This window comes from Alosa pseudoharengus, unplaced genomic scaffold (assembly GCF_046254945.1).
Source record: "Alosa pseudoharengus isolate Yale_2024_CS ecotype anadromous, Long Island Sound unplaced genomic scaffold, YU_APseudo_1.1 YU_APseudo_1.1_scf_2, whole genome shotgun sequence".
In the NCBI taxonomy this organism is placed as follows: Eukaryota; Metazoa; Chordata; class Actinopteri; order Clupeiformes; family Clupeidae; genus Alosa; species Alosa pseudoharengus.
In genome coordinates this window covers 43442058-43514146 of record NW_027468663.1, presented here as the reverse complement: position 1 = coordinate 43514146, position 72089 = coordinate 43442058, and the positions used below count along the sequence as shown (strand labels likewise).

At 43.1% G+C, this 72089-nt stretch overlaps 1 long non-coding RNA gene and 1 other non-coding gene across 2 annotated transcripts; one reads left to right on the top strand and one right to left on the bottom strand.

The window, feature by feature from the left end:
• The first annotated feature begins 16780 nt into the window (after positions 1–16780).
• LOC143134583 (uncharacterized) lies at positions 16781–47068 on the top strand. Its single transcript, XR_012988687.1, has 4 exons — positions 16781–17438; positions 22702–22878; positions 34394–34530; positions 44941–47068. It is a non-coding gene; the product is annotated as an uncharacterized LOC143134583 (long non-coding RNA).
• LOC143135770 (U8 small nucleolar RNA) lies at positions 17328–17461 on the bottom strand. Its single transcript, XR_012989201.1, has one exon. It is a non-coding gene; the product is annotated as a U8 small nucleolar RNA (small nucleolar RNA).
• Positions 47069–72089: the final 25021 nt, after the last annotated feature.

The following is a 72089-nucleotide window of genomic DNA, read 5'->3' as shown; positions in this document are numbered from 1 at the left end:
AGGCACTTAACCCCAAGTTGCTCCGGGGACAATGATCCCTTATAATATAGCTGACATATGTAAGTCACTTTGGTCAAGAAGTGTCTGCTAAATGTAATGTAATGTAATTGTCGCATATGTGGGAGGGGGGGGTTGGGGGCCCTCCCCCAGAAATGTTTTAATTTGTTTGATGTGATTTCCTGTATTCTGGTGCATTTTGGGGATGGCCAATACTAAATTCAATCAGATTCATAGCCTACATCCTGATTTGTTGATATTGAGGCAATGATTCCATGCAAAAGCTTGGGCTTCAGGGCCCCCTGACCCCATGGGCCCCTGGGCGCGTGTGTGTGCGTGTTTATGTGATCGATGTATAGATGTATGTATGGAGTACTCGTTGTAAATTGGTTCATACATTGGTTCGACCCTATAATAGCTCACTACTAACTGATCTAAACTTGTAAATCTCTAGGCAACGTGAAAAATGATGTATGCTAGGCTAAATCCTAGAACTAATGTAGCTTCATAGGACTTGTACAGATGTGTCTTGAAGTGACAAATACAGAATGCATTATGGTCTTGGTCTAGAAACTTCTGTGCTCTGAGTTCCACAGCTGTAATATTAGCATTTATAAGTCTGATGCACGAGACTCAATACAGCATAACGTTCAGCAGTCAGCTGTTCACAAGATTCATCATGAACTGGAACAATTAGAGAAATACAATGAGAGAATTGATATCTATGCCCTTTGGTGCCAATATTCAACACCATTTAGCACTAAGACCAGGGCTTAATTTGAGCCGGAACACGCCGGAACATGTTCCAGCACCTCCGACATTGGATCCGGAACCTTTTTTATAAGTCAATATAAAAAATAAATCGCCTAAACGAAAAATAAATAATTTACTGTTTTTGTAGTGTTCAATGTTGATATCTATCTTATTAGTCTTTAGAAATAGGGGAAAGACCAAACAGGATACAACAAGCTAATCGAGAATTTGAAAGTGCTTTATCCACAATATTGGTCACAGGAGGGTGACGCGCTGTTCGGGGAGAGAGAAGTTGAGACGCTCTGCCAGCAGTTTTGCATCGATAGCCCGCGGAATGTCATCAGGGCTCACCATCTCCTCCCCATTTGCCTTGTCGGCCCGCCGCTTGCCTGGTTCAACCCCTTTCCTTACGTGAGGTCATGGATTTCTAAAGGACATAGGTGTAGAAAAAGAAGCAGGGTAATGGAGGCCGGGGGTTTGGATGCTGTATAGGCCATTTTGGACAAGTAGGCCTAGGCTACGGTAAGAAATCGCGCTTCCACGCTGTATCTAGTTGATCATTGATTACTGGGTGTGGGTGGTCATCATTGCAATATATAGCATACGTTAGTGCCGAGGCTATTAGCCCCGTTGGACTGTTTTGTTGGTTCCCCTGTATCTCCTGTTTTCCCGGTCTGTGTGCGCGCTTGTGCATGTGTGTGTGTGCGCGCGCGTGAGTGTTTGTGTCTCCCGCTCCCTCTCTGTGTCATATTATGTGTCAGTTCCGATGTGTTTTGATTGGGGGGAGGTGTCCGGGGGGATAGGGGTTCAGATAGGTATTCAGATGTGTCAATCAGAAATTACTAATTATTCCACGCTGTATAGTTGATTATTGATTACTGGGTGGTCATCATTGCAATATATAGCATACTATAGCCTATATGTTTTTTTTTTTTTTTTACATTTTACACCCATGCAGTGCAGTGTGTTGCAAGTTCTGAAGTTAATAAACATTGCCCTGGTGTACACACCGCGTTGTTTAGTTTTTTTTAGTCAGAGCTATGTACGCAGGTATGTTTGTTGTTGGTCCATAACCTCAAATCCCCGTTTTGAGTCGCCGCCCCTTTGCGCTCTGGCACCTCCCACTTTACAAATTAAGCACTGACTAAGACGGTACCCAGTTTGTCAAAAACCGACAAAAGGGGTCATGATCCTACCCAATCATCAACGTTACAAAGTGCAATATCAAGCGTTCATGCTTTGGCAGTCAGAGACTTCATTCTCATCATAAGTGAGTGTGGCACAAGAATGAGTTTGAGGCTGTTATTTTAAAGTAAACAAACTACATTGTGTTGCTTTAATTGACTCCCATCATCTTATGTACCTTGCTATACTACTGCTTCATGTCTTTGTTTCCATTCTTTTTTCACACCAGGTATCTATGCGCTGTACACGTTTAAGTGGTCTCCATGGTACTTCCATGAAATTCATACTTTGGATATACTCGTATGAACAGCTACAAAAGCAACATCTGGTTTGTTGGTTGACATGTTGGGGTCACATTCTAGTACACTATATAATATAGAACTTGATTTTGCATTATATGTTGTACAGAGCTCTAATTTAATTTTCCTTTCTTTTTCAGAAAAAAGTTTGTAAATTGGCTTTAATATTATCTAATGTAATTCAAATGAAGCTATGTACTGAGCTAACGTTACATAGAGCCTGTTTTGCTGTATAAAGTTTCCTTATTTTCTAAAATTACTCATTATACTTTTTTGTATTATCTTAATTTGATTTGATTATGGTTACTGTCCCAAAAAACAATACATCCACTCATAGTGCTTCAGGTTAGGTACTGTATGACAACAGTTAAAAATCCATTTCCAGACCACACTTCAAAGAGTATGGATACTGTACCTGATACTGTACCTGTGGGTGTGTGTGTGTGTGTGTGTGTGTGTGTGTGTGTGTGTGTGTGTGTGTGTGTGTGTGTGTGTGTGTGTGTGCGCGTGTGTGTTTCCATGTGCACGTGCCTATACATCTCCCCCGCTCTGACACAGGCGGAAGAGCATGGGATTGGTTGGGGAGCCATTGCCATGGCAATCACTAGGAAGACACACCATCGGTAATCATGTCCCCTATAAAATCTGCAGGTATTTTCTGCAGTGTGCCTGAAGGGTTCTGTGAAATCAATTGTGCTCTCCACATCCGCTGGCTCACATTGTGTGGCGTAAAAGACAGATTTTAGAACTCAGACCCCCATGGGCTCAGATGATTGTCTCGGAAAAGTGTCAATGTTGCATAACAATGGAGGCAATCTCGCTCAAGTAATTTCATTGCCCAGATTGTAGAGGCAAAGATTATTGTAGACATTGATGATATTTTTGGTTGACGCGATATGTACTATGCCAGGAGGGGTCTCCTCACTTCCAAACCACACACACACACACACACAACACATACATACACACTCTCTCTCTCTCTCTCTCTCTCTCTCTCTCTCTCTCTCTCACACACACACACACACACTCTTTTACAGACTCACAAACATACACATACACACACACACACACACACACACTCTCTCTCTCACACACACACACACACTCTTTTACACACTCACAAACACACAGACCTCCCTTCCTCCTCCACCGCCCCTCTGTGATCATCCCTTTTTAAAATGAGGGGAGAAGATGAGAAAGTGAACCCACAGTGTGGCAATTACTCTTCAGCTCGCTGCTCAGCACTGCTGCCTCTGCGTTCTGCTCACCTTGCTATCCGAGCGAAATATCAACCCCTCCACTATCATGCCAGGAAGGCAATTTTTCTTTTTCATTTTTTGGATTCTCTGTGATTCATTTTTAAATTCAGTCCCATTGCAAGATTGTCTAGACCTCTAGAGTAATTTTCAGACAAATTTCTAAATATGGCTCTTCGTTGTGGATTATCGGGAATGTGTCTCCAAACTCTGTCCCCATAAACTACCTGAACATAGACGTTTGCTCGGACCCTGACGGTAAGAAGCCCAAACGGTCTCTGCTTGTATCAAAGATAAGGCTGACCTCTGCCATTCCCAGGCACTTTGTTGATGCTGATGGGAGGAGGATGTTGTTGTTTCCTGGAAAAACGTGTAATTTTCTTTGAGGGAACACTGGGCCTAAAGGGTTCTGTCCACCAAACTGGGGACAGTTGCTGCTTTCAGACATGTCCTCTGCACTATATGCGAATCTTTGTCAAACGGATGTCCGATCCTTTGGGTGATTTAGACACGATGCTTACATGCGGACATCATGTGCGTAGGTGTCGTTTGAACATAAACAGAATCTCCGTGTGGTTGAGTGAGGGAAGGGGGCTTGCAGAGGGTGGGATATGACATAGGGCCTAAGTTTGCAAGAGGCGGGATATGATGCAGAATATGTGCGGCCGCTGTCACAGCAGCTACTGTTTGTTTTACCACAGGCAGCAGCATGAAGGGTGTCGGCACCCAATCTGTGCCGCCTGCCCGATCCGTTCCACGCATGCACAGATGATAATCCTTTTCTAAAACGATTTATGACACTGCCCGATCTGTTAGGCAGGAATTTCATTCATTCACCGAGTCATCTCTGGTTGTCTTCCTTCCAAATAAACAAGATGTTTAAGACAATGATGTTGTCGTGTATGGTTATTTTAACAGAAAAAGGAAGTGATTGAATGGTATGAGTGATCATAGATAGGCTTTTCAGTCTTTTATTACAGTGCAGTTTTGGCGAGAAAAACAGCCGTGAGAATAGGCTACTTATTGGCTCTTGTTCAGTTTACTCTTGTAGCCTACAAATAACAACACACAAATGTTACAAATGTTGTGGGTTGGATCGTTAGTCAGCACATTGACGAAGTTGATGTGAACAGCATAACTCGACGCAAAGACATTCCCGTTCAACTTCTTCCTAACAACATTGTTGTTGCTCCACGATTCATACCTATGGTTCCGTTAAGTGATTTAACACATGTGTGGTACAGTTGATACAGGCATAGAGATCGATGCTTTCTTTCAGAGCACTTCCTCAAATGCGCAGAACGGATCGGGCAGGCAGCAGAGATTGGATACCCACGGTGAACTCAGCGTACTTATCTTGAATGTTGTAACAATGCAGCATGTATTCCGTTGCATCCACAACATCCGCAGCATAGATAAAAGATTGGAGCGTGACAGAAGCAATTTGAAGACATTGCAAAAATGAATGTCGTCGTGAACGAATTCGTTACCGGAGAAAGTGTCCTATGTGTCCAAAAGTGTCCCAACATGACACAGGCCATGAATAAAACTATGAAGGCTCACAGTTTTGCACACGATCGACCCTGTCCGTTGTCGTGGTGGTAACGGGTCTCTGGTCTCCACGCTGTATCATGAGAAGGGTACTGGCCATGGGCCTGCGGAACTGGCAACCTCTGGATCACCTGCATGAGCAAGTTGAGGTCGAGGAGCCGTTCGTTGAGCTGAGCGCTCTCCCTTGCCCAGTCCTCTTGGGCTTCTCTCCGTGCACGTTCTTCACGCTCCTGGTTCTCCAAGGCCCTCCGCCGATCCCGGTCATCCATCTCGCGATCAAGGTCCGTCAGCAGGTCCTTCAACTCCGCCACTGCCCCGGTGCGTGCCTTCCTCGCCTTCTTTCTCGCGGTGAGTGACAGGTTGACACTTGAGAAAGAACACGAATGTCATTAGATTCAACAGAATTAAAAGCCAGCTGATAGTTATATTTTGTGCGAAGTTCAGAATGCCAACACGAACAATAGATTACCAGTACCCAAGACCGACTGACTCATTGCCGCATACTGCCTTCAGCATCGCTGTCCAGCATAGGATAACTCGCGGAGGTAGACACTGTCTCGGATGTGGACGGAGATGGTTCCTCGGACTCCAGGCACTCAGTATGGGATGTGCCTGGCACCTTATGTCTGAAAGTAGTTTTTGTCACCGCCAATGCACCTGGTCCCGGTAGGTCTCGTCCATTCTCTTGTTAACCTCTAAGGTGGCCGTTGGTCATCACAGAACATAATTATACCATTTCTCTTCTTCTGGTGCTGTGGAGACCTGGGGGGGACTACTGTAGGAACCACAAAGAGAAAATAACAGAAGGAAAAAAATTATCTGACTCAACCACCAAGTGACTAACATCACTATGGCAACCCTGGAGACTTGGTGACGGAGGGCTGAGCAAGTGGTCACTCAGGCATGGAGGGGGCATTCTATTCTGTTGCCCGGGAGACCTGTCATGCTGTGGACAGTCGAAATTTTTCAATAGTCTTTGGAGAACTTTTTTTTATGTCAGAGGATTATGTCCGAAGAAATTAGCAAATGTTCCAAGAAACTTGGGCAGCATGGCAGTTGGTTAGAGTTATTAGAAAAAAAATCAAAAGTTTGTGCACAGATTTACAGTATAAAAAGTGAAGAAATTTGTTAACTCCACTTTGAGTGCAAATCCAAAGATCTGACCAAACATCTGACAGAAAAGCTTACCGCCAGCTGGGCTTACATCCAAAGCTGCTTTGTGCCAGGAATGGAGCTGTTCTCTGACTGATGTATTAACTTCATTTTCACAACTAAAGCTCTTTCCATCACACACTGTTGCGTTCCGGCAAAATCATAACCACAGAAAGTGAGACTGGCAATGAAACAGTAACAGGAGAAACTGTCACACTTGGAGGGGTTAATTTCTATATGCAGAGGTGGTGAATTTCCCCATAAGAAGAGTCGCCCCCATGTCATTTTAGAATATAATATTGTGCCAATATAGAATTTAGCCTATATAACAGATATGCCATGGCATAGTGCATAGTCCCTGGGGAGTATGATCACAAATAGTGATTAGAATGTTAGCTGATATTATGATAAAACGTGCGGAAAGCTTTTCATTACTCATGGCTAAAAATAAAACGAGAATGTATGATGTTCTAGAAGGAAAACAGTGAACAGTTCTAAAATTGGTAAGACTAATGTAAGACTACAAAGAAAAAAAAAGAAAACAGCAATAATAACAATAATGTAAATGCAATATCAATCATCAATAGCCTGATGAAAATAAACAAATACCATAATATACAAACTCCTAAGAACCACTTCATTAATTAAGTGTATGCTGAACAGATATGTCTTTAGACCCCTCTTGAAATACCCAAAACTATCACAGGAACAAAGAGCATTGGGCAACTCATTCCACTAACGAGGAACCACTGAGGAAAAGAGGTTCTTAGACAACATAAAGGGCCCTATTTTGGCGATCAGAAACACTTGGTCACTGGCGGGAAGCTTAAAGATGTTTTTGCCCGTTTTTGGGCCAGCCCACATTCATTTTGATTTTGTTGGGCGCATTGTTAAAAATGGGGTTGTACTAATTCTCTTAATTAACCAGAGGTGTGTTTTGGGCGTGACATGCAATAAACCAATCAAACCCTCATCTCCCATACCCTTTAAAAGCAGGCGCTTGAACAATGGCGAATTGCTATTAAAATGGCGCAGTTACCTGGACGACAAGAGCAGTAAAAGAAACCGACATGCTTGTGCGTGAGGTGAAGGCCCGCGAGCACGTACAGGGAAGCAAGAACAAACCAAAACCCATGACGTGAAGCGTGGCGTAGGAGGAGGTCGCGGGAGCATGTCTTCATCTTCTGGCATCACCAGAACAGCTGCATATTGCCGTAAATGGTACAATGATAGCAGGAGACAGGGAAAGCAAAAGCTTGCCCTGAACCGAAAACAGCTTTTGGAGACGGGAGGGGGACTGGGCAATAGTGAGGATCTGACGCCAGCGGAGGACCTTGCTGCCTCTACCCTCAGTGCAGAAAGCATTGAGGGATTTGGAGGGTTAGAAGTCTGTGTCCAACATCAATGTCAGTCAATGCTTATAATACATACAGGCTTACTATACATACAGACTTCTTGTGAAAATGGTTTTGTTTAATCATCTTATTGTATCTCTATACGTTAATACCTGAAACAAAGCCATACAATAAATAAACCAAAATGTCCTGCAGCTATGCTGGCTGAAGATTCTCCTGAGCCCGGAACCAGTGGAGTGGAGCAGGGTGCAGTTGTGGAGGGAGAAGTGCAACTGACAACATCGAGGTCCAGGGGAGCAATGCGCCAACCCAGATCATTCCGTGGCAGCATCGACCAGGAAGATCAATCTTTTTTGGATCTCCAGCAGGCAGGTCATCAGCAGATATGCCGGAGAGGGAGCTGGTCGGAATCCTACACAGTGTTCGGAACCTCAACACCCGCCTCAGCCAGATGGAGATGCTGCTGCAGCCTCTCGGGCGCATAGCCGACAATCTGGGGAGTCTTGAGGAGGCAGTTGAGCGCGTTGCTCCTGCTCCCTCCACCTGATCTCCTCCATTCACCAGGAGAACGCTGCTCCTTGCTCCTCCTGGACCCTCCCATACCCCCGCTCCAACAAAATGCTCCCCGCCTGCGAACCCGCGGAGGTCTAAGAGGGAGGACATGAACTCATTTTTTTTTCCCGCCATAGTTTTTCTATGGTCGTTGCACTATATTTTCAAATTATTATAATAATAATAAAAAAAAAAACAATACTTTGAGCTCCATGATTTCTTTAAACCATCATAATATTGTGAATCTAGGATCATATATGCACTATTACTATATGTACTATTTTTTTTTAAATGTCTTAATAATCAATGAAATGTTTGCTCACCAGGCTACAGACGTGTTAGCTCTTCTGCCAACTGATTCCTCCTCTCTTGTGCTGCTGCTGGTGCATTTGAGTGTATTGGCATCGGCACATGCAATTCAGCATCATGTCTTCTAAAGTCCTGTAATGTTTCCTCATCTATGTCTACGAGACATCCATGGCGCATGGCAATGTTATGCAATACACAACATGCCAAAAAGAATGCTGCAACTTTCTGAGGACTGTGCCACCTGACTTATCCAAACATCTAAAGCGCATTTTCTGAGGTTTGTACTGTAATGTGCCACCTGACTTATCCAAACATCTGAAGCGCATTTTCAGCAACCAAAATGTTCTTTCAATGACGGCACATGCTTTTGCGTGTTTTCGATTAAACAACAATTCACGCACTGTTGTTGGCATGAGGTAAGGTGTAATCAGCCATGTCGATTTAAATACCTACACGTCTTGCTAATATTGGTGAAGTGCCTACTCAATTTTATCTGTCATTACCAATTTGCAAATGATGGTGAATAACTACTCATTGTGAGATGTATTTTTTAATATATTTTTTATAATTATGTTTCCCATTGTAATCATGTAATTTGTAATGTTTTGCATGGATGTGCACTGGTGCACGTTCCTGTATATGAGAGAAGCAGGGTGTATACGCGTTGTGCACTTGCCCATATCACTGTTGATAATGCACTCTTAAAAGAACATAATAAACATAATAAACAACTCACCATGGATTTTTGACCAGGTTTCTCTTGGTCAGTGGCGTAATGATTTTTTAGAAGGTGTTAGATAGTGATTTTTGGATCATGCGCCAGACCACACCTTCTGCCACACTCCTGGGCTCAAGATTTAATAAAAGTGGAGTGCATGGCGCATTTGGTGCTTGGCATAAGATAAGAATAAGCTTTGCGCCGCGTTTTGCCCCACCTTGCGCCGGGTGCACAATAGAGCCCAAAGGCATGTATGAGCCTGTGAGCAGTGGAAATAAGAAGCTTTAGTCTGACATTGCATCTTTGTCCCATAGAATTACATTGTACGGCCATCTGACTTTAGGTTACAAAATGGCACCTATTGTTATGTTTGCCAAACTTGTCTATACTGCTCTGGGTCAGACTGACTGCTGTTGGTCAGACCGAGTTACATCATCAAATGGAACTTTCAGTTGGTAATATTCTATTTGTAATAATACTCCTCAAAGGGTTCAACAGCCCAATCCCGCCCTGTTCTGGCTCTGACTCAGAGCTGCTATTTAAAGGTGAAAGGCAGCCAGCAGCTTTTGGGCTTATGGTTGCCCAGGCAAAGCGTGTTGTCAAATGTTTCTAGGAGCCAGAGAACAAAGCATTTCCTGGTTGTTCCTCAGCGTGAGACACAAGCACAAGTGCCCTGACCCCGTCACACAGAGATGCTTCCCTTGTGTGTTTGCTAAATATAAACTCCACCACCTGTGCCCAGAACCGAGGCAGACAAATGATCATTCTCCTGTCTCTCCAAACCAACAAGGCCATGCCCCCCCCCCCCAACCCCATCTCTCTTTTTCTTTATTTATTCCAAATTACATCAGCTGTGCAGGAAGAGACTACTGTATTATGGAGGCTTGCCATGATTGGGGTGCTACTACTTCGCTTCCCTTCTGTGGCGCACGGCTCTGCTCGTCTCCCTTTTCTCCCAGCTTGGCCTTTGAGAACGCAGATGAAAGAGCCGGACTGGGAGTTTGTGTGATTGCGTGCGTCGCGTCCAATAAAAGGCCAGAGCGCTTGGGTACACAAATCGAGTAATCAACATCAACAGTATTTTTACCAGCTCAATGAGGAGGGAAGGGAACTGCTGTTTTGCAGAGAATGATAATAAGCTGGCTGTAGGACGGAGACATGAAAGGGTCGGGGGTTTTGTAGAGCCCCATAACATTTGCATATGGTTTTCTTTTTTATGATGGGGGGAGGGGGTGAGAGTGAGGGGTAGTGGGTAGGAAGGGAGCTCTGATTTCATTGATTCTGTTTTTGTCCACTCCATTGAAGGCCACCTTGCATCAGGATATCTAATCAGCCCGGTCTCCAGTCACGTGTATGACGCACCGTCGACAGGGAACAAGTCATACATTTCAAAGGTGTTATTAGGAGCCACAGAAAGAAATATATGTTGTTGTACCCGGGTCTCCTCACACAATTCAGTCAACAATATCTAATATCGGCAGTTGTTTCTCATGTGTTACTGCTACCATGGTAACATGCAAAACCAGCCACACGCTCAGACTATTACATTTCAGTTTGGGTGTGTTGTACCACAAAACTGGAATGCTTTGGAAACATATCTGTATAGTGCACTCATTTATCATCCTTATTCTGCCAAAGGCCCTTAGAGGCAGCCATTAAGACCTTTTAGAAATGCAAAGATATCTATCAAGGTAAATAGCAAAACTAAGTAGAAAGGCTTCATTGAAGGATCTGTGTAGCTTCTTAGAGAAGTTATCTGAGTCAGTGCTGTGGTTCTAGGTTTTTTATGGGCTTATGAAACCCTTAAAGCTTTCATAATATAAAATGTTCATTGTTCTACATTAAGATCAAGTCACAGAACTCACTGCGGAGAGCACCATATCATAAAATATCTTATTTTATACAAATGATCTTCAGTCCAAGACATTCCTGACGTGGTGTTTCTGACCAGCATTTCATACTGATGCAGAAACAATCTAATTGCTCTTTCCAAACAATTGACAATTCCTTCCCTGTCGTGTGTGTATATTGATGGGGGCAGATTGCCTCTCTGCTCAATGAGATGTCTGATTTGCTGGACTCGGTGATGTTTCCGCTGTGGAGAGCTTGACCCTTTAAAATGTCACAACTGACAGCTGGACTCCTCGCCTTTGGCCCCCATCTCCCCCAACAGGGCTAATGTTAAGACAGGGAGGAGCAGTGTGGATACAAAGAGTATTCAAGATGCATGCTACTATCAATCTCCCCATGGAATAGCTTGCAAGCTGTGATCAGCCTATAGGAAATTGTATCTGATGCCTACACACACACACACACACACACACACGCACGCATGCACGCATGCGCGCACGCACACACACACACACACAGAAAAGTGCTGGGCTTTCTAAATATATACAGCTGTTTTAATCCTGCAGTCTCAGACTGTAACTGTATATCTGAATTGAGAAAGAGATCGATTGGCATTATCAGAAACCTTGACAAAGGTGCTGTGTGTTTAAATAATAAATATCGAGGACCTACACCTACACCTACACCTGACTTCTCACATTCAATTCCCCAACACTGCATTTCACATTCTAGTAAATTAATTCAGTGTTAGTATGCTCTTTGACACCCTTTGAATTCTTTTGGGGAATAGTTGGGCTAGCTGGCCATGCATTATAGATGCAGTTACGGATGCAGCTATTTTTGCAAAAGTCTATCTCCTCATTCCTCTAATCAACAGCATGAAGCAATGGTCATTCTGGCTGGGTCAGCTGAATGGAAAGCAGTGTAAGTCTGCAATCAGGCTTGTGATCTATTAGTTCATCAAGTAAAATTAAAACAAATAATTACCTTACCTAATAACATTTTATATTAGACTGTTCAGGAACATGATATTGAGGCTATTATTTGATAAGAAATGACTCACTAATCACCTGCTATATGAAAGGTCTGTTTAGTTGTTTAGCAATTGTAGTTAGGAAAATTCATTACACAAGCACACTAACTTGTTTGTATTGAGTGATGACTACTTAATACTATTTAAGGAGGCTTTACGCCTAGTGTCCTTAACATAAAATTTTCCTTCACCTGAAGTTGGTTCCAATTTTAGCCCCATAATATTCTATGATAAAAACAAAATTTAAATATTTTTCTTCAGAATGTGTGCTTGTTGCACACTTTGTATACAAGATTAAAACTAATCTCATTAAGCCTATTAAAATAAATACAAAAAAACACCCTTCATTTAAACCTGTGCTGCATGAACGCATTATGCTTTGTACACTGTCAAATACCCAGGACCATGCCTTAGATGACCAGCGGCAAATACCCAGGACCATGCCTTAGATGACCAGCGTCAAATACCCAGGACCATGCCTTAGATGACCAGTGGCAAATGCTGCTATCATGTTTCACAAGCCTTTCAAGCCTTTTTTCCTTCCAGTGATTCTATTTCCTTTAGATAATGATTATCCAGTCATCAAATCATTAATCCTACAGGAGAGGATAGTGCCACCACAAATTGACAAATAATGCCACTATTCACACAGCTACAGTCTCATTCCGATGCTCTTGTAGACTTTAAGAAATACCGGTATATGCAGCCTATGTGTACAATAAATGTAATACATAACATGAGTCAGTCGCAATGGATTTAGACTGATTTTAGACTTAAATCAATATAAAATGACATTTCCCTTCATGATTTCATGATTTGGGTTAATCCCCAACCGTAAAAACCAATTTCTAAATGTCCTTTTCACTAAAGTGTCTGAGCAACTGTGCACATTTAAAAGGTAAGAGGAAGTGAAATTAATGACCATGGTATTACTGCCGCCAAAGATTTAATGAAATCAGGGCTACTGTAATTACCTGAAGGATTAAAAAGAGCCCCGAACATTTCTGGCCACCATTTTTCCCCCTTCCCTTCTCCTCAAATCCTCACAGAAAAGTGTTTAAAATGGAGACCCATTTTCTGATTTAACCCAGAGTGGTGAGTAATCCAGTTCCTTGGCAGAGGACGATGGTCGACTCAGCGATGACAGCCACCCTGAAATAATATGGTATTGTGGGGATTAAGTGAGAGGTGCTGAACATCACCCCATCTGGGAAATCTGTTTGGAGAGCCGTTCACAACCCTCCCCAAGTGGAGCGCTCTCAAGAAATGGATTTTGGCAGTCAAGGGACTCCACAGGTGCCTGGCACAAAAGCTAAAAATGCACTTACTGTAGCTAACCACCTGCAGGCTAAAATTTGAACCAATGAGATTTGAGTGTGTGTGTGTCTGTGTGTGCTGTTATGATGTTATGTTATGTCTTCCCCGTCGAGAAAATATTTTACAACTTCACTGTGGCATCAGGCAACCTATTGTTCTAATATAAGTTATCTTTGACATATGGTTCAACAGACTGGCTTAACAGCTGATCTGTAAAGGTCAAGCACCTGACAAGGCATCTCTTTCATTCAACCTTGTTGAAAACATGATGCAAGAAAAAAAGACAGAAAGAGAGGCAAAAAGGGCACAGAAAAAATCAAATCAGGCACCAACGCCTCTCTCCATCACAGGTTTGTCTTTATTGAATTCCTCCCAGAGAGTGCAGAAGTGAGATGGGATTCCTTTGCGTGACCATGGCAACCCGCTGAGCCAAACACCTGTGAATGCGCATTAAGAAGAGCTTGCGACAGGAAGCGCACTAATTAGCCGCACCACCAAAGAGAGCGTGCGGGACACAACGCCACTACTCCAACCTTTCATTAGCGCGCTAAATCATGACGAGGAGGTCTTTCCTGCAATGCGAGAGCACAACGCAGGCTAATTGCCTTCTTTTTTGTCGTGCAAACATTATTGTGCCTCTTATAGCCTATGCACAACTTTTAAAACAGTCTTGTGGGCACCTAAAATGCTGCACTTCTCCAAAATATACCAGCATCTTTTATGTTTAATGATACAAAGGCCAATAGATTGATTGTCTTTTATGCCTTTCCCCCTTTTTCCATGGCTCTAATAATGTGTGGCCATTAAACAGTTTTATATTTGCATGACGTTTGGTGAGCAGCCCAATTTTCTCATGTCCGACATTAAAGCCCACGGCATCAACAGCAGATAGCTAGGCTGGGCCTACTGAAGAAACATGCAGGTTACAAACCTTCATCAGTAACAGTCTGCTGTAAAAGAATAAACCTTTCTGTTTTCCTATTCCTATTCATGTTCATTGTTTAATTATTTTAGTGGTTTGTCTTTCTTCTGTCAATAAAGCGTGCACATAGTAGCCTAAGCGTGCACGTAATAACCTAACCAAAAAGTATCCTCATAATGTGACACACCAGACCCATTCTCAATCAACTGAGATTTGAGAATCAGCCAATCTAAGCCGGGGCCTTCTTGACAGTTTGGTTCCATCACGAGATCAACGCGCTGTAGGCCTACAAGAGTAGGCTATTTCTCAAATGTTTTCAAATCCACATGCTGCGCATGTGCCACATGAGTTCAGCCTACAGCACTGCAGGAAATGTGTCGCCTAGCAGTGTTGCCAGATGCCAGCAAGGTTTTCCAGCCCAAAGCCTCGCCAAAAACCGCGAGAATGCACAAAAAACCGCCCAAATTTGCTTTTGCTTGTTTCTCATTTAAACACATTGAAATCATTAACAAGCTTTAAAATTACCCATTTTTGGACTTAGCCTATCCAATTTCAGAAACAATATTCAATCAAATGAACGCAAAAGTAGGCTACGGACCTCAGTCAGACTATTCTTCTATAAGCTTATGTTACGGAAAATAATGCAATAAACGTAGACTATCAATGAGTCTGTTTGTGTCAATAGACGCTTGGAACAAAAGCATTCAGTAGGCTAGCCTAACATACAAACATTGAGTGGATATGAACATACAAAATAGCCTAACGCACAACATTTCAATTATTTATAATAGCAACATGACATGCATATTCATGTATTAGATGAAATCGCATTGATTATAGAACAGGGGTGTCGACTCTTTGAAGAGGCAGTGCGTTCATAACTGGTGGGCCAGCTCTAGGCTACAAAAAATATTTTCATAGGCCTACGCCAAATGTAGGCTAAAGGCTTGAGTTAAACTTGAGTCTGACACCTGTGATTTAGAACAATTAATTAATACATAGGCGCTATCTATTCCTTGAGACAGGCAGTTAGGCCTAGAGTTTTCATGAAAATCGCGCTGAACATAGGCTATTTAGGACAGTGTCAGTGCGCTCTTTGCAGAAGCAGTGCGTTCATGCATGGCAACTCTATACACGCAAAAAATATTTTCATACGCCAGATATAGGTTAAAGGCAAACTTGAGTTTGACACCTGTAATTTAGAACAATTAGTAGGCCTACCTGACAGGCAGTTAAACCTAGAGTTTTCATGAAAGTCGAGTTGAACGAACAGGGGTGTCAGTGCGCTGCAGAAGCAGAACGTTCATGCATGGCGGGCCATCTCTACACAAAAAGCATAGGCCTATGGCCTAGGCCCTTCGTGAAAATTGCTTTGAGCAATTGTTATTAGGCCTAAAAATAATTAAAAAGTTCTAGTAGGCTTTGTCAAACTTCCTCAACAACTGTCGGGCTGGACGGAACGTGGGCCGTAGTCCTATGTCAAGCCATTCGCGCAAGACCATGTGCGCACATCCATCAACCCTGAAAGAAGGGGAAAGTCCATCCTGTCTCGTAGGTAATCTTTCAGCAGTGTGCACCCTGATAAAGAGATTGACTGTAATGAGAAAATGATCTTTGCCCACTTTGGCATATTGATATTGTCAGTCAGCTAGCTAAATTTGAAAACCCCGCGAGCTGTCACCCCGTTTGACAAACCTCCGCATGTACTCCGGAGGTTATATCTGAAAGCGCTTTGTGTGTTTGAAGGGCGGTTTGCGCCGCAGTAGGGGAGAACCAGACTGAAACACTTTTTAATTAAACGTAATTTACAAAGACATCGTAAAACACTGAAAGCCAATATTTTGTCACAAGCAACCTACATCTGTCCTCTGTCAAATACAGTTGCATTTTCAGGTCTGAACAAAACCATTCAGTAGTTATTTAAGGAGAAATCGAACGTGCGTTTTGTTTCATTCGTCCCTCCTGGCCGGGATAAATGAAACGACATGGGGGACGAAAGAAACATACAGCTTAAACTTCCCACAACTTCAATATTTGACAACATCATGAATATGTGTTATTTTAGATAAATTACTGCTGGGCTTTACTGTCTGCTATGAATATCTAACAACTTATTGCCGTCATTGTGAAGCGCATATCTCGCGGTTATGGAAATACCATGCACTATGCCATTTATAGCTAGAATGCATGTTTCGATACATAAGGTGACGTGAGCTGAGAGTGTCTGTTGTGAGTTTAGGGGGCACGTCAGCCAGAGGGTGTGTGAGTGAGTGAGTGAGTGAGAGACTGCTGCCTGCTGAGGGTCGCTGGAAGAAGGGTCTGAAGTGCCTATGTGTTTCGGCTACAAAAACCCGCCGAACTGATCCGAAACCAGCCCAATTTTTATACACCCGCCCAAACCCATTTTTGCCCGCAAAATAGATTGCAAAACCGCCCAATTGGGCGGGAAACCGCCCAATCTGGCAACCCTGCGCCTAGCAAGCAACACTCCCCCCCTCCCCTCCCCTCCCCTCCCTCTCTCGAAGACCAGTAGTAGGCTAGTCACTAGGTCTACTTTTAGCTAACACTTTAAATTGTCTGAAGGCGGCTGGTTTGCTTCTATTACCTGACAAAGTAACAACATTAGAGTGAGAAAACGGTTGAAAACGATGTTTTGCATTCATGTTATCTCCAGAACGTCGAGCCCATAGAAATGCTTGTTTTCACTGACATCCTCGTATTTTTGCCGTTTTCATTCATTTCAGCAAACAGGGCCGTCGCAAAGAGGTCAGTGTTTTATGTCCTGGGATTAGACATATGAGAGAGAAATTTGGGGATCACCGATCGTGCTTTAGGAAGCACCAGTGAAGGAAGTGGGAAATCATTTAACAATTTGTAGGCTACCGCATGAGGCGCTTTTTTCGTTTCAACGATTGTATTGGTGGGGACATTTCAGTCGCAATATGACATTGGTGTGGACACGTCCTTAAGTCCTCAAGCAAATCCACACCCATGACTTTGCATACTGTACTCGAATGCAGTCATCGTCTCCAATTAGTTTCGTTACAAGAACGTGTTTTTGCACAACATCTACAGAAGTCAGAATGGCTTCTCGAAGGAGTTGCAGCCCTCGAGAAGGGGATAATCTAATCAAAAAGTCATCCCTTCCCATTCATCATGTTCTGCAGCTCTCTTGTAGAGAGCAACAGGTAAGGATGTACCTCACTGATGTAATTCGATGAAGGGCCGCTGCGGATGCTATATACTTCCCATACACACTTCTCACTCACGGTGGTATCATGGGCATATTTCAACACTTACAAAAGCGACTCATTCCGTTTCAGAATTAAATTTAATTTCGACAAACGTAAATCTCGAATGTTTCAATGACAGAACCACAAAGACAGTTATTATTTTCCGTATTTAGATATTCGGTTCAACTACGAGCTATTTGTAGATCCCTCCCCCGTCGATATCCAATTGGTCGAATTGAAGTTATACAGACATTCATGGATTAAATACCTTATACGAATCCAATTGATCACATTATTGATGTTTGAAGTCACATTAGCCTATTTCCACACTGTTTTTAAATGTCCTGCATGTACTTTTTTGTTTTATATCGCGTTCAGGAAATGTCCTTATCAAATCTGTGTTCTTCCGGTTAAAGTTCCTCGTGTGTCAAAATAAGAGTTGGGTGTTCACTCAAATACGCCGTCACGGCAGGAGAGGATATATTGCGCGTAAGAGTAGCCTACGTGCGTAAGGCAGAGTGAAAATGATGGACTTTCTCCGAAACAGTTTTCGAGTTCTGACAGAATGAATATCAGTAAAGAAGGTAATTTTAAGCGTACGAGCGAAAGATGTCAGCGGTAGAGTAGCCTACAGTCCGTTCGGTCCTATAGAGAGAGAAGACAGCTGTGGAACTAGGCTACTTGTGGCTAGACTTGAGACTTGCGCTGACAATCGAACATGCCCACCTAGACTGTAAAATAATTCTGCTTTAAGATTAGTGCCACTGGCAATCTGCTCTCAAACATTCTATTTTCATCCGATATAGTCCTACTCACTCATGTCTACACATTTTAGCCTATTACCTCTAACTAGAATAGTTGTGTTTTAATGTTAAGGGAATCTAAATGTCAACACATTTCTATCAAAATTCAAAAAGACACAGTTTGTTTTTTAGTTAACAATATTTCTTGCTAATTACTGACATAGCTTAGGCCAGCAATAACCAAAAGTAGACTACCATAATCATATTGAAACAAGGTTAAATATTTGTATTTACTAGACCTACATGTGTTGACACTAAAGGCTAGAGCTACACCTTTGTCTCCTCTCACTTCCCCATCCTATCCCCTCCTCTGGTCCTATATGCTGATCTCTTCTCTGTCTAGATCTCCTTTTCTCCTCCGTATCTTCCTCCATCTCCTCAGGTCCTTTATATTCTCCTCTCTTCTCCAGGTGTCTCTTCTCTTCTGCTCTCCAATTACCTCTTCTTCCTATCCTTTCCTTTGTAACACCTTTATTTATTTTTGTCATCAATATGTTTTTCTCAATCACCTCCAGGTTACCCCTGCCAGGTCAGCATCATCATGGCCTTCAGGTACAATCAGAGTAATGAATGATGTATGAATGACAATGATTATTAGATAAAGAAACATTTAGAATGTGCTCTTATAGTAGTAGCCAAAAGCCATTGAAATGTGTGTGTGTGTGTGTGTGTGTGGGGGGGGGGGGGTGCTTTAATAAAGTTATTTATACTGAAACATTATTTTCCATACCGCATACCTCTCACTGTACAACTCCCTCACCCAACAATAGCCCTACTAGATACATATGTGTGCAAATGTGTACAAGTAGCCCTTGCACATACACACACTCACTCACTCACTCTCTCTCTCTCTCTGCCCTTCTGCCCTATCCCACAGCACATGTACTACAGTGCACACACACACACACTCTCCCAACTTCTTCAGCGATCACATTGATTTCTTGTTGAACCTTTGCAACAGCCTTTGAAATGGCTAGACTTAATTTCAATTGAATTTAGGTGTCAGGCCTACCCATCATGATTTTGTGATCTCGCATAGAGAAATTCAATAAAAAGTAACAGCAGAGAGAGAGAGAGAGAGAGAAAGAGAGCAAGAGCATAATCAATTGATACTGGGGCCTATATGTACAATAAAAAGAAAGAAAAAAACCGTGAAAGGGGCTTTGTTTTCTATAGGTCCCAGATAGCCTGTGAATACCCATGAACCTTTAACACATTTGGGATTTGCTCTGCTGGTCCGTCTGGCCAAGAGGCCATTGAAGCTCATTTCCAATGTCCCTAAAATACTGGCACACAAGTACAGTACAATTGCTAATCCGGCATGGACATGTATTTCTTTGGAATTGAGTGAACAACTGCATTTAAAACCTTCGTTCATGAGTTTGCTACACTTCTTCTCTAGAGTTTAATGCACAAATTTAAGTTTCATTTCACTGCTAGTTCGCCCCTGCTGGAAGTCGTAAGTCAATGAGCCTTTTCCAGACGCAATTACAATTGAGAAGGTCTGCATGCTAACCAGGCTAGGGCCCAGCAGCAATTGTCTCTGGAACAGATAACTTCCTGGCCTGGTGTGCAGTCATGTGAACTGACTGCTATGTGGGGAGTGTGGATGTTGTGTGCCATGGCGATTAGATGCAAAGTGTTTTTCCCTAATTGGGGTTTTCCATTTGTTGCCTGCATGAGGCTTTAATTGGAGTGTTATGTATCTGCTTGAAGCGGGTTTGTGTGTAGTGTGTTGATTGCAGCCTTGCTTATATTCACAGCAGTGCTCTCTCTTTCTTTCTCTCTCTCTCTCTCTCTCTCTCTCTTGTTTCCTTTTTGTTTATTTCCTCTCTGTGTTTTCCGTCTCTCTCTGTCTTGCTGTTCTCGCTCCCTTGCTAGTTGCTCGGTCATGATTTTGCCCTCTGCCATTTACCTCCATAACCACTTTCTCTTGCTCTTTCTCATTACTTTCCCCGATTCCTTCTCTTTCTTTTGTTTCTGTTTGTTTCTCCTCCAATCCCTCTCTCCAGGGTGCACACTGTTTTTCTATCCTTTCTCTCTCCCACCACCCCCTCCTCTCTCCTCCTTGCTGTCCTTATGTCTCCCTACCTCATACATCAGTCAGTGAAAGGTCTGACTTTTCTCTACCATTAGCAGTCTACCTGACATGTCAAAGGCACAGGACGAATGGCCAACTTAGCACTTTCCCCCACTGTCCCTCCTCATGGTTCTCTAATGAAGCTGAGGAGCTCTGAGCAGGTGCAGGAATGCACTGCTGTGCTCCACAAACCCAAGGGCAACGCTGGAGCTAGTCAGGCTAGTATTGTAAGCAGTCATTTGGACGTGTCATGGTGAGACCCAAACATGTGTAAAAGACACATTTGGACTCAAAGGCTCCTTTCTGCTGTCATGTTTGTCAGAGTGAGAGCAGATACTACTACAGTTGTGCCTTGCACTATCATGCACATGCTTTCTTGTTGCTTGTGTATAAACTTAATAGATACACAATGTAATGTATACCCCTACAATTTGCACTACCCATTTACAGTACCGTTAAGGAGTTACCTACTTCAATGTGGATGAAACCGTTACGGAGGTACTGACAAAATGGGTTATCACAACTCAGTTTGGTGTTCCAGACATGCAGCAGGATCACCCAAATGAGTTTGAAGGTACAGGTAAACTAACCACATAGTGTTGCTTTTAACAGTGCTGCTATAAGCAGATCCCCAGGAGTGGTCAGTGTGTGGGAGTATGCTGTTCACCGAGATAGGACACAGACCTCAGACAGGAGTGAAGTCCAGATCAGGGCTGACTGCACTCTAGGCTTTTATTGGGCATGTCAAGCAGTCAGGGCAGATTTATGGGACATTTATCACTCCACTCATATGAAAGCAGCTGTGTGTGGACACTACAGGGGAAGTTGCTGCTCTGTTGCTCAGACGCAGGAGGGGGATGGATGTGTGTGTGTCTGTGTGCGTGTGTATACAGCAATTTACATATAACATGCTTCATAAATTAATTTGTAAGACCTTCATACTATAGAGTTTATGTCCTGGTTTCATCTTTACACAATATTTTTCAGTTCATAGCCTAAAATCAACAAAAGACATTGTTCACATTAAACTAATTAAATGAACAGAATATTGTTTTTATTCTGCAAAGAGTAATGTATTATGGTGTTACCCATCTCCCTCTATATGCCAATTCACACAGATTTGCCACAAGACAAACCATTGCAGAGAGGAATTGCAGCAGTGTGAATTAAACGTTGCAAGAGATTGCTAGCTGTTGCAAGCCATTTCAAAAGATTTGACATGTCACATTGCAGTAGCAGGGTTTTACCGAAACAGTTTCACATCACAAATAGGTGGACTGAGTGACGTGTTGTCACTCAGTCCAGCCGTCAGATCAAACTTTTGGTAAAAGGAGAAGCAGAGAAAGACTTATTAACTTCATTTTGAAGAACAGCAGTGTCTGAATAACATTTTTGTCATCCAGAGGTATAATGTCTTAATGATGTCTTACAGATCATAGCGTGGGCATATCTATGTTGCAGCTCATTTCGTTGTGAATCAGTGGTGTAAATTGGCCTTATAGGTCAGCCTGTCTGTGTCACTAGCCTACTGCGCTGTAATGAAGGAAGAGGAAATGAGCGGAGACATGACAGTTGTCTTAGCCTATATCAGTACTCCACCCATGCACTCCACAAACATCTCACTGCTTGTTGTTTTAGTGGCCCGCAGGGTAAATGCCAAGGGATCATTGTGTGAGCGTGTGCGGATGTTTGCTGTCCCTGTAAATGTACTTCTCTTCCTCTCTTCCTCCCGTTCTCTCCTTCTCTTGCTCTATTTATTCCACCCTCCTTACCTTCCCCCTCTTTCTCTTTGTCTTATTCCCTCCCCCCTCCACTTCCCTATCTCTCTCTTTCTCATATCTTTCTCATACCATCCCTTTCTCTCCACTATTTTCTCCCCCCCCCTCACCTCACCTCACGTCACCTCTCTCCACTGTTGTGTTTACTCGTCATGTTTGCATTGGGGCTGACAGGCTACAGCTGGCCTTTCTTTCCCGGTACATTAGATGACTAGCGGGGTTGCCTTATCTCCATGCTCCATCTCCGCCACTGTGGCTCCGGGGAGGCCTCATCTGTGCACGCCGAGGGAGCCAAGAGGGAGGAGAGGGAACCTCCCTGCTGCACACCACCCCACCCCACCCCCCTCCCCTGCCATAACACCTCTACCAAGGTCCGGTGGTGGGGGTGTAGACACTGAACCGAGTCGGTTGTGAGCCTGCCCTATCTCACAGAGGTGTTTGCTCTGCAGTGGTCATAAAGTCCCCCATGCTGCCGTGAGTCTATTCATAACCTCCCTCTCTCTCTCTCTTTCTCTCTCTCTCTCTCTCTCTCTCTCTCTCTCTCTTTCTCTCTTAAGATTGAAGGTGCTCTAACAGAGATTGCTGTGTTTGTTCCTGAGGACGGCTGGAGATAACTCGGGCAGCAGATGAGACTGGTCCTGATGGCCAGCTGCTGTTTTCAGGGGTGTGAAGAGTCAGAGCCACCACCACCTTAGCCCAGGCTCTACTGCAGTGGTGAGGTGGGGTGAAGTTGGGTAAGTGAGTGGAGCACAAAGGAATATTCAACAGTGTTTCCCATACATTGACTAATCTGTGGCGGGGCGCCACGAAATAAAAATCGGCCGCCACAGATTAATATTCTATGTTCAATTTAATTTAATTTAATTTAAATTAAATATAAGATCAAATCCTTGCATTGCCATTGAGCTGCGCTTTTTACGCACGCAGCCTTTCCTTGCCCCGCCCCGCTCTCTCTCGTAGCCCGCTGCCCCTCCTCTGCATGTGCATTTAACAAAATATTCACGATTGTTGAAGGATTGTTGTTGCCACATAGAAGCATTTCATAGAAGACGTCTGGCTAAATTGCTATTAAGGGCTGTATTTTGGGCCACCAGCGCATGGCGTAATACTCGTTATTCACCCGCGGAAAGTTGAATTCGGTATTTTGCATGTTTATTTTTTAAGCATTGCGCCCAGGGGTGTGGCAATTAACAACCTAGGGAGGGACCTAGCGCGTTGTCTAAAAATCGCTATCATACACCACCTAAACCTGGTCAGAAGTCAATGGCGAGTTGTTCATATGCTATTTTAAGAGCGCATGTCAACAGTCATATTGGCAGGTGCACGCACCATCCTTCTATCATTCATGAACGCACACCAGCGCACGTCCATGCAAAGCATTACAAATTGCACGATTACAATGGGAAACATAATTAGAATAAAGATATTACGAAATACTGTACATCTCATAATGAGTAGTTATTCACCATCATGTCATTCTCATTGGTTTAAAATGATGTTACGCCCCAAACAAACCCATATGACTGATTAAAAGACCTAGGAACACCTTGTTACGCCATGCGCTCCACTTTTGAGAACGAAACCCCTCCCAATGTGAACTGGACATCCTACTAAATTTGAATAGACTTTTGACGAGTGACGATGCACTTTAGAATGTCATGATAGGGCCCTAAATCCGCTTAGCATCTTGACCATGCTGCGCAAAGAATGCTGCAGAGAAGTATGAACCTTTATTTTAACTATGTAAAAAACGTTATGAATTGCACCCCCCCGTTGTCCAAGTCAGCTACCGCCACAAATTCAATCCAATTCTGTGGGAAACACTGTTCAATGTCTTTAAAATAGTGTAAGCTCGATTTTGAAAACAGGGCTCACTATTAATCAGAATGCTACACATAATTCACATAACCACACACCCAAGTAGCAGAACACCCCAGATTCTTTTGCAAAACACTTATTTATTTACAAAAAACTATTTTGCCATAAGGCCACATGGGTCTGATTCTATTTGAGCCAGTTACACACTACTGTGCTCTGTGCTTTTACATTTCATGTTCTAATGATATAGTGTAAGTTTGAATTTTTACATGTTAGAGTAACATTTTTAATATAATTTAGATTACATTAATATATTGACCAAACACAATACATAAAACCTGTGTGTGTGTATGTGTGTGTGTGTGTGTGTGGGGGGGGTGATCCTCTCAATCTATGTTTCCAAATTATGCATTTTCACTGAAAATCAGAGCAGAATATCAGCACAGCAGAATAGTCTCCTGAGCGCCCTAAGCCCCTTTGTGTCTTCACAGCAGAATATATTGTAAATTATTTTAATGTCTATATTCTAATAGTAATTTAAAAAAAAATGTTAGACCTGTTGTGTGAGGAGAGCCCAACACACATTTTTAATGATTTTCGAGGGCTTTTGAGTATGGGGTTATTACCTAACAGTATAGGCCTAAAATTAATTATTATTAGCCTACTGCACGTCTCCCCTGCACATATGCGAGTTCGTCAGGGAAGAGAAGGGGCCGCTCATACTTCCTGTAATTATTGCAAATATTGCAAATATAGACTTGGTTGCAACTTCCGAAAAGTTTTTGTGAGTGCTACTTTGTTAATATTTGGGAAACTGGGGAATCCTCCCAAAGCTCCTGATTAGCCACTCCGGGCCTGTGTGATTGATTCGAACCCAACTTCACTGGTGAGATAAACGTGTGCCGGTCAGGTAGGAAAAACTGGTCATAAAATGTAACGGAACGTATTGTAGAAATGTAGTGGAGTAGAAAGTATAGATCATTGTTGCAAAATATAGCGAAATATAGCAAAATAAAAGTCAAAAGTATGCACTATTTATTCTACTTAAGTAAAGAACAGATATGTGGAAAATGTACTTAAGTACAGTAACAAAGTATTTGTACTTTGTTACATTCCACCACTGGACATTTATGGTGCGGCTTCCATAGGTAGTAAATTGCGCTTGCAGTGGGGGGAGGGGGAGCTATAGTCTGTTGCAATGTATCATCTCACCGCTAGATGGGAGAAGTTCCCCCAAAAATTAACCCATGAAATTACACAATGTAGCTTTAGAAACGAAGGAGGGGAAATATCTGTTTTTCCGAATACCCTGTTACATATTTTGTGGTCTTAGATTTCGCTATCGGGTGTTTGTCAAGATATTGGCAACTTTAAAAAATGACCAGAAAACAATGTCCAGGCCTTTGTTGAGAAGAAGGATGGTTCGGGTGTTCTTCGCTCACAGTAAGATATTTAGTTGCTCTGATTAGTTAGGTCTATCCAGTTGAGTGCATGTTGCCCCCCCTCCAATCGGTTGAAACATGCTCTCAATGGAGCAGTATCAGACTCAAATTCTGATTAGAAGTGAGTATGACGACGTCAGGCGACGTTATATGCTATTTCGTTGTAAATGCATATTCTGGTTTTCTTCATGCTCTCTTTAATACATACATCTGTATCCTGAATTAAACATTTACGCACACCTGTAATCTTAATAAAACATTTTAATGATGTGTTTTTATATGTTGTTTATTTAGCCAACTCACTTCTCATGTTTGGTCACGGTGAGGTGGGTAGTTTGACTGTGATTGGGTGCTCTTAGTAGCTTGGGATACGGTACATGATATGGGATACACCTCTTATTGCACACACATGGATTATAAGCACTGCAATAGGAAAAAGCATACACATTCTTAAGATCCTTTTCACACATGCATCTCATGTGTGAATGTCATAAATGAAGGTGTGCTCTAACAAATGATTAAAGGCTAAGTGGACACGCTTTTTCAAGAAAAACACTATTTTTAGCTGTGGGAACTAAACCAATCTGGTTTAGGAGGATAAATCTCATAATCCCTGCCTTGTACAGCACCAACCGATCATGAGAATAACATCAATTCTGTTCAGTTTCTCCACAGCGGAGAGGAACTCTTTAGGTCTCTTGATGGCTTAATTGGAAAGAACTAGAACTAGTCCTTTCAAGAGCTTACATGGGTCCTTCCCAAAGAACAGATCATCTTGCTTTACCACCATAATTGCAATAGACCTCAAACATAATCATCTCTGTTTTTTGTAAAAAGGCAACATGCTTTTTCTTTTCCCATGGCACAGGGGTTCTGGATCATTGGTTGCATGAATTGTGGATGTGCTGGGTGTTGTATTGACCGTTTCTTAGCTTTGTTGGCCAGTGTTCCGGCATAAGCTAACATAAAATACTTCCGTCTGTCCCCAACTAGAGTTTGTATTGTTACCATACAAATTAAACCCTAGGTTGTTCTTAGACCAGAGTTGTCCTTTATGTTTAATTTGTTGTGTTATGCCTCTACATGCCCCTAGATTTATAGATTTTGTAACTTCTGTTTTTCTGTGTTTGTGTGCATGCCTGTCCATATGTGAGGATGTGTGTGCTTTGGTGTTTTGAGTCACACGGTTGCATTTGATGGCCGCTATTCCACTGAAATGCTGTCACTCTCTCCTCCTACACACTCTGACATGCCTTTTGATGCCTGGTACGCAAACAGAGTGCTGTGTCCTTGTGATTCTGTGTTAGTGTGTGTGTGTGTGTGTGTGTGTGTGTCTTCACTCACAGTGTGCTGTCGACGGGTCTGTCATGGTGGTGATTTCCTTTCATATTTTTTTGGCGGCTTGTCGCTCTTTGAGTGATTTTAATAACACTTTGACAGAGACAAACATCATTATCTAAACAACTGTCGAATTACAGACATTGTCCTTGAATTTTGAATTTTTGTGCATGCTTTTAGCAATGATGACATTCTCCTGTAGAAAACATTCCCATGTCTATCTTTCTTATTCCCATTAAAAACAGTACTCTTCAGCTTACACACACACACACACACACACACGCACACACTCTTTTCCAACAGTATAGTCTACACAGCTACTAACTATTTTCCAATCAGTCAGGTGGCAGCATTGCACACAAACATTAAAAAGAACATCATGAAAACATACAGTAAATAAACTACTGAACACTGTAAACTGACTGTATAAAAACAACAATGGGCAGTCAAAAATGAACCCATAAGAGTGAACTTTAAAATGATAGCGATTTCACCAAATGGTCAAATCTGGATGGACCTGGCTGATACTCTGCTCAGTACACATGCCATAAAGGACTTACTGTGTAGACTGTATGCTCGGTATGGCCAACCAATTTAGACTTTTGGTCACACTTCAACTGGGTAGTCCCCTTTCGACTGCTCAGATTATTAACAAGCAATCTTTTGACACTGTTAACTAAAATGTATGGTTAAAGTTAGGATTAGTGGTTGGATAAGGTTATGGTGATGTTTTTGTGAAGTCTTTGTAGGCGGACTATCCATGTTAAGTGTTTTTACCTGACTTTTTTTGACTGTTCATGGTGGGGAAGAGGGTTAAGATTCAGACATCCTTTGGCCTTTGTCTTCCTTAACTTTAAATCAGCCACAGACTTTCTGTGGCATCTTTCAAAAGACAGTTACTACTGCGGATTTAGCAATTACACACACTCACAGATCCACTGAAGTTGCACACAGTTGTTTTAGACATGAAAAGCTCAGAGTAATTTCGTTAAAATTTTACACCTTGTTAGTCACAGTTACTTGCAGGGGCATTGTGTGACTACATAAGATGTGCTAACTGAAAGTGTGAAAACTCATAAAAGAAGTTGGAAGCCTGCAAACTCTTATAAGACAGTGATGAGGAGAGGATTCTAGTAAGGATGGCTTAGTTGCATTATACAGTGAACATGTTTATGCAGGGAGGCTGTGTCTGAATGAACAAGTTGAATAAGTGATGCTGAATGCCACACACACAGGCCTTAGACTAACGCGGGTATGCTGAGGTGTGGGAAACCACAGGTATAAATGTTACACTTGCTTTAGTGTCCAAGTCCCACCAGCCACTGGAGCTGTGACCTGTCAACTCTGGCTATTGGAGTGCCATATCTCGTGCCATATCTCTCTCTCTCTCTCTATCTATCTATCGATCTCCATTCCTGTCTTTCTTGTTCTCTTAATTTCTGGGTGTCTCTCACTGTTTCTCTCTGTTATTGTCTCTCTTTTTCTCATATTCACAGTGTGTGTGTGTGAGAGAGAGAGAGAGAGAGAAAGAGAAAGAATAGGCTTTTGTGTGTGTGCGTGTGTGTGTGGTTCACTTGGGATGTGTGACAGAGAAAATCGTGAGTAAATGTAGCGACCAAAGACAGAGGATGAGAGGAAATGGAGTGTGTCACATCGGCTCAATAGTAATGAGCTGAAGGCAGAAGCATTTGACATCCAGCATTACACCACACTCCAGCAAGAGGAAAGACTTTTCCCCCTGTCCCCTATGCCACAAGCTTCACTGGGCAATCTTGCCTCAAACTATGCAAAATCATTTGCCTCTAAGTGGTGGCCATGAATAGCATTTGCTTTTGGAAACAGAACACCGTAAAGTGATTGCACCAATTTCCTGAGAAAATTGAATTGAAAGTAATGTATAAGAATTATAATAATGAGGAGCAGCTTTGTTTCCCATCTGTCAGTGGCTCAAAGCAACACTGCATCAATTTGACTCTTCTCAGGTATGCTTTAATCAGGGAGCTCGTTTTGGTATTATCGTCAAATTTTGATGCTATATGATCAGGTGAAGGATAGATAAACACATGGGCAGTTCCCACCGGCCATCCAGGATATGCACTATGCATTTCTGTTCCGGGCTGAAACACTGCAAAAATGAAAGAAAATCTTTCACAGCATCACTCTTAAAACTAATGTGTTGTCCCTATCTGGACACAGAAATGTGTTAAAAAACAACGCAAGTTGTGTTGTTTTCAATACAAGTTGTGTTATTTTCAACATATATTGTGTATCAAATTAAAATAGAAACAACATAAACTGTGTTATCCCTATCTGGACACAGAGATGTGTTAAAAACAACGCAAGTTGTGTTGCTTTCAACACATTTGTTTTAAGAGTGATGATATCGTCAGCATTTTAGTAAGCTTCTATCCGATACGGCTCTGGATGGTGTTTACAAGGTTTTGCATACCTTTCAGGTAGCTAGTTAGGTCACTAGTTTTAGACCCAAACCTAAATATTGCTGCTTTAAACCCTGGGCTTTAGTGCAAAGCATTGCTTATGCTTCACAAAACTAAGGCCAACAGAGGCAATGCATGTAATCTTTCATCACTCAATTTCAATTCCAATTTAAAGTGCATTTCATTTATCGACTCCTGAATTAAAGTGCATTTCATTTATCGACTCCTCATGAAGCACTCTCAATCAAGAACTTCCAAAGCATGCAAAGCCCAACAAATACATGCAGATGGACCCCCACCCCCGCACCCCCTCTCTCCTTATCCCAAACACATTTGTCCGTTCCTCTCTCTTTTCATCTAGTTAGACAGTCCAAATAGAGAACACCAGGGAGCATGATGAATACGTGCAGAAAGGGAATTCGGATTTGTGCTGTAATGTAGGCCACCCACCTCTCTCTTTGCTTTGTCCACTTAGTTTTGTTCTGTACCTCCCAGCTTCCTTCCTCTGTATCTCTGTCTACATCTCTCCCTTACTCTCTCTCTCTTCTTCAACTTTATTTCTCTCTCTCTCTCTTTCTCGCACACACACACACACACACACACACACAGAGCAGAAGTCTGAAAGCAGTTTTCTGTGGCGCTTCCAGAAGAGCCCTGAATAAGAGCTATTATTAGAGACCTCCATGAGTCACGTCAGAGCTGCAGAACACAAGTGTTTATAGATGATTGGTCATATTTATAGCTCACTGCTGGACTTGGACTATAGTTGATGGATGGATGGATGGATACGGAAGTGTGAGTTTTTGTGTGTGTGTCTATATGGAGTGTCAGTGAGTGTTTTTTTGTGCATGTGTGTGTGTGTCAGTGTGTAGTATAATGTGGATGTATGTAATTGTGTGCTTGTTTGTGTGTGTATGTAGGTATGTGTGTATGTATGTATGTGTGTTTGTGTGTGTGTGTGCGTGTGTGAGTGTGTATGTATGTAATTGTGTGCTTGTTTGTGTGTGTATGTATGTGTGTGTGTGTGTGTGTATGTGTGAGTGTGTATGTATGTATTTGTGTGCTTCTTTGTGTGTGTGTGTGTGTTTCTGTAAATCTGCCACACGTGTGGAGGAATAAAAGGGTACAGAAAATTTCACAGCGTCGTGCTTGTGACAGTGGACATGGACCGTTTCCTGTAATTGGTTGTTTTTGCACCCCCCAACTCCTCTAGGATTTCATCATCAGCAAAAGAGTTTTTACTTCTCCCTAAGTATGATTTTAGACAAGGCTTTTTTCTTTTTTCTCGCCCTCTCTTTGAAGTTGCTCTCTTTACAGAATGTTTGCCCTCTCACTGTGTTTGTGTCATGCTCCTCCATCATCGAAACTCACTACATGAAATTGTTCATTCCCCTCCACTCAAACACACACACACAAAATACATTTGACACACTTGACAACGGGGCAGCTGGTTAGGGCTTCGGACTTGTAACCGGAGGGTGCCGGTTCAAACCCCGACCAGTAATGGCTGAAGTGCCCTTGAGCAAGGCACCTAACACCTCACTGCTCCCCGAGCGCCGCTGTAGCAGGCAGCTCACTGCGTCGGGATTAGTGTGTGCTTCACCTCACTGTGTGTTCACTGTGTGCTGAGTGTGTTTCACTAATTCACAGATTGGGATAAATGCCGAGACCAAATTTCCCTCACGGGATCAAAAAGCATATACAGTACTTACTATACTTATACTTGTAAACCAAAGTATGTCTAGGGCTGATGCTCTTCCCAGTGGAGCAGCCACCGAGTGACTAGGAGCAAGGCGAGAGGCAAGAGGTCTTCTTTATAGGACCACCCACTACTCCCAGCACCAATGGGGCACCATGCTCTGCAGATTGATACAAGGCAGCACAGACCAAAGGGGGCAGAGCCCCAACAGGCATTAGAAAAGGTGTAATGCTGGAAATGTCCAGCATGGCCTTAACACACACACACACACACACACCACACACAGAGTGACACACTTGGTTGTGATAATCCGTAATGTCTCGGAAATACATTCTTAAACAGCTGGTGCATCCTTCAAGCGAAGCGTATTGTTTATCGCCAATGCAAACAACTTCCGCACAGGAATGGACACAGCATCCTTTGGCTCGTGATCCCTGTCTCTCTGCCATGCCAGGAGGCGATCAGCTTAGTTTTTCTCCACCAGCTGCCCTTCCTGGTGGCATCTCCTGAGCCAACTGAACCTGCCGTTGGTGCCAGTCTCAGGAGAGCTAGCCTGGCTACGGCTCGGCCACAGCTCCCTGAGCACAGCCTTCAGCAGGATCAGAGCTGGGAACCATCAGATGCTGAGGACAGCACGTCAGAACGGTTTCTTTCACTCTTTAAGCAGTGAGATGTTGTTTTTTGCAAGTCATTCTAGAATAATATTGCACAGATTTAGAATTGTACAGTAATTGCCATTCATAATGGTGGTTTAAGTTCATTACTATACCATCAAATCATCAAATAGAACTTTATTTGACAACATTCTTGTCAGAGCAGTTTTATTGGGTGAGATTGTTCAGCTGATGATGAAAGAGAAGATCGCATCTGTCTGAAGTACACATCTGTCCATTTGGATGAAGTTACAAATACTGTAGTTACATATCTATAAACAACAAACAAAAGAAGGGTCATTCCGTGTGAAATCACACAATTTCAGCACAATTTGGCAGGTGACCCTCTCCGAAAAAATCTGAAAAAACCACAGGTGTTTGTAGACCAAATCCATGCATAGATCTTAAATAGTATATCTGTATAACTAATCGTTGCAAAAATACAGCCCTTTGAAACTTCAAGTCATTTTAAGCATTGTGGTGAACAATCCTTTTTGTTCAACTTCCAGTATTATTGGCTCTTTTGGTATTTCACACTATTAGTGAAACTATGTGAATAGAAGTACATTTTCCTGTTGAATTAAAAAATCCAATCGGATCAGACGTATCTTGTATACTTTCCCCTCTGCAAAGCTCTGAAAATGGCTATAAATTCATAATGTGAAAAGACATCATCACCTTTGAGGTCCATGCATTAACTTTGGTTGTTATCATTTTCATATTTTCAGAGGATTTTTTTAAAATTGGGCTTGATTTTCAAAAAGCCTGTTTTCATCTTCTCATTTCACCACGTGGACAGTTAACAGGATTTTTTTTTAATTTTACCATATATCATTCTGTATGTGAGGATCATCTGCCCAAAATTTGGGCTTGTTGCTGAGTTTCTTCATTGAGATAAGATTTTTTACAAATATTGTCTATAAATCCACTGAATTTGTACTGGATCTGTAGTACCACTTTGTACCACATGTGGTGCTCTTTTAATACAATGGAAGTCAATGGAAGAGTATAAGAGTCACTTGTTTGCTGCACATATCCAATCTAAACACACAGTTTATGGTTCATAGTTGAATTGGTCCAAATAATTATTGCAACATGAAACATACTATTCATACATAAATCTTATTTAGAGAAAATAAACTGATCAAGTAAATTATACACACATAAGACTGACTGGTCATCATATATGCAGCAAGAGGATTTAGCATAATTACCATCTTTGTAATGAGTTTTCTACACCAGCTTCAACCTATAAGTGCCTATGTGAGTACTTTTATAATTACTAGCCAGCTGGTTAGGCAAAGTCTATATCCATCGTCATATGCATGGGATGCAGTCCTATACATAGACAAAGAGCATCAAGATGGAGATCAGTGCTTTGTCTCCATGTGATCTGGGAAAGAAGTTGGAACATATTCAAGAAACAATGGGTTTCTAAAATTCAGTTCATCAAGGTATTTCACTTAATGAAGATGACCATGTGTGTTTCCATCACAAGTATTCATAACAAGGTTTGAGGACTCGTGGATCCAAGAGGCATTTGTAAAAAGATGATAAATCTTTAGTGTTGATTTTTCTGCATCTGACAATGCACTGAATTTTAGAAACTCCTTTTTACTTGAACCATATGAACCATAAACTGTGTGTTTAGATTGGATATGTGCAGCAAACAAGTGACTCTCTTACTCTTCCATTGACTTCCATTGTATTAAAAGAGCACCACATGTGGTGCAAAGTGGTACTGCAGATAAAGTACAAATTCAGTGGATTTATAGACAATATTTGTAAAAAATCTTATCTCAATGAAGAAACTCAGCAACAAGCCCAAATTTTGGGCAGATGATCCTCACATACAGAATGATATATGGTAAAATAAAAACAAATCCTGTTAACTGTCCACGTGGTGAAATGAGAAGATGAAAACGGGCTTTTTGAAAATCAAGCCCAATTTAATAAAAATGCTCTGACAATATGATAATGTTAACAACCAAAGTTAATGCATGGACATGACCTTATAATCCATACATGAGTGGGAAAAAAATCTGATGAATTTGTGTCACATACTTTTTGAATGACAAGCCCTCAAAGGTGGTGATGTTTTTTCACATAATGAATTTATAGCCATTTTCAGAGCTTTGCAGAGGGGGAATTACACAAGATACACCTGATTTGATTGGATTGTTTAATTCAACAGGAAAATGTACTTCTATTCACATAGTTTCACTAATGTGTGTGAAATACCAAAAGAGCGAATAATGTTGGAAGTTGAACAAAAAGGATTGTTCACCACGATGCTTAAAATTACTTGAAACTTCAAAGGGCTGTAGTTTTGGAACCATTAGTGATACAGATATACTATTTAAGATCTATGCATAGGTTTGGTCTACAAACACCTGTGATTTTTTTCAGATTTTTTGGGAGAGGGTGACCTGCCAGCCACTGGGTGATTTGACACGGAATGACCCAGAAGCAAATTTGCAGTTATCGTTGGCCTGCATCCTCTGTCCCTCTCATTAGGTTTGTAACAGTAAAATCATAGGTCCCTTATAGAGCATTGAAAAGTCTGTTCCTCTGGCTACATAAGCCAACTTTCTCTCTCCCCCGTTCCCTCTCACTTGCTCTCTCGCTCTCTCTTTCTTTCTCCCTCTCTTTATCTGTCTATCCATCCTTGTTTCACACTCACTGCATATCTCTCACTCTTCTTTCCCTCACTCCCCTCTCCTCTCTCTCACACATACGCACAGACATACACACACACACACACAAAAGGTACCCCCCACAGATCATTATGTGCATCAGACTGTGTTGTCTGACCTTAATAATCACATTGACATCATCTTCCCCTTTTACCTGAGCTCCAGACGGTTCCTGTGCTCACCTGCAGACTCGTCTTCTTGGCCTCCCTGTCTGTGTCCAATCATCCCAGGGAGTGGACCCCTGCGCTCATCAGAATCAGTCCCCTAAGGTCCTGTCCAACCAGGGCAAAGGCACAAGGCAGGTATGTTCAGATCATAAACCAGCATCATAAACCAGCCCAACAATGTAGGACAATTGGTCCTACAATGTTTTCACAAAAAAATGTCTTAAACAAAAATAAATTGTTCACAAAAAAATTGCCTGAGCAGCGGTAACATCACCACCTGACAATTAGTCGGCCCAAGATCAATCCCGAACCCGCCGTTGCAAGTCTGTCACTTTGCATAAAAGTGTCTGCTACATAAAAGTCAACCTTAACTTTTAACTTTAGTAATAATAATACAATAATATATTTTCCAAAACTAACTAAACAAGGGGTCTTCAAACCCCCACAATAATTTTGGTATCTTTGTCAAAATTAACATCAACCACTTTCACATGAATGTGTATTTCTCTGTTGAGGCTGCCATAGCATCAGACAATAATATACATAAATGCAGACAGACCTCAGACACTATCATGCAGAGTATTTTCAGCACACCTGGACCCAATCATAATCACAGCACATAACAGCACACCACTCTCCTCTGTGGTGCAGTCTGAAGTCTTTCATTTGGTACCGGCTCACTCCCAACGAAGCTTTCAGAGCTCCATTGGAGTTTCATTGTCCTTTTGAAGTGGACTTGCTGGAGATTCATTACAGCTAGTTTTTTTTCTGATGGTACAAAAAAAAGCTTTTGGTAAAATGCTCTCAGCCAGCACCCTGCCTAGAGTGTTGAAATGCTGTTTTAAAGCATTGGCCTTCAACACGCCCCTGAACACTTCTGAGGCAAAACTGAGGCGACTTCCTCTAAGAAGTGTGTCATGTGTCATAGTAAATCCATCTTTGACATACCAGCTGCCACTTTTCATTGCCCCTTTAATCAGAATGGAGGTTGGAAGAACTCCGGCTCAGACTACAAATAGGCTCTGAGGCTAATGTATGTCTATATAAACTCACAAACCTGTCAGCTTCCATTTCTCCTTGTTCCAGCCAGCCTCTCTGTAGGTGATAAAGGGCGGATTAATAATGAGTCACTCCATGCAAAACACATTGGTCATGACTGAGATGATTGTATAGTAATCATTATGTTTTCTATGCTATAGTGACTGTGGTGCTGTATTATAAGCAGCAGGTAAAAAAGCATTTTTCCTTATTTCTTATTTTTCTTATTTCATGTTAATAGTTCCATCCTCAGGCAACCCAAGCTCAGTGTTATTCTAAAGATGTAAGAGTATAAAGCAGCCATAAGTATTAAAAATCACCAGAAGTCATGCATTCACTGTGTGGCATTGCAAACCACATTTGAATGGGTTATCTTTCCAAGGGGAGGGGGGTTGGGGGTTTAAGGCGGTTGGAGCGGATCATGTACTTGATGCGGCGTGTGAGTGGATCTGAGAGGCTTTGACTCTCCAGCGCTCCCCAAACATCAGGTGTGAGAACAGAGCGCCCACTCTTTATTTTTCAGAGTGCTTTTTTCCCTTCTTCCAGTCTCATTCTGTCCGTTGTTTCTCCTTTTCTTCTCTTGTTCTCTCAGCGTAATTGCCACATGTCTTACATTGTCAGTCCTTGTCTATTTTTCTCTTCTGCTTGAAGTGCGTATACGCCACTCTATTCCCACCTCTTCTGTGTATCCTCCTCTCCATCTTTCCATCTGTCATGATCTCTCTTTACCACCTTTCTCTCATCTCCACTCGCAATCTCTCTCTCTAATCTCATATCTATCTCCATCTGCTTTTTGCATTTCTTCTCTCCAAGTTTCTCTTTCTCTCTTTTTCTCTTAATTTCTCTCCATCTACCTCCCACTGATGTTTCACTACTCTCTGACTTTCTGTCCATCGCAATGGCATGCTTAACATACTATTTTCATCTCCCTTTTCATCTGTCTTCTCCATCTTTCCTTTCTCTCTTCCCATCTTCCATTTACATCTCTACCTCCATCTCATCTGCCTATCCTTCTCTCTTCCTATCTACATCTCTACCTCCATCTCATCTGCCTCTCTCTCCATCTATCCTTCTCTCTTCCTATCTACATCTCTACCTCCATCTCATCTGCCTCTCTCTCCATCTATCCTTCTCTCTTCCTATCTACATCTCTACTTCCATCTCATCTGCCTCTCTCTCCATCTATCCTTCTCTCTTCCTATCTACATCTCTACCTCCATCTCATCTGCCTCTCTCTCCATCTATCCTTCTCTCTTCCTATCTACATGTCTACCTCCATCTCATCTGCCTCTCTCTCCATCTATCCTTCTCTCTTCCTATCTACATGTCTACCTCCATCTCATCTGCCTCTCTCTCTCTATCTATCCTCTCTCTATGTGTACATAACTTTATATCCATCTCTCCCCTTCTTTCCCTCCATCCCCCTATTTTTATAACTTCATATCCATCCCTCTCTATCCCTTTCTCTCTCCCTTTTTCTGCCTCCCACCTTGTTCCCTCTCTGTTTGGCTTGTGCTCTGGGAGCCCCCTGACAATCTCAGGCAGTTACAGGCAGCTCTCCTCACTCCACTGCCCTTGTCTCTGAATCCACAGACAAAAGGAGGGAAGAAAAAAAGGAAAAGAGAGAAAAAGAGATAGAGGAAAGAAGAAAATAACTGCGCCCGAGTCTACTAAACCTTGCTAACTCCCTTCCCAAAGAGCAGCAGACATTTGTTTTCTGCCCTTCAAACACTGGAGGGAGTTCGGGAGGGAAGGAAGAAGAGAGAGATTTTCTGCACGAGACAACAGTTTTTATTTTCGGAGCAATTATGAAGCAATGGGGTCCCTCATCCCACCCCAACCGCACCCCAACTCCCTCCACCATCTCCCCTCCCTCTTTTTCATCTGTGCTCACAGCCGAGGATCAACCACCAATCACTCGTCTCTTCTGTACCAGGCGTAGTGAACGATAAACGCACCACAGCATTTGGAACTGTGTGTGTGTGTGTGTGCACATGTGTGTAGTGGGGGTGCAGGAGGAGGTTTGGGCGGAGGTGGTGGTCGTGGGGGCTGATGTGGTGCCACGGCAACCATTATCGTGCAAACCATTAGCGGACTGGAGCGGACCGGCTTCCCTGCTGAATCTGAGGCAGTGCTGACATCAAAGCCGAGTGGGCGGGGGTGGTGGGGTGTCGGGGGCCAGGGGGAGTCAGGCGGAGGTTCAGGCGACGCTTCGGTCAGCGGGGGTGCTCTGCGGGCACACAGGGCCTTGGGTAATTGGCAGGCCTGTCGGTACCAGGATGGGAGGGTGATGTCTTAAAATCTCAGAGGGATGTGGGGGAAAAAACCCAGAGGGAGAAATAAAGACAGAAAGTGAGAGGTCGATGTCAAGCAGTGAGAGAGAGGGGGGGGGGGTTGAGTTAAAATGAGAAAAAGCATGAGGGTGATAGGCAAGAGATAAAATGAGAGACAAAGGGAGATAAAGCTCTCAGATGCAAAGAGAGAGCTGGGAGGTGCAGGAAGAGGAGCAGTGGTCACTGTATTTCATTCGAGGACCCCTACAAGAGGTGAGAAAGAGAGAGAGGTGAGAAGAGAGAGAAAAGGGGGACAGTACATAAAGAAAAGAGAGAGTGGTGAAGGAGGGAGAAGGCAAGACAGACATGGAGAGGGCAGGAAAAAAGAAGGAAAGAGTGTTTGTCTCCTCTCAGGAGACAGAAGTAACTTGTAGGCATCTAATCATCAAATATCCCTCAGCTAGTGCCTCTCCAGACAGACCAGAGGCACAGCCATAGCCTCAACGCATGCCCAGTCTGGGCCAGAATGGCTGCAGGGTCGTGGGTCCTCTCTGGCTAATGATGGCTTAGGTTTTTCTTCCAGCCCAAACATCTGTTGTTTGTAGCTGGTTCCCAGTGTGAGCTGCACAGCTGCACATAGCTGACACAAGAAACACTTACCTGACTGTTTGAGACAGGGGGGACACCAGCAGCTGCTGCACACAACACAACCACTGACACACAAGAACCACAGCTGATGTGCTGCACACAACACAAGCACTGACACACAAGAACCACAGCTGATGGTACAATACTGGGTCAACTCCATGAGTAGCTGCATAGAATAGAACCACAGACACACAAGGACTTCAGCTGACTGTGTGATGCTGTGTCAACTCCGTAACGTCAGCTGACTGTGTCAGTATTCCTGCTTTCATGACACCTGCTGGACATTTTGGGTATTTGCGCCTTTGTTTTCTTTGTGTAAAGATCGATCCCGCCCTCACCTGTCATGTTTCACTTCCTGTTGTCAGCCTAGTCAGCCATTTTGTGCTCACCTGTTTCTGGTTTGCCCCTTTCTGATTGTCTGCTCACCTGTTCTTTATTTAGTCCTAATGATTAGGCCTACTTATTCTGTGTGTTGTCAGCTCCAGTTTGTCAGATTGTCCCAGCGATTTGTCTGAGCACTTTCAAGCCTCTGTTGGATTCTACCTGTTGTTCTGTCTACCCGCCTGTTTGAATTCTGCCTGTGACCTGTCTTTTGGATTTGCCTGCCGTTTTGGATTATCTGCCTGTCTGTGCCTTTTGGACTGCTTCTCGGACCTGACCTTTGCCTGCCTGTGTATTACTCTTTGGACTGTGTTTCTGGTTTGTCAGCCTTTTGCCATTTTCAGTTTTGTGACCGAGGGTCTGCCTTTTGTTCAGTTTCCACCGTATGACGGGAAGTTTTTTGTTGGAGTTGTTTTCTTCTGTTGAATAAACTTTTTGAACTAACTCTGCACTTGGGTCCGAACTATTTACGAAACCTGACATTACAATCTGACCAGACCATGGACCCAGCAGAGATAAAGAATATTCTTGATCGGCATGGAGCAATGCTGGGGAAACACCAGACACAGCTTGAGTTTCTCTCCAGGACTTTGGAGGCTGCTACAGCAAGCATAACCGATCTTGCTGCTAAGGTACAACAGCTCCAGTTAGCCTCTTCACTACCACCTCCTTCAGCTTTGCCAGCCCGAGAACCTCGCCTGCCTCCGCCTGAGACTTACTCAGGAGATCCAGGATCCTGTCAGTCCTACTTAGCTCAGTGTGAACTGATTTTTGGACTGCAGCCTTTGACTTTTCCATCGGATCGCTCAAAGATCGCCTACATCATCACCCAGTTGTCCGGAAGAGCTCGTGAGTGGGGAACGGCTATCTGGAGCAACAGGGTGGAGATCCAGGATAATTTCACTCAGTTCACTGATGAAATGAAGAAGGTCTTCGATCGCTCAAAACAGGAAAGGGAGGCTGCTCGTGAGATCCTCAACCTCCGTCAAGGGCGCAGGTCAGTGTCAGACTTTGCAATTGAATTCCGCACTCTGGCGTCCTCTACTGTTTGGAACCTAGAGGCCTTGTATGATACATTCTTCAATGGACTGTCTAAAGCGATTAAGGATGAACTCATTCCTCGTGACTTACCTTCCTCATTTGATGGCTTGGTGGATGTGGCTATCCGGGTGGACACTCGGCTAGGTCAGCTTCATCGGTTGAAGACAACCAGTAGCTCTCAGTGAACAGTTTCCCTCTTCAGGCCCTTGAGGTAGGATCAAGGTCATCCACTCCACCTGCTCCAGAGCCAATGCAGGTAGACCGGACTAGACTTTCGCCAGCTGAGAGACAGCGAAGGTTGGATTCTCACGCCTGTCTGTACTGTGGTCAGCGTGGTCATTTTGTTTCAACCTGTCCAGCAAAAGACGCTCACCAGTAAGGCGGTGAGTTCTGGTGAGCGCAATCTCCTCAAAAGTCTCCCCGTCCTTCCGCACTGTCCTGCAAGCAACTGTGATGTGGAGGGGCCATCAACACACCACCTCTGTCCTCATTGACTCTGGGGCTGAGGAGAGCTTCATCGACACATCACTGGCTGCCAGATGGGAAGTTCCAGTAACCACCCTGCAAGCTCTACTAACTGCCTCAGCACTAAATTGGACCTGTTTCGCCAAGGTAGCCCATATCACATCCCCGGTGAGTTTGATGCTCTCTGGTAATCACACTGAAGAGATTGCATTTTATGTTATTGATTCACCACAGATTCCCATAGTCCTTGGTCACCCTTGGCTAGTCAAACATAACCCACACATTAATTGGATGAATAATTCTATTTTGGGCTGGAGCTCATTCTGTCATTCCCAGTGTTTGAGGTCTGCCCTTAACCATTTACCTGTTTTTTTCTGAGTTACCTGAGGAGTTTCCGGACCTGTCAATGGATCCAGAGGAATACGTTGACCTGAGACCTGTCTTCAGTAAGTCCAAGGCTACCTCTCTACCACCTCATCGGCCGTATGATTGCTCTATAGACCTGCTTCCTGGAGCTTCTCCCCCTCGAGGTCGCCTGTACTCTCTGTCACCCCCTGAGAATATGGCCATGAACAAGTACATTGAGGACTCCCTAGCAGCAGGTATTATCCATCCCTCTTCCCTCTCCAGCAGGGGCAGGGTTCTTCTTTGTTGGCAAGAAGGACGGATCACTAAGACCTTGCATTGATTACCGGAGCATAAATGAAGTCACTGTTAAGAACAGATATCCTCTGCCCTTGATGTCCTCTGCCTTTGAACTTTTTACAGGGGGCCACAGTGTTTTCAAAATTGGACCTTCGCAACGCCTATCACTTGGTGCGAATCAGGGAGGGAGATGAATGGAAGACGGCATTTAACACACCCACAGGGCACTATGAGTACCTTGTAATGCTCTTTGGACTTACCAACGCGCCAGCTGTTTTCCAGACCCTTGTCAATGATGTGCTGAGAGACATGGTAAACAAGTTTGTTTTTGTTTATTTGGATGATATCCTAATTTTCTCCAGGTCTCTTCGTGACCATGTTCAGCATGTCCGGTTAGTCCTCCAGCGGTTACTAGAGAACCAACTGTATGTAAAAGCAGAGAAGTGCGAATTCCATCGCTCCACATCCTTTTTGGGCTTTGTTGTCTCTGAAGGTGGTATTGAGATGGACTCCTCGAAGATCAAGGCAGTTATTGATTGGCCTACCCCCCAGTCCCGCAAGGATCTGCAGAAGTTTCTGGGTTTTGCCAATTTCTACCGGAGATTTATCCGTGACTACAGTTCTATTGCCTCCCCTCTGACTGCTCTGACGTCATCCTCAGTCAGGTTTTGCTGGTCGGAAGGGGCAGAGAAGGCTTTCCAGCAGCTCAAGAGGCGTTTCACCTCTGCTCCCATTCTGATCATACCGGATCCGTCGTGTCAGTTCATTGTTGAAGTGGATGCCTCGGAGGTAGGGGCTGGAGCTGTCCTATCCCAGAGATCCAAGAAGGACAATAAGTTGCACCCTTGTGCCTTTTTCTATTTTCCTATTGTTGTTCTGACTATTGTCGATAGATTCTCCAAGTGTGTGCACTTTGTTCCCCTGGCTAAACTCCCTTCTGCTAAGGAGACGGCTTCCCTCATGGTTAACCATGTCTTTAGGATCCATGGGTTGCCTTTTGACAGTGTCTGACGAGGTCCTCAATTTGTGTCCTCATTTTGGAAGGAATTCTGTAGGCTTATTGGAGCCACGGCCAGCCTCTCGTCAGGTTTCCATCCTCAGCCCAACGGCCAGACAGAACAGGCCAACCAGGACCTTGAGAGGGTCCTTCGGTGCCTGGCTTCCCAGAATCCCACGTCCTGGAGTCAGCATCTGGCATGGGCTGAGTATGCCCACAACTCCCTTCCTGTTGCATCTACAGGTCTCTCCCCATTTCAATGTTGCCTTGGTTACCAACCACCTCTCTTTTCTTCTCAGGAATTTGAGGCCTCGGTTCCTTCTGTCCAGGCGTTTGTCCGGCGGTGCAAGTCGACATGGAGACATGCTCGGGCCTCTGTTATGCTCTGGTGCCCAGGTCAAGCGGCTGGCAAACCGTCGAAGGGTTAATGCCCCCCACTACAGGAGGGGACAGAGGGTCTGGCTCTCCACTAAGGACCTACCTCTCCGAGTGGACTCACGTAAGCTGGCTCCTCGCTTCATTGGCCTTGATTGGTCATGTTTCACTTCCATTTGTCAGCCTAGTCAGCCATTTTGTGCTCACCTGTTTCTTGTTTGGCCCTTTCTGATTGTCTGCTCACCTGTTCTTTATTTAGTCCTAATAATTAGGCCTACTTATTCTGTGTGTTGTCAGCCCCAGTTTGTCAGATTGTCCCAGCGATTTGTCTGAGCACTTTCAAGCCTCTGTTGGATTCTACCTGTTGTTCTGTCTACCCGCCTGTTTGAATTCTGCCTGTGACCTGTCTTTTGGATTTGACTGCCGTTTTGGATTATCTGCCTGTCTGTGCCTTTTGGACTGCTTCTCGGACCTGACCTTTGCCTGCCTATTAGGGGTGTAAAGATTAACCGATACGTATAGGTATCCGTTTTAACGTGTAAGATACGGCTACATCGATACGTGAAGCCCCGTATCGGAAGAAAACTGAAATGAACCGGCCGTTATATCGATTTACTTGTTATGAATCGGTTCACAACCTTTTCTGCTCGCTCAGACTCTCATTTACGTTCCAAGCAGCCCGTTCATCCCACTTCCGGTTTTGAAACTATACGTGGTACGGAATTGTGGGTAATGCAGTTCGTTTTTGGTTACATTCATAGCCCAAAGTTGTCAAATGACCTCATTACCCATACATCTACTGCAACTTAAGCATGTGACAACTTGCACTCGGTCAGCTTTTGTTTTTCGAAATCCAGCGCGAAATTAAACACTTATAGCATTCCTAAACAGCAACGATAGTCTGTAGAGTAGCCTTACCTTTGATGAAGGGATTTCCTTAATGTTAAATAATAATTTGGCCCTTGCTGCTAAAACGATGCACAAATTATTAGCCAATGATTTTGTTCATATTCACTCAGACTTGTGGCATTATAGGTTTCTGCATTAGGTCTACTGTTGGAACAAAATAAGCCCAGAGAGTTCATTGATTTATAGGCATATTTTATTCTTGTAGGGTAGGCTAGGCTAAATGAGAAAAGGCCAAGAGTGTCTTAAGCACTTTTATTTTATTTCGGTATTGTCTTACCTCAACAAGGCTACAGCTCCATGAAAACAATCAGATATAACTATAAAATCTGTAAAGTCTATAAAAATGTATTTTTATGTTGTATTTGGCTGCTGTGTTTCACTGAAATGTAGACTATTCTTTTTTCATTTCAATACAGTATATGAAACAAACTTCAGTTTAGATAATCATATTCACACATTTTTTTAGATAGATAGATAGATAGATAGATAGATAGATAGATAGATAGATAGATAGATACTTTATTGATCCCCAGGGGAAATTCAATTCCTAATTGACAACCATGACCATGATAATTGATAATATAAAATTAATGTGCACCATGAGCAAATGATAAAAAAATCTTTCAGAATGCTTTCCATTCTTGAACTGCATCGAATTGCATGAATCGTTTTTTATAAACATGTATCTTTTCTTGTATCGAATCGTGCCCATGTATCTAGATGCGAATCGTATCGTCTTTTACATGAGAGATTTACACCCCTACTGCCTATGGATTACTCTTTTGACTGTGTTTCTGGTTTGTCAGCCTTTTGCCATTTTCAGTTTTGTGACCGAGGGTCTGCCTTTTGTTCAGTTTCCACCGTATGACGGGAAGTTTTTTGTTGGAGTTGTTTTCTTCTGTTGAAAACTTTTTGAACTAACTCTGCACTTGGGTCCGAACTATTTACGAAACCTGACAGACTTTGTGATGCTGTGTCAACTCTGGAACCACAGCTTAATGTGTGATGCCGTGTCAACTCTGGAACATCTGCTGGCTGTATCACACCGAGTCAACTCCAGAACCTCAGCTGACAGCATGATGGGTCAGGTCTCAGAAGCTGCTGCACAGAGCAGAACCACAGAAACTCAGCTGACTGCATGGCGCTGGATGGCCTGCAGATACCCTCAGCTGACCCTGCCTGGGTGCGCTCCAGGAGTCGGCTTTCTCTGAGATGCCATATGGTTACATGAGCTGCAAGCAGGAGAATACGAGTGGGGCCTGGCTACAAGCCATCTAACATTCTCTCTATCTCTCCATCTGTGTGAGTGTATGAAAATCTAAAGGGCAAGGTGGGCGAATTGGCAACATGGAGTTGAAGAGGACAGCAGTGTGAAAACACATTTCTATTATCAGAGTGTGTGTGTGTGTGTGTGGGGGGGGGGGGTGTATGAGTGTGTGTGTGTGTGTCCACTAGTGTGGAAAACAGGTCTATTATCTCAGTAATTACAAAGCTTCAACCTCACACCCTCTATGACCTGAGGCCATGTGACAGAGTGTGTGTGTGTATGTGTGTGCAGGCTGAACTGAACTATAACATCTCGAGACATTGCTGTCCATCTCTCTCTCGCACACACACACACACATAGGTGCAGACACACCCACACACACATACACACACACACACACACACACACACACACAGTTTCCATATTCTTTTGCTGTTGCCTCTCTGTTGTCTTTGTCCTTTGTTGTGCTCTGGTTCTATTTTTTGATGTGTTGTTGCCTTTGACAGATGGGGTTTCCAAGCTACTCACTGATAATGTACTTGTTGTCATGCCAATAAGCAGACGGAAAAAAAAGATCTTGGAGCTCCGATGAGGCTATGGATGAGGTGTTCCACCTACATATACACACACACACACACACATTACTGTATAAACAGTTTTGGCTTGTGTAGATAAAGACTGAAGAACAGAGTGTAACCCTGTAGGAAATGCATGGTTAAGTTTCCTTTTGTTTTGTAAGCATTTAAATAAACAGTCACTGTATTTTTGGAATTCTTTATTTTTATGTTAAAATAATAATTGTACGAATTCATGTGGAAAAGATTGCTATTTTGTTATACTAAAATGTATAGAAAATGACTGAAAGATATAAAATTATTTGTTTTTTATTTGTTTATCAGTTTGCATACCAGGAGAAAGTGGGCGTGGACGATGCCATCACTTATCTTCTACACAGGACACATTCCCACCTAGACAAGGGGAAAAGTGCTGTGAGAATCATGTTCTTTGATTTCTCAAGTGCTTTTAACACCATCCAGCCCCTCAGATTGGGAGACAAGATCTTGCAAGTGGGTGTGGACGCTCACCTGGTAACCTGGATTATAGATTACCTGACCGAGCGACCACAGTTCGTCAGACTGAAGAACTGTCTCTCTGACACTGTGATCTGCAGCACCTGAGTGCCACAGGGAACTGTGCTCTCTCCAGTCCTGTTCACCCTGTACACATCTGACTTCTGCTACAACACCGAGTCATGCCACATGCAGAAGTTTTCTGATGATACTGCAATTGTGGGGTGTATCAGGAACGGGCAGGAGGAGGAGTACAGGAGCCTGGTGGAGGACTTTGTGCAATGGTGCAAAGTTAATCATCTTCAACTCAACACTTCAAAGACCAAGGAGATGGTGGTGGATTTCCGCAGGTCTAAGCCCACTCTGCTACCAGTCCACATTGATGGGGTCAATGTGGAGGTGGTTAGCACCTACAAGTATCTGGGTCTCCACCTGGACAATAAACTGGACTGGTCAGACTGATGCACTGTACAAGAAAGGGCAGAGCAGGCTGTACTTTCTGAGGAGGCTGTGGTCCTTCAATGTGTGCAGTAAGCTCCTCAGGATGTTCTACCAGTCTGTTGTTGCCAGCGTCCTCTTCTATGCAGTAGTCTGTTGGGGAGGAAGCACAAGGAAGAAGGATGCGGGGCGAATTGACAGGCTGGTAAGGAAAGCTGGCTCTGTAGTGGGAGCTGAACTGGAGTGCATCACTTCACTATCTGACAAAAGGACCCTGAACAAACTGATCAACATCTTGGACAATGAGTGTCACCCACTCCACTCCACTATTGTTAAGCAATAGTTAAGAAATAGTTAAAAAATGTTAAGAGCCTGATCAGCTGGAGACTTCGCTCACTGCCTTGCACAACTGACAGACTGAGAAAGTAATTTGTCCCCAGGGCCATTGAACTGTTCAATGCCTCACTTAAGGGAAGAGGAGAGAGACTTCTCTGCATAGTCTGTCTGCCTCTTCACCCCCTCCATGTTTGGATACTGTCTGTCCATTAGCCACTTTTACCACTGTCTTTATGCCTCACTGTTTGCGTGCTATATTAGCACATTAGCACATATGCTACCCCCCTCCATGCCACAGCCGAACTGTGGCCACACTTATACATTTTCTTTAAAAAGTTAAATATATAGATATATAGACTTTACTTTACTTTATTTCTGCATTGTTGCACTGTTGCAAATGAATATCACCATGACCACTATCACCATTGCACTACCACCATGACACTCATTCACACAGAGCACATTAGAGCCACCTTACCATACCTTACTATGCACAGAGAATCACAGGCTCAGTCCCTGCCTCAGTCATTGCAAGCGCCTCTGATTAATCAATCACCACTATGTGGATACTGTTTTTAGAATTGATTTAGATTAAGTGTTAGTATAATTTGTATTTTAGTATATTTAGCATATTCTTTATCTTCTACTGTCCTTATTGCTTAGTTGTGTTTTTATATTATATACTTTAATTACTCTTTCTGCTGTTAAAGAATGTGTTTGTGTTGTCTGTAGCCTATGCTGCTAAAACCTTGAATTTCTCCTGGGGATCAATAAAGTATCTATCTATCTATCTCTATCTATCTGTTTCTTGGTTAAGATGTTAGCCAATGAGTGGGCAAGGTGAGAGGTCACGGGAGGAGGAAAATGCGGTGTAAGGAGAATTCACCATAGACATAATATACTATAGACACTGCATCGACAGCTACTCCCTACTAGCGCTGACGAGACGTGGAGCCGCCATCTTGGACCCGTCATCCACTCCACTCAGTGTAATCTGTTTGGCTGGTGCGATGAGCTGTCAGCGCACTTAATTAATCATATCTCACTGAATACCGAACAGATTTTCACGCATTTTTTTTTGCTGCAAAGGTCATAGATAGTGATGGCGAGATGAAGCTTCTTGAACCCTTGAAGCTTTCCAGCCAAATGTGTTGAAAAAAGTGGTTCATTTCTCGAGGCTTCGAATGCACTCTAGGACACCTACTGGTCAATAAAAATACAACACATAAAAATTTCACACACAAGAGCAATACAAAAAGCGCCATTTGGTCTGCAAATGCTTGATTCATTCATAAGTACAGGCATTGGGGAATACAACCGATTCCCATGTTGAAATATTTCCTCTCTTTGTAGCCTAACAATGAAAGTAGTAGCTATAGGCGATCTCTGAAAGTTCATGAAAATCGAGACAAGGATCGAACCCAAGTTGCAAGATCCCTAACCTAACGCCTTGCCCAGTGTCCCAAAGAGTGACTTCATTGTAGTGAAATATTTTCTCTTTTTGTAACAAATGAAGTAGAAGGTGATCCGCGAGAATATATAATCTCGAGGAAGGTTTGAACCCAGGACGCGCGATTTCTAGTCCAACGTCTTAAAGGAGAATTCCAGTGTGATTTTGACCTAAAGTGTTTTGAAACATGATACCGAGTGTGAATGTATGTCTCATAGCCCATCTCGGCTTGTCCCCTGCACTCCGAAATCTGGCGCTAGTTAGCCGATGCTACCAACAAGGCGGTCAATGGTGGTGCCTCGGCATCGGCATAGCCATGCAAATAAATCACTGTTTTACACCATTTACGAGGCTCAATGTATCTCCACACTTCATTGGTAGACTTCCGAGGGCCTTGACATTTAAAACGAGACATTGAGAACTTTGAAAAAGCACTGGTAGTTTACTTACAAGACGATTTATACAGACAGTATCTTCTCGAAGTTTAGCGTTTGCAGCCATCTTGAATTTAGTCACGATAAGTCGAGCGACGAGTAAGAATGAAAAGGTATGATAAGGGATCAGATTCAAAAAATAATTCCGTGGAAATGCATGGATTCCAGTTGCTGCTACTGGAAGAAACTGTAATCCATGCATTTCCACAGAATTATTTTTGGAATCTGATCCCTTATCATACCTGTTCATTCTTACTCGTCGCTCGACTTATCGTGACTAAATTCAAGATGGCTGCAAACGCTAAACTTCGTGAAGGTACTGTCTGTATAAATCGTCTTATAAGTAAACTACCAGTGCTTTTTCAAAGTTCTCAATGTCTCGTTTTAAATGTCAGGGCCCTCGGAAGTCTACCAATGAAGTGTGGAGATACATTGAGCCTCGTAAATGGTGTAAAACAGTGATTTATTTGCATGGCTATGCCGATGCCGAGGCACCACCATTGACCGCCTTGTTGGTAGCATCGGCTAACTAGCGCCAGATTTCGGAGTGCAGGGGACAAACCGAGATGGGCTATGAGACATACATTCACACTCGGTATCATGTTTCAAAACACTTAAGGTCAAAATCACACCGGAATTCTCCTTTAACTAGTGTCCTATCCTACAATCAGCCTTCTTCCAGAGAAAAAATCTATATTAAATTGTAGGCTGACGTTGGGTAAAATGACACAGAAGAGAGCAAAGTGCTTTTGTAACAGTATGTTTGAAGAACAGAGGGCAGTGAAAGTGCTTTGGTAACTGGGTAGTATTTTAAATGAACAGAGAGCAGTGAAATATAGGCCTACAACCAACCAACGAATGACAACTACCCGCGAGTAGGCTACGTATTCGAGTATGGGGCATCTTAGTCGAAGCGTCCTGCCTAAAGTGAACCACAACTCGAAGCAGTGGAGCCAAACGAGGCCTCGAACGTCACGCCTGACGTCAAATTACCAATACAACTCAAGCCTCGATACGGGGCTTTGCTGGGAATGGCTTGACGTTCTCGACACACGCTTCGGAGCCTCGGTATCAACCGTAACATCACTAGTCATAGATGTAGCTATGATACAGGCCACATTGTTCGAAAATACAAAATACAACCAATAGTACGGTAATGTTAAATCTTACTTGTGAAAAGTAAATCCCCCGAGTATGGTCCGCCGATTTGAGCAGGAACATGCTGCACAGTGCTGTCATCTTGTGTTTTCTGCTGCAACGCAACGAGGAGTATGACCGGTCCAAGATGGGGGCCGCATTTCTTGTTTCCAGCAGCCAATGCGGCGTCTATGTATATTATGTCTATGGAATTCACGCTCTCTTTGGCTGTAGACGAGATACCGGAAGATCATACTGGAGAACTGTAAAGTGATTAATGCTACTTTTCGTGCTTAGTGAACACTTAATGGTTGTCAGACCGATAACCTATTGACTACTTTGCATGCGGAAGAAGTCGGTATCACATAGAGACATTTTCAAAACGAATTTGTCAGGATAGCTCAGTTAATAGTATTGTCTGAAAAGTAGGCAACTCGGTAGCTGAGACTGTTATGCTAACTGGCTTCGACAGGCAATGAGTTGCCTTTGAGGAACAAGACTGCGAGCCTAACCGGAGGGAGCTTGCTGTTTAAACTGATACTCGACTACCGCGTGTGAGAAACTGCACACACCAAGTGTGCGTGAACTTTGCTGCAGTGACGGTGCGTGGACTGTGCAAGGACATCTCCCCCAACTGCGTGAGTTAATCTGTTTGTTTTGGTTGCGCGATTCGTGTGAAGTGGCCACTACAGTTTTAAGGCCTCAACGCCCCCAAGGTACGGTTCAGGCCTGCATCAGTGTGTGTGTGTGTGTGGGGTTTATTGCAATTCTGGAGTGCCGGTGTTGTGCCCCTTCTAGTTTTTTCCACCTACTGGTTTCCGAGCTGTTTCGGAGCCTGTCCAGATGTCCTGTATAGCTGCTACCTATCAACAGCAACTGACGGCTACCCACGTCGACAGATTCGCTACATTTTCATAAACATTTTACTGGCCTTTGCATGTCGCACCTCAATAAAAACTGCACTGAAATGAACTGAATACCTGAGAACTACATTACTATAACATTTTCCAGCGAGAAAAATGCTTTTTTAAAGTAACCTAATTTCGATTATCTGTGTCGCGCTGGATTCGAACCCTCCTCAGCAAAAATATCACCATGTGAGGCCGCCTCGCTCTCCACTGTTCTATCAGCACTTACACAACTTTAAGTACATGCCGCTGTGTTCACTCAGTAGCCTAGGCCATGATTCACTGTTTATCTGAATATTTTGAAACAACTGGTTACCTTGATTTAGGCTTTAAAAACATAACTGCATCATGCACTCTACCTTCTGTTACACCTCTGCGCTGTCCATGTGCAAGGATTTGTCATAAATTCTACCAGCAACGCACGGATTATGAAACAATGGGTCTAAAACTGGTTACCCTGGTCTGGAAACGCATGAATTCGACACTGTGAAAAGCAGCTACAATAGCCAGTTCCTTTGGTTTAGGACAAGCAGATTTCTATGGCCATGGCTCATACCTCGTTTCCAAAGTCATAGCCTATGCTATCCTACAACGTTATGTTTACGACGGAAGATAAGTATTTGCAACCCCTACAATGCTTTTCATTTCAGGTTCTTAATTTTAAAAGGTTAACCTCATATGCCTCTTATCACAAGCAGCTTCTTCTAAATTGGGATGAAACTGGTTACCTTGCCTCAATTAGGCTACAGATGATCCCCACAAGCTGCTTGCTATACCAACATTATGTGCTAGAATTTGCACCAAAAGCTCTGATTAAAAAATGTTAATAAAATAAACCCATGAGCACAACCTTTTCCCTTATTTTCGTTGTAGCTATATTACATCACCTGCACTCAGATATCAGACAAACAATCTGTGTAGGATAATTGCTGAAAGTTGTTTTCAACACAGTGGAGTGCACACCTACTTCAGACAGAACCCTTTTCTTCAAAGAACTTTCAAACAAAAATGCAACCACAATAAAGTGAGATTCATTTTCTTTTATTGTGAAAAAGGTAGGCAAAACGTCACATTTCAGTTATGCAATAAAAAAAAGCAAACAGGAAAATCCCAGAACAATAATGACTCATGAACAAATTCCAGTGAAAACCCCATAAATTGACCTATTCTGCAAATATGCCCCATGACGCAAGGCGATGAAAAGGCAGATGACTGGGCAAAGACTGTTTTTAAAAAAGCAATCACATTTAATAACAAAATGTCTTAACAAAGTGTAATGAGGAGACAAGGAAGAAATGCATGAACTTAGCTTGCAACGCAAATAGTCACATATCCCGCCCTTTCCCAAGCCTTCCCATTCACTTGAATAGGAAAATAGCTGCCCGTGGAGCACTTGCATATAAGCGCTTTTAATTCATTCATCTGCCCAAAAAACAAAGTCCTACAACACCTAAACGGTAAACAAGAAAAGCTTCCTTACACAAATGGGCAGAGAAAAAAAAAACATTACCCTACATAAAAGGGCTAACATTGGGCAAAGAAAAGCCTTACAAAAAGGGCAAGGACAATGACAAACGTAAAGGACACAACTACAAGCTGCATGCTGCACAATAAAAATTAAGGTGCACTGGGGGTCGACCAGCACAACCCCAATGGAACCACAGACTGCATGCTGAGCACTCAATCTAAAGAGAAGCATGGCCAATGATTAGTAATAGGGCCTAGACATTTCGATGCATAAACAAATGGTTAATTCTTACCCAGTCATCACGTTTCTCCACATCCTCTCTCCCAGGACTTTGGCACTCGTTCCCACACAGCCTGCACAGGTTCTCTAAATCTTCTAAAATATTATATTCAACATTATTCTCACATAGGTTACATTTGAAAGAGAAGGACACCTACACACCTTAAAGAGGAGTCTGAGTCTGTCACCAGTGTGCAGGCAATCCGCAATTGTGTAACAGCCACCTGATCAGTCCTGAAATGGAGCATTTCGCCTCTCAGGAGAAGCTGCGCAAACTACATACGGCAGAGTACGGTCAGTAGAATCCATCCACTAGCTGCAGTACATTACATCAAGTCAGATTCAGTCATACCTTGCAGACAAATGCCCCACATGATGTAGCATCTGGCTGCTGGGGATGGTCAACCGTGCTACAGGCCCATCTTGAAAAATGCAAGTTCTTATGCCTCATGAAAGATCTGTAGAACAGAAAAGCATTGTTGCTTTTTGACATTACTAATTAACCTCCAACTCACCTAGTGACATCCTGGCATTTCTTGATTTTACCAGGGGTTTCACCCAATGGATCCAGATACAGGGCCCGTTTCTCCTTAGGATACATGACCTTGGTGAGGACAAAACAAATCAAATCACTTAAGTAATGAAGCTCCCGACTCTTATAAGCCTCTTAACTGCGATGGCAGTGTATGGGAATGTTCACCACAAGTGTCCAGTGGTGACGGTCACAAACAGGTCCAATCAGGATATCATAGGCCATGGGGTCAAGCTGAAAAGATGAGCAGACACACATGAGCACCTGTGCATTGCAATCACACATTTATTGTAACTCTGACAATACTGACCTTATTTAGTCCTCTGAATGGCCCTTGCCATACAGCAGTCATTTGGAACGAGTCCACGAAGAACACTTTTTTTTCTCCAGTTGGCCTCTGACCTTATCCAAACAGCTCTGGATGAAAGCGTTCATCACCTTAAACAACACGTGTGTGGAATTACATTTTCACATCAGCAATATGTAAGCATTCAAGGACATTTGACACATGCAATATGTAAGCATTCAAGAACATTTGACACATGCATTTACCTCACTTTCAACCTCCTTTCCTGGGGCCAGATTGCCGAGATCCCTGGAGAAGATCTTATAAGGTCCCACCTTGCTCCACAGCACACCCTGCCGTTTCCCGGACCAGATCTCGTCGATCACTGACATTTAGAAGGTGTTATGCATTTGGCATGGAGAAATAACACAAAATAATACAACTAATATATACTTACATTCCTCTGGGGAGACACCGAGGGCTGAGAGGCACTGAGGAATGGCAGATGAAGGCATCATTGGGATAGGGTCAGGCTGAGGACTGGCAGACGAGGGGAAGTGAGGACTGGTGGACAGGAGAGACTGAGGACTGGTGGATGGAGGGATGGGGTCGGGCTGAGGACTGGTGGATGGAGGGATGGGGTCGGGCTGAGGACTGGTGGATGGAGGGATGGGGTCGGGCTGAGGACTGGTGGATGGAGGGATGGGGCCGGGCTGAGGACTGGTGGATGGAGGGATGGGGTCGGGCTGAGGACTGGAGACCCACTTCCGGGGGATCCTTGGCTGGGGCTCAATGAACTTCTTCAGTTGGTCCAGATTTATTTTTTTTATCTCTCTCCCATTGGAGGCCAGCAGGTCCACACTTTTGCCCTCAATACCTGTGACAGTATATGGCCCCAGGAGCCCACTCTCCATCTTCCCTCCCTTCCGCTGCTCCTCGCGGATGTTCTTACGGAGGACTTTGTCCCCAACCTGAAAATTGTCATCCATGCCGACAGCCAATTTTCTCTTTCTCACTCTCTCTTGGCAGCCTTTATGTTTTCCCTCACTTTGGGATACACCTCCCTCTGAATAGCGGAAATGTGAGGAGATGGTTTTTCAGTAGCCGCTAGGGCCTACACTTTGTCGTGGCTTATCTGCAAAAGTATGACAATATTGTGAAACAAACTGGTTACTGGTACTGGTATTCCAAGTGCAAGAGAAAATAAATGCTCCTACATGCCACTTGTCTGGGATCTCAGGAGGATAACGGGCCTCCCTCCCGTATAGGAGATAAAATGGTGCGTATTTGGTCGTGCATTGTTTCTTGGTTCGAAGCCCAAAAATGGTGGGTTTTATGTAAAGGTCCCAATTCTGGGGATGGTCCTTCACCATTTTCCTCAGGGCTCTGAAATAAAGAACTATTTTTGAAATTGTTTTAAACGCATACACATTTTATGACATGATATAACATAACATGACATAAGTTCATATTCACCCTTGAATGGTCCCGTTCACCTTCTCCACCAAGCCATTCGTTTGTGGATGGTACGGTGAACACAGACTCCTTGTGATCTCAAGCTGCTCACACAAGCTAAAGTTGATCTAGGAACATTCATTGAATGAGAACAAAAGTAGTAGCCTGGCGGGCCATCCTATATCATTGACATGTATAGTCTGGCATCGAATCATTCACCTCGCTTAATCCAAGGGGCGGGCAGAGAATTGTCTTTCAAACTGCCTAGGCATGCAATAGGCCAGCGCTACGACCATGTCCGTATCCGGTCGGCAAAACGGCAAATACATCCTTCTTCGAAAGGAATGACTTAAGTGCATTGTGTTGATCTACTTTAAAAAAAAAAGCACGCCAACGCCGATTCAAACAACCGCTCTTCGTTTGCCATAGCCACCTTCCTTGTTGTTCACCGTCGCAGGATGTCGTTATCCTGTTAAGCCCGCCTTAAGACTCTCTAACGAAATAGAGCGCTGTGATTGGCAGTCATCCACGGTGTTAAGCCAATAGAAATTCCTATGGTTCGATACTAGACGTACAAGCTGAGCAAATTAATTTGCCGCCGCTAGGGTGCGTCTAGATTTCTAGGCTACAAAAGTAGTGTTTATTCTGGAAAAGGTTGTGTTGGCCAAAATACAGTTAGGTACGGAGCCCTCCGGGTGACATGGGGGAAAAAAACATGGGTTAAAAAAAATAAATAATAAAATAAGTAATGGGGAAAAAAAACATGAAGAAAAAAAAACGATGCACTTTTGCAGGATCTCATTGCGGGATCTCGCAAAGTTTTGCGAGATCCGGCAAAAAGTTTTGCGAGACCCCGCAAAACTTTTGCGAGACCCCGCAAAACTTTTTTTCTACTTTTGGAACTTGCTGGGCTTCCTACTTGACCCCAATAGGCCCACAAACCACTACCGCCAGATGGCAATCGTATCATGATACTATGATTGCTCTATCACTGTTGCATGTTGTGGGTTTTCTGGACACATTACATAGGCCTATGACACGGGAGGGAGAGGGAGACACCTGCGTGCAGACATGCACACACAGCAGGCTACAATAAATTGCCTAACAGACAGCAGCCTAATTTCGAGGTATCACTAATACCTATTAAATAAATGTAAAGGACACAGAACTGTAAGCTCAAATTCAAAAACGTTTGAAGTCTACCCAAATTGTGTTGCATATAGCCAGCTTAATTAATGTCAATTTAAAGATTATGATTAGCAGTTTCTATGCATTTTTCCATTAATAGTTACAGGAAGCCACGTTGTTGTTTAAACTATTGTTGCTTCTAGCCGACGTTACCTCCAGTTTCACTTGCTGCAGGGACGCACACATTGCATGAGCGATCATAAGCGTTCTATCTCCGATGTAGAACTCAAATGTGTCTTGACGCCGCCGTTTGTAAGATCAGATCAAATAAGACGTTAAATGGAACGCGATGTAATTAAGCTGTTCCTTTCCAAGAGTCTTGGAGACGTACTGTATGTGTGCTGACTGGGCTATGTCTATATAGTTGATGACACCAAATGAATAAGTATTGTAATTATGTTATTGGTAGTCGGAGGAGGAGTTACACACACAACTCGGGATTTACTTTTCACAGTTTATTCACAAGAATTAATTAACGGAGTGTCTATTCGTACCCCTGGTACGAATAGCCTTGGCCACACAACTGGGCTATTCACACCCTGTTACATAACAACAAAAACATGTTGCTCGCGTGCCCAAAAAACATGGCCGACATTCGTTTTTTCGTCAGCAGAAAGAGAAGAATTCTGAACGGTTTCAGCACTAATATCTGTTCAAATTAAAGTTGAGATGGAAAAGTTGTGTTTTATTTTCATAATCTTTGTTCAGTGAACACATACAACCGTCAGTTTGTTAGCTAACAGAAATTTCGTGAATATGACGTTCAGGCCTATAAACTCTAAGATTACCTGCAAATCTTAACTTCCATTGAAGTAGATGGTGTAGTGGTCACAGGCAAGGTCTTGCACGCGGGAGACCGGGGTTCAATTCCCGTGTGATATGTTTTGGCGGAGTGAGTGTGAATGTGTACCAACGTCTCTGGAGAGAAGGCGCGCAATTTGAATAAGAAATCGGTTCTCAAACGGAAGTTTTGATTGCAACAATTAGCTAGTTCATGCACCAGGGTATAAATAGCATGCAGTACTATAAACACCTGGGTACGAATAGCATCCACTTCTAACTGTACATTGATGTAAACAGCATACCTTATACAGAGTGATTACACAGCTGAGCTATTCACACTCTGTTATGTAACATCAAAAAAAACATGTTGCTTGTTTTTAAAAAAAAAATATTATTACATTGTGTGATCAATATGGTACTACTAGGTAGGTACTAATAGAACACATTGCTGTGTGCACCGGTACGAATAGCATACATTGATATTTGTACCAGACGAGGTACTAATACAACACATTGCTGTATGCACCGGGGTACGAATAGCATACATTGATATTTGTACCAGACGGGGTACTAATAGGACACATTGCTGTGTGCACCTGGGTACGAATAGCATACATTGATATTTGTACTAGACGGGGTACTAATAGGACACATTGCTGTGTGCACCGGGGTACGAATAGAATTCACTTCTTATTGCACCACGGTACGAATAGCATACACTGCTAATTGTACCAGGGGTGCAAATAGCCTTACCCATTAATTAATACACCACTACCTCTCACAAACAGCCACCCCGCATTCATACAACCCGCTTAAACTAGCCCTCTCTATGGCCGAGTTAAACTAGGGGAAGGGACTGGCCATTAACTCCGGCCGGGGGCTAAACTCAAAGCGCGCACACACACACACACACAGTAGGCCACACTAGACTGCAATAACAAGGCAATCAGTAGACTGAGCTAGATCACAGGGTCCTATGACCGGCTTTGAGAAAGTACTGGTTTAGTCCGTACAGCAGCTCCAGCCTGGAGCGTTATGAGACTGACCGTAAGTGTCCAGAGATAATTCAGAATCCGCAAGTAGCCTAATCCACAGAGTTCGCAAGTATCCACAGTGTTCGCAAGTAATCCACAATGTTCGGAAGTAATCCACAACGTTCGCAAGTAATCCACAACGTCTGGCGTGCTGCGGAATGTCCCCCGTCCAGCCGCACTAATCAACACGCCGAGAGTCCTGTCGTGTCCAAATTCAGCCTCTCTTTATCTCCCCTTTACCAGCAACAATCACACGCCCCCAACAAGCCACAGGTGTCCCACCTCACCTGCAGTCTACTGCAATTAATCCACATGGTGGGGGCGTAGCCGTCGTGGCCAATAAACGCCATTCACTACAGTATGCTGCAAATGAGCAGACGTGTGAAGCACCGGGCATAACTTAATTTCGCGGCTACGTGGAGCAGTAGTAGGTTAATTGTTGAGGAGGCCCATAGTTTGAGAAAAGCTGCAGATCATAGGCAGAGAAAGCATAATGCTCTGAGAACGCTTTCACTTTGACTTTGTGACAAAAACTGTCAGTCAGACAGTGAATTTTAGATTACTAAATTAGCATAATGCGGTAACAATTATCATTTCAATTCTATCTGAAATCTGCTCACTGCAGACGTTACAATGCAGACCCAAGCAGCAGCACCTTGAAAGACGTACACTTTGAATTTGATCAGAGCGGCTCTGGTTCTTCACCTAACTTGATGTGATTGGCTGGATGACCGTTCAATCAAATCAACAGACCTATTTGTGTCTCTGTGTGTGCGTTATAGATACGGTTCCAACTCTTTACGGGAGCGTTTATTTCCATATTTTACTTTCAATTTAATCTGACAAAAAGTGTGGGGGATAGAATCATGTTCCAGCAAAACTGTGTACGTTATAACACCCACATCCCCCACGCTTGCTACGCGCCTGCGGTGTGCACGCAGGTGTCTCCCTCTCCCTCCCGTGTCATAGGCCTATGTAATGTGTCCAGAAAACCCACAACACGCAACAGTGATAGAGCAATCATAGTATCATGATACGATTGCCATCTGGCGGTAGTGGTTTGTGGGCCTATTGGGGTCGAGTAGGAAGCCCAGCAAGTTCCAAAAGTAGAAAAAAAGTTTTGCGAGATCTCGCAAAAGTTTTGCGGGATCTCGCAAAACTTTTTGCGAGATCTCGCAAAACTTTGCGAGATCCCGCAATGAGATCCCGCAAAAGTGCATCGTTTTTTTTTCTTCTTCATGTTTTTTTCCCCCATTACTTTTTTTTTTTTTTTTTTTCTAACCCATGTTTTTTTTTCCATGTCACCCGGAGGGCTCCGTAGTTAGGCACAATGTTCACTTACTTTATTAACGAACTCTCTCCCCCTGTCGGTGAGGATGCGTTTTGGTGCACCATGGCGGTAAAAAAAATCCATTATGCATTCCGCTACCATCTCAGCCTTTTTGCCCCGAATGGAGTACACCTCAACCCATTTTGTCATATAATCAATCATTACACACATGTAGGTATGGCCCCGGTTTGTGGCTGCCAGCTTCCCCACTAGGTCCATTCCCACTAGTTCAAATGGTTCAGATACCTGAAATGTCAAGCACACATCAATAATGTTTTGTTTCATTGACAATTGCTTAAGCCTATTAAATGGGATGTAAGCATTCACCTCTATTGGATTGTATTGGGTCTTGTCTTTTATGGTGTAGTCCCTCTTCAACTGGCACTCCTCACACTGGGCAATCTAACAAAGACATAAAGTCAGTGTCACATAGGACATTTTATGAAATCCATAACATTCACGGACATCTGGACCAGTGATTCTTAAACTAGGGGTCGCGACCCCAAATGGGGTCACCAAAAACTTCCGTGGGGTCGCCAATTATTTTCTGTATTCAGTCTGAAATTATTATTAGGTGAAACAAAGGAAAATAATATTGGCCTTTTTTTTATTTACACGCAGTTAAGAGAAGAGAGAGAAATGTTTTCGTCTTTCAACGAGATCTGGTTCAGCCTATGGGCTACTGGTCCGCTGATAGAAAAAATGTAACTATCTGCTCCACTACGCAAACTCAACTTGTTCCCGCTATTTTAAGTAAAACAAAACAAAAGACATAGGTAGCCTACTAGCCAAAATGGACAGGTGGCTGCTTAAAAAAATGAACAAAAGCTCGGAAGTGCCATCTACCAGTGCGTCTACTCCGTGATCCTCAGATGGGACAAGTCTACAGGCCGGTGAGAATAAAAAAAAGGCGCGTCGGCTTTATCAGAAAGAATTTCTGAAATATGGATTCACTTGCCAAGTTAAAGATAACCTCGACCACCCACAATGTGTGATTTGCGGCGATGTTCTGGCGAATGAGAGCTTAAAACCTGTCAAAATGAAACGACATCTCAAAATACAGATGTCGGCTCAGCAAATCTCCGTGTCGCCGTATGCAGCATTCCTCCTAGAATTAACTTGCTATGTTCACGGAAGCATGCCCACCCTTCCCATTGAAATTGTTAAAGATAGTAAACCAGAAAAGGGAAATAAAAAAATATTGTTATTGTTATCGCCATAAATATAATTAATCTAACGTTGTAGGCCTAATGCTGCAGGCTACAGTATGTGTGTGTGCGTGCTTGTGTGTGCGCGCGCTATACGCACATAGCGCTCTGATCTGATATAGCGGCAGCCTACACTTGTTTAATCGTGATTGTTTGGTATTTTTCGGATCTTGTTCATATGGAGTAAATAAAACAAATGACTTTGCTTTCTAGGTTTTGCTTGATTTAGTTGTTAACGTTTGAGGGGGGTATTTGAGTAAGGACTTAGAATGGGTTTGGGGAAAGTGGGGTCGCCAGACCTCGTCATACTTTTTTGTGGGGTCGCCAGACAAAAAGTTTAAGAACCACTGATCTGGACCAATAACACTACCCATTTGGAAATGTCCTCCTTCATGCCAGGCCACCAAAATCTTTGTAGAATGGCGTGGAGAGTCCGGTCCACACCACAGTGAGCCCCATGCCGACTAGCATGGAAATGTATGAATAGCTCGTTTGCCTCCTCTGGGCTGCAAACCACTTTGGCGTAGTGGTGCTGCTGCTGATCTTGCTTCCTCCGGCAGAAGTAAAACAATTCCCCATCTAAGGGGTGCATTGCATTAACATTGGAAATAGCATTTTAAACATTGACATAATGAAATAAAGCTTGTTTGACTTACCTTAGCTCTCCGCTTCAGAACATACCTTTGCTCCTTGGTGAAACCAGGGGGGTACGTGTTCTGCACCTTGAACTTTAGGATTTCTTCAGCTTTTTGGGGGTCCATCTTACTACTTTTCAATTAAAGTCTCTCAATCTATGAATTCTCTCCCACTCGCTACACACCTTGATGGTTTCTGGCCCCTTTTATACTGTCCTGTGCTATCCATAATGTATTAATTGACTGATGGATTGATTGATTGACATGCTGATAGACTGAAGAGCACCTTTCATGACATTTAAATAGACATATAATGTTTTGTTCTTTTCTTATCAGCTGTTTTTGATCAAATCCAAAGTTGTTTAATATGAACTTGCACTTTTACACATGTGTCTTAAGTGTACTGGGTGTATATACATCTGAACCCAATGTTCAGGTAATTTCATGAGATTTGACTTTACAATCTATTTCACAATCTACTATATGTTTGCTTTCAGGACCATGTCCAATTACCTGATGCAGGTGTGCACAGGTGGGCCTATCTGGATCACCTCGCATAGACTTAGCGCAGGGTGTATTGGTGTCAAATATAAATGTATATATATTTTTTAAACCTTTTTCAGGTTAGCGTAACAACATTACAGACTTGTGTGCAAAAATTAACTATAGGCCTATTGTTACGGCCAGCTCGTGAACAGACTGCAACATAAAGAGAGACAACAACAGTTTTTAATTTAACTATTTATTAACATTGATCGCAACATTAACAAATTATAGTGTCTAGGGAAATGAGTGTTGAAAAATGTGTGTATGCGTGAATGTAGAGTAGTAGGCTATAAGCATGTAAGATGAGTAAGTGAAAGGCAAAAGGGGGAAAAGAGAAATAAAGAGGAGAGAAAGACTAACTTGCCAGTGTAAAGGACTATCAAAGTGTCTACAAGAAAGGAGGAAAAAGTGCCTACAGAGAGAGAGAGAGAACCCCTTTTATAGCCCCACCCAATACAGGTGCACCTAATAATGTTATTAGCCTAACCAGGCCCAGCCCTGCCCGTGCACTGACAGGACAGGACCTGAAGGGGCACAGGGGGTCGTAACACCTCCCTCACTAAAAAGAGGCTTGTTGTAAATAAACCTCAACTTAACTAAACAAAGTTATTGTTTATTCACAAACCACTCCCATCTTCTAATATCCTATACCTTAGGATTTACAAAAGATCAAAGCCAAATAATATAAAAAACTAAGCTCTGGACAACGCATCAGCTACAATATTATCTTTCCCTCTGATGTGTTGAATCCTCAGGGGAAATTGTTGAAGAATTAAACTCCACCTCATAATGCGTTGGTTTTGATTACGCATTCGATCAATAAACACCAAAGGATTGTGGTCCGTGAATATGTCTATGGGACTCGGCGATGAACCCAAATAAACCTCAAAATGTTGAACTGCAAGGATCAGAGCCAAAGCCTCTCGTTCAACAGTAGAGTAAACTTGTTGATGGCGATTAAATTTCTTGGAAAAGTAGCACACAGGGTGCTCCACACCATCTAAGCCCAACTGTAAAAGAACAGCGCCAGCGCCACTCTCACTGGCATCAACGGCAACACTGAAAGGGCGATCAAAATTAGGAGCCAACAGCACTGGGGCTGTAGCTAGTAGGACCTTAACGTTCTCAAATGCCTCCTGGCAATTTGCAGACCACTCAAATGGGACTTTAGGGCTAAGAAGATTAGTTAGTGGTGTAACTACAAAGGCAAAGTTCTTACAAAAAGCCCTGTAGTATCCAGCCATGCCAAGAAACCTCCGGAGTTCCCGGCGGGTTCCAGGCACTGTAAAATCACAAATAGCTTCAATCTTAGCCTCTACAGGCAGAACATGTCCCCCTCCCACTACTTTACCTAGATATGTAACCCTGGCCTTCCCAAACTCACATTTAGCCAGGTTTATTGTCAGGTTAGCTGTAGCGAGACGAGTGAAAAGTTATCTTATCTGGTCTAAGTGGTCAGTCCAGGTGGCACTGTATAGAACCACATCGTCGAGGTAAGCATCCCAATTACGCATTCCCGCCATGATGCGGTTAACAAGCCTCTGAAAGGTGGCAGGCACATTGCGGACTCCAAACGGCATAACCTCGTACTGTAGGAAGTTGTCTGGTGTTACAAAAGCTGACAGTTCCTTAGCCCTAGCTGTTAAAGGGACCTGCCAGTATCCTTTAAGAAGGTCAAACTTACTCACAAATGTAGCCGACCCAACACGGTCAACACAATCATCACACCGTGGCAAAGGATAACAGTCTGGTTTGGTAACTGCATTGAGTCTCCTATAGTCAGTGCAGAAGCGATAAGTCCCATCTGGTTTATTCACCAGCAGACAAGGGGAGCTCCACGCACTGAAACTGGACTCAGCAAGACCATGAGCTAAAAGATAGTCAACTTCCTTCTGTAGTAACTCCCTCTTTCTAGGATTGACACGATATGCATGTTGTTTAATGGGCAGTGCCCCGCCAACGTCAATATCATGCTCAGTTATGGATGTACGAGAAGGGACGTCAGGAAAAAGAGAAGGGAAAGACTCTACCAACCCAATAATGTCAGCTTTCTCCTGGTCAGACAGGTGGGAAAGATGTAAAGGCAGCTCTGCTAGGAATTCAGAGTTCCTAAGGCGACCGTCCACAATCGCCTGTGATGGACCTTTCACACCCTCCTCCAACTCTTCACTGAGAAAATCCAAACCCCCAAAAACATTACCAACTGTAGATGAGTCAACACTAGACCCTGTGGAGCCCTCTATAGGCGCAGTGGCAATTAAGCCCACAGAGGTAGATGCTATTGAGGGAAAGTATGGTTTTAAAAGATTAATGTGGCAAACCTGCACTTTCTTTCTCCGATCAGGAGTGTCAAGTAAATAATTATGATCGGACAAACATTTAACAATTTCATAAGGACCACCAAACTTAGCCTGGAAGGGGCTATTCAAAAGAGGTAACAGAGCTAAAACTTGATCACCAGGTTTAAAACTGCGGTGTTCTGCTTTGCGATTAAATAAGCGCTGCATCTTAGACTGGGATCTTCCTATTCGGCGTTTAGCAGCAGCCCTCGCTTCATAGAGACGATAGCGGAAACCGCTAACATAATCCAAAACATTGACCGGCGCTTCAGCAGCGCACCACTCATCAGCCAATACTGCTGTCGGGCCTCTTACAGCATGTCCAAAGACCAACTCATTCGGGCTGAAGCCTGTGCTCTCCTGGACAACCTCTCTAATGGCTAGGAGCAGCCAGGGGAGACCCTCTTCCCAATCAGACCCAAGCTCTACACAGTAAGACCGCAAAAGAGACTTTAAGGTCTGATGAAAGCGTTCGAGGGCTCCCTGACTTTGAGGGTGATAAGCACTCGAGATATTATGCTTAGCTTTAAGTTGTCGCAAGGCCCTAGAAAACTGCTTTGACATAAAGTTAGACCCCTGGTCACTCTGAATGACCTTGGGTATGCCAAAAGTAGACATAAAGTTAGTAAGAGCCTTCAGAACAGATTTGGCATGGATAGACCTCAGTGGAACAGCTGCTGGATAGCGCGTAGATTGACACATTATTGTCAACAAAAAGCTATGTCCAGCCTTGGAACGTGGCAAGGGACCCACACAGTCAATAATGAGGTGTTCAAATGGATTTGATACAGCAGGGATAGGCTGTAGAGGGGCAACAGGAATCTTTTGATTAGGTTTGCTGGTTAATTGGCACACATGACATGATTTCACATAAGATGAGACATCTCGTTTTAACTTTGGTCTTCCGTACCCCAGTATGTCCAGCTATTCCATCATGAGCTAGTTTCAACACAGCCTGTCTGAATTTACAGGGTACAACAACCTGTAATACAGTGTGGGAAAACATGTCCTGCTTAAATATCCACCTTCTACACAACAAGCCATCCTGTAGGAGATAACCTGGGAAGTCATCAGGTTGTCCCCTAGAGGAGGCCAAAGCCAGCAAAGGTTCAAGAGAAGGGTCAACTAATTGTTCCCTAATCAGTTCCTCACGAGAGACATTGAACAAATCAGACAAAGAACAGATATCAATCTCAGAATCGGAGATGACAGACATTGTCTCACCATCTGCAACATTCACAGGAGGAACTGCCTCCACATGTTCAGTCTCGACATCTGAGTCATTACCCCTAGCTAGGTTGACAGAGTGAGCACCCACAGTCTCTGACTGCCCTACAGGTAAAGGTGAAGAACTACTGTCTGCAACCTCAGGTGTTGCAAGAAATGTGTTTTCTAAGGAAACAAAGTCTGAATCATCACCACTATGTTTAGCCATGGCTCGAGTAATGGCACACGCCGGAAATACATCCGGATATCTGCGTGCACACTGATCAGGCTTCTTTGTCATCTCAGGCACAGAAATGACGATAGGTGGTGATGCCACGTCTGTGCTACTCCACACCTTCCCTCCAGCTAGGTCATTACCTAGTATGAACGAAACGCCAGGTATTGGAAGAGATGGACGTACTCCAACCACAACGTTACCGGTGGTGAGCTTGGAGGTTAGATGGATCTGATGTAAGGGCACCTGAACATGAGTCATTTCGAAACCTCGGACCAAAACATGGGTTCCTGTGGCAGTAAAATCTGACAGAGACAAAACACCAGCTAATAGGAATGACTGAGCAGCCCCAGTATCACGGAGTATGCGAACAGGCACCCTATGCGACTGTTCGTTCAAAGACACAAAACCCTCTGTGATGAAGGGAGTATAATCAGTATCACTCCTGCTCTCTTTACATGCATGGTCTGTCATCACAGACCCTAGATTTCCACTTTGTAAGGAAGATGAACCAGTGTCGCACGAAGCTATCAAGCCCACAGGTTTGGTGTCCTTAGCCCGTTTGTTGAGGACCTGACAATCAGACACTTTGTGACCCACCTTCTTACAATAAAAACATATGACCTCTGCAACATTAGGAGGGGGGCGACTGGAATAAGCAGAGGGAGACGAGCGTGGGGGATTATTCCCACCTCCAGACGGCTGTTTATTCCTGGGTGGAACTCTCATTCTACTCTGATGGCTACCCCAGTGGCTATCAGGAACATGCTTGTGCGTCAAGACATATTTGTCAGCCAGAACAGCAGCTTCGTCAAGCTTGCGCACCTCCTGCTCATTAAGGTAGACAGCTACCGCTTCAGGGAGACAATTCATAAAGTCTTCAAGGAGGACTAGTTGTTTCAAGTCATCCCTGGTTTCAGCTTTTTGTGATGAACACCACCTGTAAAAGAGGGTTTCTTTTTCTCGCGCAAACTCAACAAAGGTGTGCTGCTCTGACTTCCTGGCACTGCGGAACCTCTGGCGATATGCCTCTGGGACCAGTTCATATGCGTGTAAAATTGAGGCTTTTACTACGTCATACTGATTAGCTTGCTCAATACTCAGAGCAGAAAACACCCCTTGTGCCTTCCCCGTTAAAACACATTGAAGAAGTAGAGGCCACACATCTTTGGGCCAGTTAAGGCTGGTCGCAACTCTTTCAAAATGGGAAAAGTAGCTATCCACCTCCTTCTCTGAGAAGGGGGGAACAAGGCGGATATGCCTACTAACGTCAAAGCTTGATGGTTGTGGACCGGGAGAAGGAGCAGGTTGAAGAGACTCACCTTGCCTGGCTATCTCTAGCTCAAGCCTCTTAACTGCTAGCACATGTTCACGTTCACGTTCATGTTAGTCACGTTCCATGCGCTTGAGTTCAAGCTGAGTCTCAAGCTTACGAAGCTCAACTTCTCTCTCTACCTCTAGAGCCCTCGCTTCTTTTTCAGCTTTCAGCTTCTCAAGCTGCAGTTGTTGGTCTGTTAAAACCATTGCTTCTTTAAACAGGCCTTTTTGCTGGAGCTGGTTTTTTACAGCAAGGAACAAGGTCTCCTTTCCTTTTTTTTCCTGAGCTGTGATAAGCAGCTCGTAATGCTCAGCTATCTTCCAAAGTTGATCTTTAGTCAACTTGGACAAGAGATCCTCAGTCGGGCTAGCAATAAACTCTTCAGGAGTAGTCATATTCCTAACTTGGTAAACTCAAGCAAGCCAAGCCACCCAACAACATTCACAAAACACTTGCTAAACTAAGCAACCTATCCCCCAATAGGAACAAATGCAGTGCAAGCAACCTTTAAGTTGCCTTCAGCTTAAGCTACTTTATAATAAGCAGCTAAAAAGAGGCACACATTAAGTACAAATAAACAAAACACATTTGAGGCACAAAATAATACAGGCTACTTCCCCACACAAATAGGCAAATCAAGCTACAATCTAATTAAGACCTAGGCCTACAGATTGTACGCCAAACAAGCCAGCACAACAGCACAAAAATTTACTTCACTTTTACCACAAAAGCCAAGCAAACTTAAACAAACCTTTCCGTTAACACGTCTCACTCACTGAAGGCAAAAGTTACTTTAAATCCACACGCCGTGGCAAATTAAGGCATAACCTCCACAAAACAGTAACTTATAGCCTTCGCGTTCGCTGCATAGCCTAAAATCACCAAGACATTAGCTACACAATTAACCATGAATGTTCAATCTATAAATAGATCTACCCCCATTCAGTAACAAAGCGGTATGCCGCTCCAAAATACACAACACAGCGAACGCAAAACACCAAACTCACTCTACTGACACATTAGAAAGAGAAAAGATCACTTACCGAACACGCAAACACAGACCAAAATACTCAGCACATCCAGGTGAAACCATCAGCCGGTCGCCGCCAATATCCCACTGATGAAAAAAAAAACAGTCTTCTGGAACTCTAAATAATCCCAAAACGAGCTATCTGGCCTAGCTGATCTTCCAGGGCTTGCCGGCCTCGGGGCGACTGGTTAACGCATAAACTCGCTACAGTAAACTGTACGAAGCGTGCCCCCGACAGAAGTAGATAACTCCCGACCAGGATTACCCCTTAAACAAAAGTTAACCCAAACAAAACAAAATAACAAACAGTGTAACGACGGAAAGGCAAAGCCTAGCTGAAACACACTTCCTTACCAGAGACTGTTAATTAGCTGCGCAACCAAAAGACGTGCTCGCAATGAGTCCCCGTTTTCGATCCCTCTACCAAAAAGGTTTCGCGGACGAGTAACCCCAATTTATGTTACGTCCAGCTCGTGAACAGACCGCAACATAAAGAGAGAAAACAACAGTTTTTAATTTAACTATTTATTAACATTGATCGCAACATTAACAAATTATAGTGTCTAGGGAAATGAGTGTTGAAAAATGCGTGTATGCGTGAATGTAAAGAGTAGGCTATAAGCATGTAAGATGAGTAAGTGAAAGGCAAAAGGGGGAAAAGAGAAATAAAGAGGAGAGAAAGACTAACTTGCCAGTGTAAAGGACTATCAAAGTGTCTACAAGAAAGGAGGAAAAAGTGCCTACAGAGAGAGAGAGAGAACCCCTTTTATAGCCCCACCCAATACAGGTGCACCTAATAATGTTATTAGCCTAACCAGGCCCAGCCCTGCCCGTGCACTGACAGGACAGGACCTGAAGGGGAACAGGGGGTCGTAACACTATCAACAGCAATGTTGGCCTCTAGACCTATGCATCACAAGCACCCAGCTGTGAAGGCGATCATCAAGGAGGTAACCAGTTGTTTCAGACCAATTTAGAACAAGGTCCGTGTGCTTAGGCTACGTGATTGCAAGATAAATGAGGTTGGACGGGTGTGGAATATTGGCGAACATGGTAAGGCTATCATAAAACGAAAAGCAGGGGTTGGAATCCTTTATTGGTTGAATCAAGACGTTGACTACGCTATATCGTCTGTTTGAATGAATTGTTTTCAATAATTTATTTCCATAATTTCAGCGCCAATGACATTGGGTATTGTTATTCGATTTATCCTTACTCAATCAAAACAACATAAATATACATAATTACACTAAATGGGCTACATGATTAAATAACATGAGTTAACTCTTCAATTTTCTCACTTGTCTTCTGTTGTAAACATGGCTTTGTATCACTTTGGAAACATAGATGTAATCATTTGAGCCATAGCATTAGAAATGTTGCTTCTTTTCATGAATCCAAGGAAGTTATTGGAGCTGTTTGAGAGCGAGATCATGCGTTTTCAGGCCAGGGTAACCAGTTGTTTTAGACCCATTGTTTCATGATCCGTGCGCTGCCTGGTAGAAGTTATGACAAATCCTTGCACATGGACAGCGCAGAGGTGTAACAGAAGGTAAAGTGCATGATACAGTTATGTTTCTAAAGCCTAAATCAAGGTAACCAGTTGTTTCAAAATATTCAGATAAACGGTGAATCATGGCCTACTGAGTGAACCCAGCATTATGTCCTAGACCTAGAAGTTATGTAGATGTTGATAGTGTAGTGGAGAGCGAGGCAGTCTCGCATGGTGATACTTTTGCTGAGGAGGGTTCGAATCCAGCGCGACACAGATCATGGAAATTAGGTTACTTTAAAAAAGCATTTTCCCCGCTGGAAAATGTTATAGTAATGTAGTTCTCAGGTATTCAGTTCAGTTCAGTGCAGTTTTTATTGAGGTGCGACATGCAAAGGCCAGTAAAATGTTTATGGATATGTAGCGAATCTGTCGACGTGGGTAGCCGTCAGTTGCTGTTGATAGGTATACATGACATCTGTACAGGCTCGGAAACAGCTCGGAAACCAGTAGGTGGAAAAACCAGAAGGGGCACAACACCGGCTTAGGTAGGCTATTAATCTTGGGCCCATAGGTTTAAAGTGTATAATTTAAGAACTGCTTGTATTATACATGGGTTATATGTAATGTAACCTGTTGATTTGGTAATGCTATTGATTTAAAAAGCAACTGAAAGAAGGTATAACATTTGAGTTAAAGTTTTGAATACATTTTAATTTATAATTTCATATACATGCAACGAATTTTTTTTTAATACATATGCCTAAACTTTACCTCTGGTTGTTGAGAATTCATTGATTTACTTAAGTGTGTAGATTTGGTGTGCAAGATTAATATTTACATACATTTAAGATAGAGAATACTGACTACATTTAGAATAACTAAGTTAAAAAGCTTACATATAAGGAGTCAGTTTAAAAAGACAATCACATAGTTATTTACATACAGTTTATTTCATTGAAACACAAACAAGGGGAAATGTGATCAGACATTGAAGTTAAATAGGGTAAGAGAACCCAGGCAGGGGCGTAACTATCGGTAAGCAGGGTAAGCGGTCGCTTACGGGCCCGGGCCAATCAGGGGCCCGCATCACACTGGAAATACATGATTGACGGCCGGTGTTCCAGTTTAGATGGTGAGCAGGTTAACTTCAGATATTTGCATAAAATCCGTGAATATTCAACAAGACCCTGCCTACTTGTTAACAACGCTTTGCTCTGCCTCCGCCCTTCCAGTGCTGGAGATTCACATTTTCACAAGCCTACAGTGCGTGACAGAATATGAAGATCTTGCCGAAAACATGCGGGAATCGCTATGTATAATGCATGTGTGCTTAAGCATCCACACAAAATGTTGTGCAAACAGAAAATGTGTCAAAGTAAATCAGCGAAGGTTTTGTTGGGTTTCGAACATGAGTCTCACTGAGGCAAAATGTTCTAAGCAGTAAGCACTATCACCACTACGCCACAGAGAGCAATGCTTGTTATTAGTCTATTAGACTAGTCTACTAGCTTACTAGCTATCCTGATGTCCATGTTAACTGGTGATAGCCTATAACATGAGCAAACACAGCGAATGCATGCCTTGAATAATGCAGATTAATTTTGCCTCAGTAATTTTGCATCACAAACAGTAACAAATGACCCCAGACGTTGCTCGTTTTTTGTGCAGAAAGCAAAAATTATGAAGATCACTTAGGCCTCGAACTGCTCACTAAAATAGCAAGCTAGCAGCAATAGTCCACCCTGCTAACCAATTGCACCACTGGTTATTTTGTATCTATGCAATAGCATGGTGTTCCTATTAAATGAATGTAGGTCTATGTTGTCTTGTGACAGCTTATTTGTCAATCGATCAAGATATTCATTATAGCAAACATCTAGGCTAAGTGAATGTTTTGCAACAGGCTGCTGAACGAGCAGTAAGTAGGCTAAACTATTTTCTAATTTAGGCTACGTGGGAATCTGAAACAGCAACATCTGTCATCAAACTCTCTCATCAAAGTTTTGTAATATATGCTACCATGATAACCATTTTGTGTCGTCAAATTAGGACCAACAAATTAAATAATATTTAACTCGGAGAAAATAAGTTTCATGTGTTCACTTCAAATCATTAGACAGCTCACTGCATAACTTCACAGAGACATGACACTAAGTTATGATAATTTTTGCACATGACTGACGTATTTCATATTATTAACCTCCAAAACGGAATAAAGTGTTAGTGGGACATGCCAGTTTGTTGTACATCAGTTAGGTTTTGGTATGTGAGGCAAAGATGAACCTATTTTGTTGTTTTGAGGCTTGCATATGCCCATGTTAAATTGTGATGGCACCAGTTAACATGGGCGTATATTTCTCACTTATGTTAACCTGTGTTAACTTTGACTAACAGTTCAATATATACATAGAAATCTGGCATCAATTTCAGCAGCTTGTAGTGTAGTGGTATAGACGATGTAGAAGCTAATCCAATCAACTTTCTTGTCCATGCGTGGTTCGAATCCCAGCTAGATCGCTAGTTTTATTTTTTCCATTCATTCAGTATGTGTCATATTTGTGGATAATGCTTAAACGGACATGTATTAGACATACACTGGTGATGTTTTCAGCGATATCTGTTATATTGTCTCACTTGCAAACACTTCGTGAAAATGTAGCCTAATATAAACCTGCACTATCGGAGGCAGAGCAGATTAAGAAGTAGGCAGGGTCTTGTTGAATATTCACTGATTTTATGCAAATATCACCAGTTAAACTGCTCACCATCTAAACTGGAACACCGGGCCCCCTATCGCAATAATCGTCACTCGCGACCGGGCCTTTCACTGTAAAACGGACATTGTTCAGAGCTTAACACAGCCCAGCATAGTCCATGTTAAGATTATCTTTGTTGGACCAAACCAGGTAATAAATAAACTTTTTCATCACGTTAATGACATTGAAAAAATATGCTTCTTGCTACACTAGGATACCCACCGTTTTTTCCTAACATAATTTGAATTTGAATTCTCAAAGTTTCATGTAGCTCACCTGTGACATCCATCACCTCTGCTCGGCGACTCAAATCACTATTCCAGCTGATACATCGGACGCACCTATCTGCGCTCATAGCCTACTTTCGCTTTCTAAGAATATCAAAATTACGTTATATATATATATATTTTTTTTTTTGGTAAGGGGGGCAGCTCAGTCAAAGAGGGCAGACGGACAGTTCTATTATGCACTAGTGCTATGTTTGTGGCTAAATTAACGATTTAGCATAACATAATGACTATCATTAATGCAATTTCATATAGTAGCCTAACCAGCAGTGTTTTTTCATGTGTTAGGCTATAGTGCGCCGTCACCAGCAGTGTTTTTTCATGTGTTGTGCGCCTTTACCAGTATTTTTGTTTTTGTGGTGCACGTACTCCTGATTTTGTCAGTCATCTCATCTCTTATATGCTGTGTCTCAAGGATCCTATCCTGTCCTATTCATGGTAGCCTACTCGTGGACATTGCGTTATCACGTGC